General features: G+C 47.8%; 1 long non-coding RNA gene across 1 annotated transcript; it reads right to left on the bottom strand.

Annotated features, from left to right (window-relative positions):
• Positions 1-1548: 1548 nt before the first annotated feature.
• LOC128331921 (uncharacterized) lies at positions 1549-5338 on the bottom strand. Its single transcript, XR_008310469.1, has 2 exons — positions 5074-5338; positions 1549-1754 (listed from the first exon to the last, which is right to left on the bottom strand). It is a non-coding gene; the product is annotated as an uncharacterized LOC128331921 (long non-coding RNA).
• Positions 5339-60948: the final 55610 nt, after the last annotated feature.

Raw genomic sequence — 60948 nt, 5'->3', positions numbered from 1 at the left:
CTGGAACTTGTACAATCTAAATTTCTGCAGGCAGCGCTCCAAGTACCGAGATGTGTCTCCAGTGCCACTCTGTTATGCTCAAGTTAGTCACTCAGCAGGCCAGAAACTGGGAAGAAACAAAGCCCTGGTAACAGACAGTCTATTACTGACTTGGCATCAGGAAGTCCTATCCAACTAGCACGAGAAAGCATGTTTCATGTTTAGCATGTGCCAGGCTCTCCTTTTGACCCTGTGGCAGCAGGGCAAGTCAAGGCATGGCGCTAGGGGATAACTCTGAGGGACAAATTACTCTGCCAGTGGTCAGAGGTGTTGTGAACACTTGATACCTCTAAGGCAGACCTGCTCAACTTAGGCCCCCCAGCTGTTTTGGGATGACAACTCTCATAATCCACAGGCACAGTAGCCAATAGACAGGGATTATGGGAGTTGGAAGCCAATATCTGCAGGAGGACCAGAGTTGAGCATCCCTGATCTAAACTCAGCTTACTCTTCCGGGACTTTCTCCCTGCCAAGTAGGAGCAGACCCAGGTTCTTGCTCACCTGAGGAAAGCTATGACAGCCTCACACCCTCCACAGCATTTCAAGGGGCACAGGTTGAGGAGACTGTTTCCTAGTTGGCAGCCTTTTCTCATTACCTTGGCCACCTTTCTCTTGGAAGTGAAGGACTTTGCACAGTCTCTTGTCTCAAAGACAGTGGAGGACAGACTAGTGAGTCAGAGGGCTAGAGGGTCAAGACACTGGTCATCCCTTCTCTACTGCTCTGACACTATCCCTTTGAAATGTAGATTGCTACTCTTAGGGACTAACTTCCTTCCTTCCTGCTTTGCACTTCCTCTCCCCGTTCTCTTCCTGTTCCTTCTACCTTGCAACATGCAAGCTCCTCTCCCTGCACCCAGTGTGCAGAGATGCAGAATCCATCTGTATCCAGCTAGCTAGCTAGATTAGAGATCCTAACTCCTCACTTTCCTATCTAGAATGGAGTTCTTTAATAAATGGCTTTTATATTGATTTGAAACTATGAACTGGCTCCGAGTTACTTTACTCTCAGCATACACGCATGCCTAACCAAATTCCGCTGTGTTGTGCCTCTGTACACTTTGCTGTAATGAAAAAGGGATTCTCTTACCAGAGAGAATTCCCAACACTTTCAAGACTGGCAACTGGGGGCTGGGCAATGAGAAACTGCTTCCACCAAGCAGCCTCCTCCCCTTAAGCCCGTACACCAAAGCCTTTCTCAAGTTACTACCAGAGGCAGTGGTTGGTGGGGTCAGTGGGGGGCCTGCAGCAGAGGCAGCGAATGGTGGGTGAGCAAGTCCTCAGGCGGATCTGCCCCTGCTGCTGCTAGAGTTATGCTGCTAGAGTTATGATTGTCAAGTAACTGAGGGACAGGAGTATTCTTCCTGCCCTAGAGGCACGCACAGTGCACAGGTCTCCCCATTTCAGAGCAGGAACCAGAATGCTCTACAAAACCTCCGAAGCTTCCAAATGTTGTTCTGTACATAAGCAGAACTCCTGCTGCAGAGACCATGGAGGAGAAGAAGAGGTGTGTCTTTCAAAATTAGGTTTTTTTTAATAATAATAATAAAATAATAATAATAATAACAACAACAATAAAAACAACAACAATAATAGGAATAATAATAATAATTTACAAAAATAACAATGGTCAGGCTTTTCCAGATCATGTTCCTCCCCGCTCAGTTTCTCTTCTTCCGGTTTCGCTTCCTCCCCCCTCGCTTCCTGCACCCGAACTTCTGAAAATATGAAGTAGATAAAATCATTAAATTAAAATGCACTCAGTAAATTGGGTTTCCCCCAGTGAATCTGGGAGACATTTCTTTGTTGCCATTACAATGGCAAACTAGAAACTGTGGGCTGGTTTTCACAATTGCTTCTCCATAACCTTCAAACCTTGCTTTGTGGTTTGCCAGCACAGCCCAATTCTGGCTCTCACAGATCTTTGACAGGATTGCAGGTACACAGACAAGGTGTCTTGCAGCATTCCCGCTCTAAACCTGGTCTCCTACGGACTGAAATTATTGCAAAACCGTAATTCCTCATAGTGGGCTGGTTTATACAATTCTAATTCGAGTACGAGACGTGCCACGCAATCTTGTGCCTACAAGCAAGATCTGCTCATGAGCAATCTAAGGGTTTGCTGCCCAAGCCGTAGGGCTAGAGGCAGGAACTCTGGCCATGGACAGGAACTGTCTGTGACTTCCACTGCGCAATGAGAAGTCAAGACTTCACCAGCCATGGTGCTCTGACTCTCAGACATGCTCTGAGCAAACTGCATGCTTGATCCAAAAGCTCTTGTCTCCAGCCAACAGCTTTTCTCCTTCAGCTGAAAGATCCACCACTCTCAAGCCTCTGATCCTGGTAATATGTTGCCTCTCCAAGCCTTGGATCCTTCCATCCTTTCCCCTTCTTCTCCATTCCCCTCGTCCCTCTACTAATTCCTGATCTCCCCAAACCATGCCAGTCCTCAACCTTCCTTACCCCCCCCCCCTTTTTCCATCTCTATCTAAGTTGTATTAGGCTCTAGGAAGGTTTAATACACACATACATGTGTTAGTTAGGAACACTGGGTGAATATTGTTGCTGGTTAGGGTTGAAATACTGTTAGTAATATTGATAGAATGTTCTGCTTTCTGCTCAGTTAGATTGATGTTGTTATTCTTTTATACTCAATAAAGCCCATTGAATCATTTAGGTTTGGTTTGATCTCTTTTCTTCCTTGCGTCCAGATCCTACATGGTCACTATATAAAAGAACTTGGTCACTTGCTGACACTATGAGACAGGCCTCATTTTGTATGCTAGCTAATGAGCATATTCAGTATATAAATCAGGCCTGGACCACAACAGGAGGAAGCAGAACACAGTGCTACAATCCAAAAGGAAAAAGAAAGCGTTGCAGAGCATCTATAAGTGTCAAAAGTTGCATGCCGAGAACGGTTAATTGCACTAACAGCACTACAGTGGAACAGTGAGGCAAATCAACATTATGCAATAGATGCAGGTACCAGTCACCGCAACTGTTTTGCTTTTTTAATTAAAATCAGCTAGTGAAAAACTATACGTCTGAGCAAAGGGACAAAAAGCAAAGGATCATGATATTTCCCCCCAGCAGTTATTTTTTTCCTCCTTAAATTTGCCCTCTCAAGGCTCCTTTTCCATTCATGTGAGAAAAAAGCAGCCAGAGGTAAAAAACACTCCACCCATTTCTCTGCTGAAACTCGCAACTGCCAGTGGCCATGTGTAATTTGAATCACAACCAGCCACACCCGAGAGAGTATTACATGTGTCTGTTGTAGAAGGCACATCTTAGCCCTGAGACAGCTTCTACAGCTAATCTGTGGAATGAAGAAGAAAAAAGCCCACTAGCATGTCACCATCTACTGTTGACTCTCTGGACAAACACAGAAAAAACCCTGTGCAAAAAACTAAATACAGTTTTATAATACATCACTAAAGATGAACCATGAACACTACTCGCATAAGAGTTATGCCTTCTACAAAATAATTCAAAGCAATTTATTTTTGCAATTCCCTATTCCACGAAAGCAGACAGCAAAGCTATTACCCATGAGCTGCTGGAAGGGCAAACCAGCACAGCTAAGGACCTACTCTCTTCCGCACCCCTCCCCTCTAACCTCCTCCAACAACAGAGCACAGAGAAAAGCCCACCCAAAGAAAGGAAGATTGGATTTGAGCTGGATGGGGAGAGGGGTTGCCTGCAAAATTTTGTTTACTGAATAAGGAGCACACCTTGGAGTGAAGAGGTGCTTTCACGCAGCAAGCCTACCCTGAAATGAGACTGAAGAGCTCCCTCCGGCTCTTTAGAGCTCTAGGCCACGCCCTTTTGCATGTGAAGTATCACATGATGACATCACATGCAAAGGGGTGTGGCCTCTAAAGAGCTGAAGAGAGCTCTTCAGTCTCATTTCAGGGCAGGCTTGGTGCCTGAAAGCATCTATTTTCCCCCTCTGGAGGAAGAGAAAGGGGAATAGATGCTTTAAGGCAGCAAACGCTCCCTAAAAATAATCGGAAAGTCAGTGCTCTGGGGGGGTAGGGGCGGGGGCGCAGGCTCTCTGCCGGGACTCAGATCTCTCTTGTGCGACTTGCGCGGCTGCATGAGTGGGGGTGGCAGCAGGCACCCAGCAGTGGGGATTTTCCAAAACAAACAAACCAACCCTGAAAAAAAAACACACACCTGTGATGGTTGGGTGCGGGGCATGGCAAGCACTTGGCGCTCCCCTGCAACTGGCGCCTAGGGCATGTGCCCTGCCTGCCCCACCCAGATTACGTGTCTGCATGGCCTATTCAGTCGGCGAGTGCTTTCTGCACTGGCCCAGTAGGGTTCTTCCTTCATCTCCCTGGCAAGCAGGGCAAAGAAGCCCCCAGCGGGGCCAACACAGAATGCACTCTCCAGTTGGATGTGCTACACATGCTGCTCAGCCCCAGAAACGCCTCCAGCATTGGTGTCCTGACACAGGGTGGAAGGGGTATGGCCGGCTGGGGACAGCACAGCCGGGGACAAGCCTGCCATCAGAGGAGGAGGCAGCGGCAGTAGCAGTATGTGTGTAGGGAGACCCGGTGCTGGCAGAGGAGACCTCGTTGCGTGGCGGGGGGTCCGGCCTGGCAGCATTGGCAGGAAAAGGGCAGGCACCTGCCTGTCTAGGGTTGCTGCCAGCCATCCTACGCCCCGGACAGAGACTGGGAGTGGGTGAAGTACTCAAAACTACTTTCTCTGGCCCACCTTTAACAAGCAGAGATTCCATTTCTTTTCTGACTATGTCTTAGTGGGAACTGATTCATTTGTGATTGTTTTAAGCCTAAGTATATAGCAATGCATGCAGAGCATCCTATATTAAGTCTGCTCAAAGGGGGAGTGGATGGTTCATGTAGGGTAGAGTCAACTGGTATGAGTAAAAGGTTGTGCAAATTAGCTACCATGAAAAAAATGTATCTGACAATCGTACTTTGTACTAGGCTGTCTTACAGACCAGCTCTAATATGACGAGGTTAATGAAAGGAAGAAGCAGGCCCAGATTACTCTACATTTACTTACCCCATGTAAAGGCAGAGGTGCAGATGGAGGTACGGACTGATGTACGGATGGAAGTGCGGATGGAGGTACAGACCGATGTCCGGATGGAGGTGAGGATGGAGGTGCAGATAGAGGTACAGGTGGAGGTGCAGATGGAGGTATAGACTGATGTACGGATGGAGGTGAGGATGGAGGTGCAGATGGAGGTACAGACTGATATACGGATGGAGGTGTGGATGGAGGTGCAAATGGAGGTACAGACGGAGGTGCAAACAGGGGTGGTGTTGTGGACCTGACAGAATGAAAACAGACATTAAATAGAATCTGCTGCATCTAGGCCAGCCTGAGCACATTTGCTTACAGCACTACACAAACCAATCACATACACCTTTACTCCAAACAGTCTGTGCTCTATCAGAGGCAAGGTTACACCTAGGTAATTTTGGAGCCTGGACCTAAAGGTTTCTGGAGCACCCCACCCTGCAACTTAAGCATCATGCCCCTACACACACACACAAACACACATGCAATATTTTTAATACGTGGGTTCTTGAGGGCACAAACAGCAACTGAACTCACAAGAATGTAAGAATATAAAACAGATACACTTATGCAGATATGCACTAGCAGAAATGTTTCAACACACAACTTAACATATTCCCATCCCACATATCTCCCCCCACTCCCCCCTCTGTCTCTAAAGCACCTGAAACAGGTCACAGTTATACTTGAGTGCCTGGTCGATTGAGGGCCAGTGGAGACCACACCACCCAAAACAAACTAAAAAGGATTTGGGGGCCCCCAAGGGGTTTGGAGGCCAGTGTTGCCTCTAGCAGGGATTTCCAGATACTGTTCACTACAACTCCCAGCAATAGCTTTTGGCTGCAATGGCCTTTGGCTGGGGATTCTGGGAGCTGTGGTCAACAACATCTGGGAATCCCTGTTAGAGAGAACACTTTTGGAGGCCCTGGACTTCGGCCCCAAAGTTCAAAGTGCCTTGCTCCATATGTCCCAACCAGGACCTTAAGTTCTTCTTCAGAGGCCCTCCTCTGAGTGCCCTTGCCAAAGGAGGTGAAGTGGGTGGCTACCAGGGAGAGGGCCTTTTGGGTGCTGACACCCCATTTATGGAATAGCTTCCTGAGTGAGCTTCGACTGGCTTCCTCACTTTGTTCTTTTAGATGCCACCTAAAGACCTTTTTGTTCTGTCGGACTTTTAAAATTTTGATTTTCAAATTTGATTTTTTAAAACTGATTTTAAAAGAGTTTTAAAATGTCTTTGTATTGCATTTTGTATTTCCTCTCCCCACTCCCACCCCTGCCCCTTTTGGTCTCTTATGATTTAATGTGTTGTATGTTTTCATTTCATGTTTTAATTTCATGTTGTCAGCCGCCCAGACAACAATTTGTTATGGGATAGCTAACAAAGTTGTTCATCACCATCATCGTTATCGTCATCATCATCATCATCATCATCATCATCATCATCATCATCGCCACCTTAAATTTATTACAGGCTGATATCCAGAGCAGCAACCAGAAAATCTGCTCCTAACTCAGCCAGATTGTTCCGGAGCAGAGGGCAGAGGCGGATCCAGGGTGGGGGAGCCAGGGCACGTGCTCTGGGCGCCCCCTGAAGGGGGCATAATTTCCATGCCCCACCATCACAAGATTCAACCAGCGGGCGCCGCTGGGGGGTCCCGGTATCTCCGGATCCCAGGTGGCCGGCGAGCGGACCAGTGGCACCTGAACCCCCCCCCCCACTCACTCGCACAGGCTGCAGCAGCACACTCACACGAGATCTCTGGGCAGCGTGGGACGGGGGCGGCAGGTGGGTGCTCCCATTGGATGGTGGAGAGCGCAGGCCAGGCCCGAGAGCTGTCTGGGGCACCCGCACCAAGCAGGGTCCACGTGGCAGGGAGACTCGCAGCAGCAACCGCTGGGTGTTTTCATGCTGCTGTTCCGTAGTTTGTGTGCTGCTGTTTGTTGCCCAGCAGGCCACACAGCGTCTGCCTGCCCTGCTGGCTGGCTGCATTCTTGCATCAACTGCATACAGATTCGTCATAGGAAGGTAAAGAGCACTGATGGGGGCAGGAAAGAGCAGCCAGAATTGCTCCCCTCCCCCAGGGGAGTATCTAGGGCAAAGAGCGCCTAAGGCAAGCACTGGAATTGCGCCCCTGGGCTTGCCAGGAGTCAACACTGACTTGGCGGCACACTTTACTTCTCAGCAAGGTTCAGAAGTCACATGAGGGAGAGACATCCATGGATGGCAGAATGTCCATCAAGTGTTTTGAAATATGAATCTCAACGTTGAGACATACCTACAATCCGGAAAGTACATCCTTCCAGAAATCCCTCAGGGACCTCTTTTTGCAGGCAATGGATAATGACAGAGGCAGGGAGAACAGTGAACATCGCTCCTCCCTCCTGCTGCATGCACACTCTGCTGCTTGGGAACGTTCTGGATGAGTTAGCAGCAGCCTCTTGCTGCTCGGGATGTCAGCCACTCTTTTCCATTCGATTGGCTGCGGTGCCTTCCCACTGCGCCCTCTCCTCCCTCTTAAAGAGAGGCCTAAACATAGTTACATAGGAAGTTGCCTTCCACTGAGTCAGACCATTGGTCCCTCTAGTTCAGAAACTTAATGGGGTTCGAGGCGGCATTCTTCTCCTCCCTCGTCATTTGGTCATCACTTGGCAATTACTTCTCAAAGACAGCAGCTTTTTCAAAGTCGCTCAGCTGTAGCGCTAGATCCAGTGTCAGCTCCAGTGCCGATGCTGCCCGAGGTGAGGTCCATGCGCTGCTGGCCACACCCTTGACACTGACGGCATCATCCGGGGACAAGGCCAGAACTGCCTCTTTCATGCCCCCATTCCTCTTCACTGCCATGCGGAGGGACTTTGAACTGCAGATCAGCAGTGTGGGAGGAACCAGCTCCCTTTTCACCCTCCTCACTGCTGAACCTGCAGTTCAAAAACCCATCCCCAATGGGGAAGAGCGAAGGAGGTCACGGAGACAGGGAGGGAGGGTGGCGGGGAGCCAGGAGTGGCTGGCAGGTGAAGTGGCATCTGGCCGGCGAAGAGCAGGGCACTCAAGCGGGACTGTTATTCTGCAAGCAGAAGCCTTTGCTGTCATTATCCTTGAAATGCAGAACTGATTCCAAGTGTGTGAACAGGGCGCTTTCCAGATTGCACGCTATCACACTGTCACAAAGGGTCCCTTCAGTGTGCTTCTGTGGAGCCTGTGTTTTGACATCACAGCCCCTGTGTTGTAAGGAAGGTGCCTTTCCTATTTCCGACGCCGCCTTTTGGATTTTATTGCTGTGTCACAGCCCTATAATGTTGCATCTGCATTGCAAAAATAAAATAAAATAATAGCTGTGTCTGCCCGTTGTAGGAGGCTTTCCCCCTTATAACGGCTCTCTAATGTCGGTTGAATTTGGCACCACAAAACGTTGCAGTTTACACCGCTTTTTGCGGTGCACGGCTCACAATCTGGAAAGCACCCTGGTGACCAAATGATGGCCAACCTGCACATGACCTGAGAGCCATCATTAGAAGACAAGTGCAACCTGGAAGCAGACCCTTTGGACTCTCAGTCATAGGGGGCCCCAATCTGGGAATGTGTTGTGCAGTGAGGGGCAGAGTCAAGACTTTCCTACTGTGCTCTATCCATGTGAAAATTCGCCCCACCATACCAAAGCGGCCATTTGCCCCCAAAGTAGTGATTTGGCATTCAAAATGTATTCAAAATGGCATTCAAAAGGTAAAGAACAGGGGAGCAGTCTCACAAAAATAAAAGTAAAGTAAAGTGTGCCGTCAAGTCGATTTCGACTTCTGGAGTCCACAGTGTCCTGGGGTTTACTTTGGCTAAAATACAGGAGGGGTGTACCATTGCCTCCTACCACGCCGTATGAGATGATGGCTTTTCAGCAACTTCCTATATTGCTGCTGCCCCATATAGTACCTGCGGGGATTCGAACCAGCAACCTTCTGCTTGTTAGCAGGATGACCCACGCGAGTGTATGGAGGAATCCTGGGGAGACTCCCGGGATCAGAAGGCTTGTTTGAGCCTCCCGGCGGAGGTCTCCTGGTGTGTGGCTGTGGCACGGAGCCATGCCAAGGCGCCACACGATCAGAAAACCCGGGTTAGTGGAGCACTCACTCAGCTGGGTTGAAAGGAGGGCTACATTGGTGGGCTAGCTGCCAGAGAATCACTGGGCTCACCCGCAAGCCTGGTGGGTCTCACGAGGATGGAAAACAGGGCTGGGCTCCTTTCGCCCGGTTTTCCTCCATCATGAGAATAGCCTCATTGGATAGAATACAACCATTACTTACATTCTTCTTGAGCTGGGCCTTCTTGGAGGCGATTTTACTCCCGCTGGCGGGCTTGGTGGACCTGGCGGGCTTGGTGGCGCTGGTGGCACTCTGACAAAGAGAGAAGAGCCAAAGTTATGTGGCGCTTGCAGAGCAGTAATAGGGTCTCCAATGGTTTCACAACTGGGTATCATGTCTCCAAGACTGTTTGGCTGTTATGAACCTGGCTGTATTGGCACAGCGACACTGCACCAATTTGCCCTGCAAAAGTGGTTCGCATCATGGCCAAGATTGTGTTAGTGGTCGAAAAGAGATAGCCTTAGCGATGAACCGCTTGTATCGAGAACAGGGTACTGGCTACACTTTTAGAAAGAGCAAATCCAAATGGTGTGCTAAGTAAGGTGGAATCCTGCAACAGGAATCAATGACGTACATGAAAGAGTATGGCATCATGTCTTTCCAGGTTTGCACAATTCCTCCGGCTTCTACAAGCCAGGGGGAGGGCACAAAGATCTATGCCCAGTGCTGAAGTCCCACATTTGATTCAGCTTTACAGGTGAATGACAGGCAAACTGTTCCAATGGGGAAGCCATTAACTGTCTCTTGAAGCGAAGAGAATACCAGGGCAAAACAACATGAACGGGGTGGGGGCTTAATTGTTCTTGTCTTCTCGACAGTGTCTCCCGCCCTCTTCCAGCTCCAGATCCAGCCTGGGCAATAGAAGGCAGATAGAATCGCCCCCCTCCCGCAACAGCAGGACAGAGCTCAGCAGCGATCCAAACCATTCTTCTCGGCGACCTCAGCCTGTCGGGGAGGAGGAAGCTTCGCCAAGGGGAAGTTTGCTTCTCTCCCACCTTCCATGACCTCGGGCTCCCAGCAGCTCCCTCTCGCTCTCGCAGGCACGCTGCATGGGCGAGGAAGCAGGGAGAGCAATGGCAGGCAGGCAGGCAGCTGTCTTTGCGCTCCCTTGCAGGCATGCTGCACGGCAGAATGGAGAGGGCGAGGACTGGCCGGGGGGCCCTCCGAGGCTGTGGGCCAGGAGGCATTCGTCTCCCTTTGCCTCATTAGCGGGACGCCCCTGGACATCAGAAACGAGAGCGGCACCTTGCTGACAGCGCAGGGACCGCGATGCCGAAACACAGGCAGGACGGAAGCACACTGAAGGGGCAGTAGTGACACGGTTTTAGCATGTAATCTGGACAGTGCCCAGGCTATGAAAGCGGATATTAAGCACAGCCCATTCCCACGCACGTCTACTCAGATTGAAGTCAATCCCCTTGCGTTCGATGGCATGGACTCCTACATATATGTAGGGAGGGGATTAATGCAGAGGGCAGCTGTTTATATTCAGCATGAGTTCGGGAGTCAGGAAAAGCTCATTTGCAGGCTCATTCTGGGAAATGGTGGGAGAGAGGCATGGCAATCCACCCTATCAACCCCATCATTTTGTCCTCCATTTCCCAAGTTTATTTATGTTCTTGCACATTAGAGAAAGGTTTCATTTAAAAAACAAAAAATAAAACAATACCAAGCTGCCCAAGGAGTCCCTCAATGCAACTTCCCACATCAGCACCTCAAAGCTGGCAAACCTCTATTGAAAAACAATTGTGGAAGAGACATTGCAGGACATATAGTGGCCACCAGGGCCAGGAAATGGCAGAGCATCATAATCAACCACGTTGTCATCAAACCACTCCTCATGTGCCTCAATAATGCAATGCTTGTCCACCGGGGGGGGGGGACAGGAGGGGGATGCTGAAAACATCGGAACGCAACAGGCTAGCAATGACGTCGTCTAGATTCTCTGTAACAAGTGAGTGAATGAAAGAGAGTGATTCTGAAGGAAAGGGCTAGTGTGGGAGCAATCAGAGATAGGATGTTCTGTAACCCATGCAGATCTGAGAATATTCCTTTCATTTATACCTCTCCCGGCTGAATATAGCCTTGTCTCCTGAGGAGTCCTCATCATGCTGTTTCTTTCCCCCGACTTTATCCACACTCTCCTTGAGCTGAAGAGGCTTACCGAGCACTGGAGAACCTGCACTGGAAGACTGAGCAGAAGAAGGGGTCAGTGGGTCACAATCTCGTGACAATGAGTCACAACAAACCAACTTCAGGGTTTGGGGTGGCTATCATGCCATTATTTAGAGGTTTTCTAGATGACAGTAAAATATGCTACAAACGGAGCTTGCCAATGAATATCAGCTGAGAGTGCACAGAGAATCCAGAGCCTCCTGCAGATGGTTGCTTTTTTCTTCTGGCATCTGATGGGGAGGTCACATGGGAAGGAGGCTGCTGGTGCGATTTTCACTGAGCCCCCTGCTGACCACCTCTTGCTTCTCGTTATTAACCCACCCCTTTTCAAATTCATTTGCTGGTGAATGTGAGCTAATCACCAAAAGCAAGGAGTGGCCAACAGGGGGGTGCAGCAAACATTGCACCAAGGGCCTTTTCCCCACGTGACCTCCCCATCAGATCCCAGGAGAAAAATCAGCACCAATCTTGGGGAGGGTCTGGATTCTCTGTAAACTCTCAGCTTGTATTGATTTGCAAGTTCTATACAGAGCATCTTTGACTGCCGTCTAGAAAACATCCTGGATATATGATAGTAATGCCCACCATTTCTTGACATTAGAATGCCAAAGGGAAGAACCCAGATTGGGGCCATACAGAGGAAGAAATGTGCCTCTGTGGGCAGGAGGAGGAGTCTTCATCGCGGGGACAAGGAGCAGCTTTAGTTCTCGTCATCAAATAGTTTCTAAGTGGACATAACATTCACTTTCACAGAAAAGTGAATGGAAGATCGCCTCCTTCAGAAAAAAGGTCAAGTGAAGAATACTGCTGTGGTGAGGACAAAAATGTCTATTTCTAAAATTTCTGTTTGGATACTTGAAAATCATATGAGGTACAATGAAGGGAAGTTAAGATGGTGTAGAGTGGTTGGTTTTTTAAATCAAGAACTTGCATAATCAGATCAAATAACTTGCAAAATGAGATCTCAGTCTATTTAGGGCATCAGGAAAATTTCTACAGTATTTATTGGCTTTTTGGGCAAAACCACCCCCACAAATATTCAGCAAATGAGGAGAAATTTGCTTGGGAAATTTTTTCAGATGAATTGCCAACAAAGGTTTCCAGAAAATCCATATCTCTGTTGACGATGGGAGAACATAAGCTATCTCCTTACCTGTTTTGCACCTTTCTTCTTTCTGCCTAGAAAGGGCCTTTGAATGAGAATAAAAAGAAGAAATTGACACCCAGGCCTGATCATTGCCTTGGAATGCTTATTTATTTAGTTATTATTCATTGGATTTCTATACTGCCCTTCCAAAAATGGCTCAGGGCGGTTTACGCAGAGATAGAACAAACAAATAAGATAGATCCCTATCCCCAAAGGGCTCACCATCTAAAAGAAACATAAGACAGAGACCAGCTACAGTCACTGGAGGCACTGTGCTGGGGGTGGATAGGGCCAGTTACTCTCCCCCTGCTAAATAAAGAGAACCATCATGTTAAAAGGTGCCTCTTTGCCAAGTTAGCAGGGGAGATGGAGGAGGGAGAGAATGGAACAAACTGAATGAAACGTTCTCTCAAAGAAATGGGTGATATGTGTTTTTTAGTGGTAGTCACAGCTGGCGTACCAATTTTCCCCTACATGAAAAGGGTTGTGCAAATGGTGCACATGGGATAGATTTGTACCCTGAAATGTCAAAAATGGAGAAGGCATAATGACACTAGGAGGAGAGGTTTTGGAATATGAAGTCTGGGAGTGTGTGGGTAGCTGAAGAACATGGCCAGAGACTTCTGCAGCACACAGAAGTTCTGCCCACTGAACACTGGAGGATCTGACAGACACTGTTTGCATCCTTTCAACTTTTCATCCACTGCCTTAAGGCCTAAAAAATGGTTTTCTTTTTTTAACATGGAAGTGGACACCCAAATCCTGAGCTTGAGACCAGGTCCTGTGCGTAGAGTCCCAAGACTGCAGAATCACAGAAGACCAGGCATTCCTGAGCAAGGCTTACCGTTTCCTTTGAGGGGTGCCATCCTTAATTGCAGAAAGCTGAGAACAGATCTGTTTGTCAAGAAAAAGAGAGGAAAGACCATGAGCAACCAACCACCACGTAAAGATTTCCTGCAGCGGGCCAGAGCCAATGATTTGGGTGGTCAACCAAGAAATTGGTTTGTTAGCATTCCTGTCATGATAGTGCTCCTAAAAAAGAGAGGTGTTGGGGCTCATTGTTGCTTGGATCTCCCAACTCTAATCCCTGTTGTGAGGAAATGCCTGTGGGTATTCAGGGGTGAGGGAAAGACACTGAACGTGCTCAGAGGCCCTGCTGTCTTTGCACGCTTCAGGTCGGAGCTCTGGGATTAGAAACAGCAGCTGAGTTCACCAGAGGTAGAGGCAGGATGAACTCTGGCTGAAAATGAAAGCTCTCTACAAAGCATGAGTATTTGGCATATCCCGTGTCAAAGTAGTTCTTCCTCAGTTGGGGGGGACTTTGTCTTTGTGGGACATTCGCTTCCCACCCCAAGCCCTTGGATATGGCAGTTCATAAATCCAACTTAAAAATGCATTTTAGCTTACCTCAAACAGGCAAATTACTGCCATGATCATCGTTATCACTGCAGTCACTGAAATAGCAAACAGCCTTTTGCCATAGCCATATTCTGAGATTCCCTGACTTGCAATCTGCAAGGTGGGACAAAGGAAAGGGAAAGGGAAAACAGGCTTTTTTGTCTTTCTACCTTTTTCTCCCCCCACCCCACTCAGAATAAAAAACACCACTTGTACTGCTCTCTATTGAACTTGCTCTCATATGGACATATGCAATTGTCTTCTACCAAGTCAAACATTGGTCCATTCAGCCCAGTACTGTCTACTCCTTTTTACAGCTGCTCTCAGCCCTGAAGCCTTAACTAAGAGGCTAGAGATTAAGCCTGGACTCTCCTGAATGCAAGACATGGGGTATATTGCCAAAGAAAGAACAACTCTATTTGAAAATGGAAGTTTACACAATTTCTCCAAGGGGTGATCTGACGGGTTTGTTGGCCATTGTGAAATTTGACAGCATTACCTGCTGACCATTTGCTACCAATCCATGGTGGGAATCAAGTCTTTTGAGACCATCAGAGATTGGTAGCAAATGGCCAGCAGATGGTGCTGTGTAATTGTGTGATGGTTAGTGACATCATCCGAATGCATCATGGAGAAATGGTAAGAAGCTCCATTCACATCACAGATTGGTAGCAAATGGCCAGCAGATGGTTTCACCTCATCACCTCCATTCCCTCCCAACCTTGCCATTCATCTCCCCACCCACATGATCGCCACTGCGATGAGCAGCAGCGCAGCAATCTGGAGGCTGGCGAAGCAAAGCCTGGCCTCCAGGAATCCCACAATGAAGCACCACACCAGCAGCATTGTGCATGGAGAAACCCTAGAGGCTGGGTTGCTCCTTCCCTTGGCATCTATCATTAAAATGGTTGCCAGCAGCCTGAAGGGAGCTGCCAGCACCCCAGCTGCCCACATGACCAGATGGTGAGGGAGGAGGCTGCATGTACACCCTCCTACCTCACCTGGACTACCCAGTCGAGGAGTGCCGGGATTGGGACCGATCCTGGCAGTTCTCATGAGCAGCTCTGCCCAGGTGGGGCTGCACTAGCATGGCTAGTGCTGGTCGTGAGAACGAATGCATTGTCGTTCTGAAGTGCAATGGATATCGTGGGACTTATTTTACAGACAGAAGTGAGAGATTGATATTATTCTGCATGAAATATATTCTGCAAAAGAGTGTGATCTTTTCTGTGTGAAATATATTTAAATTAATTCAAAACCAATTCAAATGGCCTGAATCGGTTACCCAATCACTTTTTAAAGGCCGTGTCTCAATCGGAACAGAGTTTATTGCAATTTGAAAAGAAAGCATGAACGACAAACCCAAATGTTTCATGGGTTGACTCTATGCTTTCAAGAAGCCAGTGCCAGGTGAACTCCCATTGCCTCCCCTTGTTCACGCCCAGTGAGCCACATCCAGGTCAGCTGATTGTTGCCCAAGCTCCTCCTGACAATGCATTAGTAGGCTTGACAAACCCTCAGGCTTGACAAGCTTTGCCCCTTACCTCAGGATTCACCCGTTTTCTTGGATTTCCTGTGGCCAGGTTGGTGACATTCTTCATAGGCCGGCAGTATGACTTCCACAGGGAGGACGTCTCCTTGACGTATTCTCTCTCACTGAAGAGGTTCAGCAGCATCGTGAGCCTGGAAATCATCTTAGCACAGGCCAGCTGGACCTTGGACTCTGTGCAGTCCACTTTGAGCCTACGGATCACGTGGGCTAAGCGGCTCCTCACTAGCGTGACTGGGATAAGGGAAGAGCGCCACTTATTGAGGTCAGCCTCATCATGGTCTCCCTCAAGCCAGGGAGTTTCACCATGAGCTCCGCCATCCAGGATGATGGTAGCTGTCGACCAGGGGATGCTAGGTGTGGACTGCATAACAGCTTGGTCGGACCTGTGCAGCGACGCTGTCCTTGGCCTGCCCCGTGTACTGCTGGTCTTCAGCTTCCTGATTCCCAACACCCTCATTACTTCTTTTTGCATCCTATTCAAAGCCTCATCTTTCTCTGCTCAGAAGCAAGAAGAAAAGAACAGGATCATCCAATGTCCAAAAGCACCTGATGCTCAGATCATTAGCAAGTTGCAAGAAGAGAAGTTGTAAAGGGACAAATGTGTGACTGCATTTCATCCTGTCAAGGACATGCAGAGCAAAGATGCACCAGTTAGCAAAATAGCAACCTAAGGTGGCGCCGAGAAAATAGCACAAGGTCTCTGATCAGTGCGTGGCCAGAGAAGAAGCAGCAGCATGGAAGCCGATGGGAGTCTGTGTAAGCAAGACTCCACTGAAAGTTGCACAATTTATTGCTGCTGGAAGCACCATACATCTCGGCTTTATTTTTTTAAAGGAAGTTTCTAGCTGTTTGAAAGTCTATCAGTGTGACTGACAAAATCACAGCAACAAAGAGCCTTGTAGCTCCATTAACACAATGTCCTGAGTTTTTGTAGGCAAGAATCTACTTCATCGGAGGCATGAGGTGGACGCTGAAGGATATTTGGCAACACTGTGTTGAAGGACTAATTACAGTCTCCAGTAGAGGCATTTCCTGATCTATCCCCAAGGCTTTCTCCTCGTGACAAACTTGTATCCGTTTGTACCACCTGAACTGTCGATTAGAGACCCTTAGCTTCCACCCACTTTTCAAAATTCTATCAGGGTTCCCTCAGAAGGGGGAAAGTGACTCTGCTTGAAACCACTTTAAAGTTGTGCCGTCGAGTCGGTGTCGACTCTTGGCGACCGCATAGCCCTGTGGTTTTCTTTGGTAGAATACAGGAGGGGTTGACCATTGCCATCTCCCGCGCAGGATGAGATGATGCCTTTCAGCATCTTCCTCTCTCGCTGCTGCCCGATATAGGTCTTTCCCATAGTCTGGGAAACATACCAGCGGGGATTCACACCTGCAACTTCTTGCTCCCGAGGCAAGTTGCCTCCCCACTGCACCATTAGGTGGCTTGAAACCACTTTAAAGGTGTAGACCAATAAAATAGAATAAGCAAGCTTAGACCACGTTCAAAGCACAATGAGCCTCTTTTTATAATAAGTACATGGGCCTGTAGTAGAGCAGTGAATCACACACAGGTCTATCCCTCTTGCTCCACTGGCAAGCAATCCCATCGCCTCTGCCCCCTCCTCTCCCTCTTTCAGGGCCATGAATTCATCTCAGGCACTTGGCTGCAGAGTCCCTTTCTTCTCTCTCCCCACTCCTGTCCCTTGCTTTCCCAGCAGGCAGAAAAGGAGGCAGCAGCAAAAGGAGGCAGGTGAGCCAAGGTGAGCCCAAACTGCACCAAGTGTCCCCAAGAGAGAAGAAGTCCAGCCTTCCTTCCCGCTGCATCTCAGGCAAGGGGCTGCAGCAGGTGGTTTAGTCCCTACGCAGGAGGAGGGAAGGAGGAAGTGGCAGTGGCAGGACTGCCAGCCAGCGCAGAGGAGCAGGATGATAGGCCAGTATTCTGGCATGCTCCTTCCACACATACATTAAGAAGAGGAACCTGTTTAGAAATTGCCTCTGTATGGCTCCCGCTCTGTTGTGTGGTTATGCCTGAAAGTCAAGAGCAGTCAGAGCCACCTTAAGTGGTGCAGCGGGGAAATGCTTGACTGACAAGCAGAAGGTTGCCGGTTCGGATCCCCGCTGCTACTATATTGGGCAGCAGCGATAGAGGAAGATGCTGAAAGGCTTCATCTCACACTCCACTTTCTACCAAAGAAAACCAGGAGTCGAAAAAGTGGCACACTTTACCTTTAAACGACAGTTACTGATATGCATTTCTTCAGTTTCCCCACAAACATCTCTTGCTCTAGGGATGGGATCTTCCTCCTGTAACCCTTTTAGGCAGCTCTCATTCCAGTAAACCAATGAGGGAGCTAGAATTTGAGCTGGAATTTGAAAAGAGCCCACCTTCCATGGGAGGGGGCCTACTAAAATTCCGAGGCACTTGAGGGGGAGAGTGAGAAAGAAATGAGGCTGTTGCTTAACAGTCTCAGTGACAAACTGTACGCTATGTTTTCTGCAGGAAAGGCATGCGCTATGTTTTCTGCAGGAAAGGCATGCGTGCTGCTCTGAGAGTGCTCCTACGAAGGCTTTCCTAACAAGGACGGGGGCAGGGCTGCCGCCCCAAAATCTTCACTTAACGCTACAGCGCCGGAGGGGGGAGAGCGGCGGGAGGGGTAAGTTCCCCCGCCCCGCCGCCGTTAAAGGGAGACCCCCCCTCGGTGCCGGACCGCCTCTTACATGGCCTCCGGACCGGTTCGTGCACACCCCTATGAGCAAGTAGCTTGTAACCAGGCAAAGGCGTTTCACTCAAGCTCTTTTTGAAAGATGACTAATGATTGCCCCTGAAGAGCTCTGAAGCTGAAAGGCATTGGGCTTCAATCAATGCTACACAGCGAGCCCCGTGAGATGCGGTCTCCTTTTTTGCTTGTGTGTCCCAATAGCCACACTCCTCCTCAGAGGGCAGGCAAGGAAAGGAGGCAGCCTCTCCTGACTCTGGAGAATGGGGGCCGTGCTGTCTCCTGGAGCTTGTTCCTCCTCTCTGTCTCTCCAAGATGCCTGACAGGGAGTCTTCAACCCTATGGAACTGCACAGAAAGCGCAAGCCGAGTCACCGCTGTCCATTCGCTCGCCCTCCCTCCTCTCTGGGTGGTGCAGCAGGAGAACATGGGGACTTGGGAAGCTGCCTTTGAGGGAGTCAGACCCTTGGCCCATCTAGCTCAGTATTGTCTACACTGACTGGCAGCAGCTCTCTGAGGATTCAGGCAGGAGTCTTTCCCAGACCTATCTGGAGAAGCCGGGAAGTGAACCTGAGCATGCAGATGCTCTTCCACTGAGCTATGACCCCATTCCCTAAGGGGAAGATCTCACCGTGCTCACATGTAGTCACCCAACCAAGTCCAAGCCCTTCTTAACAATGGGGACAATTCATGCTCACTACCTGAAAACCAGCTCTCCTCCCCCATCCCTACCACTGTGATGACCAAAGATGGAGTGTGCAAGTGGCCTGCTCATGCAAGGAGCCGTTGCCTCGATTGCTTGCCTGCTCCCTCTCCCTCTCGATGAAGCCCCATTTCTCCTACTGCATGGAAGAGAGAGAGAGAGAGAGAACAGGAACAGGAACAAGCAGAGGCGATCTCTGCCATCCGCCCCAGCTTCCTTTCGGTCAGTTGTTCATTCAATCTGTGAGGGAGCAGATAGAGCCTTCAAGAGGGAAAGCGTAAGTGAGTGCTTGGAAGCAGCGGTGGCTGCTCATTCGCTTGCCTTCCATGCTGCTTAGAGACAGAGTGGCAGGAAGGCACTCCTGATGGCTGCTCCTGCAAGGTGATTGTTACCAAGAGCAGCTGCCATAGTTTCTGATCCGAGGGAGAGTACACAAGAGTGGGTGAAAAGATGAGGTTGCTCCTTCTACAAGCAGCTGCCTCTATTGCAGGGCTGCTCACCTTTGGGCCTCCTGCAGGTGTTGGCCTACAAATCCCATAATCCCTGACTCTTGACCACTGTGGCTGGGGATTATGGGAGTTGTAGTCCAAGAACAGCTGAGGGCCTAAGTTGAGCAGGCCTGATCTATTGGCATATCTGTCTTTTCTCTCTAGACAACATGTGGCGGGGATTGGGTCCAGCAAGCCCAATCTTCCCCACTGCCCCACCCAACAGGCAAGGGGGTAGAATTTGGTAGCTTGCATTCTTTCTAGGGGCAGCGCCAGTAGTCCAATCCTTCTCACCATCACAGAGACAGAGAGAGAGAGAGAGAGGGCGCCACCTGCCATCTCTTCCCCAGTTGCTCAGTCTCTCTCTCAACAGCATAGTGGGGAAGACGGTTTTCTCTCCGGGAAAAGAGAGGGCAGGAGTGTGGTCAAAGGAACCTACTCTTACTCTCTGCAGTACAATTCCTGGTTTGGCAATCAAAGCTGAAAAATAATGAGAGTCCCAGGAAGCTGACCCCCGCCCCCCGCCGAAAAGGATAGTAAGGGCCTCTAGAAAGTATTACCCTTACACTTTCAGAGGTCACTCTGCACAAATTAGAATCATGGAGGAAGGATACATATTTTGGACCAAGGGAAGGACTCCAGAAATCAAAGCAAAGGTCCAAAAATCACTTTATCCCCAAAAGGAGACATTTGCAGACCTACTTTGATTTCTGTGCAGTTTGCATCATTGCCATTTGAGGTCTTCTTTCTTAGTACATTCTGCCGATGAGCTCATTTTGCAACAGGTTTTCCCCTGCTTAGAGGGGAAATTGTGAAATGCTCTTTAACATTCAAAACAATACAGAATTTCATCAACTACTACTAGCCTACCGCAGAGAGTTTCCTTTGTGGTACACGTGTCAGTGCAGTCCAACTTCATCGTATCAGACAAAACTTCAATGTCATCCTTCAGATGGCAAAGACAGCAGAACACCTTGTTAGGCAAGATGCTGTGAAGGAAAAAGACAGAACTCCTCACAGCTTCTTGGCATTTCTTGCAGGAGAGGACAGTAACTGGCAACCCCCACAACCAATCCAGTCCTTTCAGGAGGGTGCCATGCCGACCCACACTTTGGGGGCTCTCCACATATCCCCCACATCTCTTCAGAAAATGTTTCTAACTCAAAACTGTCCTATGAAGGGATATTCCCATCTCCATATACTGAGGAAGATTGAGCTGACTTTGCTGTGAGGGAGTTAATGGATATTATCTTCCTCCCTTTGCTGTGAGGGAGATCATAGTCTCCCTTTGCTGTGAGGGATAATAATTTCTGATGAAATTATTACTTGCCGAAGAAGTAGGAAGCTGCTTGATACTGTGGCAAATCCTTGGCCCCTTGAGTTCAGTGCTTTCTAACTCTAACTGGCAATGGTTTTTCAGTGCTTCAGAGGGAGGTCTTTCCTAGCTCTGTTCCCTGAGATTATTTTAACTGGAAATGCCAGAGAGTGAATCTGGGACCCTGCATGTGCAGAGCACTGTCATTAAGCTATGGCCCCACTCCATTTGTGTTTGAGTGCTGGTGAGGGAAAGCATACAGCCTGTGAAGGAAAAGAAGGAAGAAAGAAAACCTTTTTTAATGAAGGGCTATTTCTGGAGAAGATGGAACTGGGAGATGTCTCAAAATGATGCCCAAAGATACTCATGACTCTAGCTAAGTGGTTTTCAGACTTTTTACCATCAGGGAATCTTTTCCGTGTTTTTGGTCTCCTGCAGACTCCCTGCATATCTGCCACTTCCTGTCTCTTGCAGAGGATTCTGGGGAATGTTCCTGCACTCCTTCAACCCACACAGGGGGCATGCCCTCACCATTGGTCCACACGAACTGAGCGTACAGCTTGGAAGACACCCAACAGTCCTGTAGCTCCATATTTCAGTGGGAAGTTGGGTAGTGGTAGACAAGCTTCAGGCAGTGATGTCACTGCAAATGCAGAAGTGCAGCCACTCTCCATGGCAGCCCCCATGGCCATGCACACCCCAACAGTCAGAGAAGCCGAGAAGTACCTGCGCTCCGTCCCTGCGCTCCGTCCCCTCCTTGTCTGTCATTTCTGACCACCTCGCTGAGAAGCCCCTGTAACGGGTCTGAGGAATGCCTGTTCCCTCACTCTAGCATGACTTCCATTCCCACAGCAAAGCCTGATAGCATGTTGGGCAAGAAGTGTGGATTGGCTAGCAACTTGGTAGCAGTGTGAGTATTGGTCAACCGTCCTCCTGTCCTCCTCGCAGGGAAAACTACAGCCTCTGAAGTTGCCCCTATCGACCTACTTAGAGGGCTGAGGAGGAGGAGGGGGTTAGAACAAGGCTGACTCCCCGTTTCCACTTGTCTCTTTTCTTCTCTCCTTTGGCAACCAGCAAAAGGAAAAGGGTGTACATAGTACTTACAGAGTCTTCAACTGCAGGGAGGTCTGGATCAGGTCCTCCAATATCTTTGGGGTCATTTCTGTAGAACTAAGGTTTCTGAAATAAGGAGAGAGACTTTTTGCAATGCAGGATACCAAAGAGAAAGAGAAAGCCAGTGTGGTGTAGCAGAAATAATGTCTAGGGAGACCCGATTTCATGAAGCTTGTTGGGTTTGCTGCTTTCGAACCACACAACTCCACATCAGGCAGAATAGAAAAGGGAGAAAGCATCATGGCTTAGCTCTGGAGTCTTAGCTCTGGAGTACTCTTTATTTTGGAAAGTTAAAGGACTTTGCGCTGTCTCTTGCCTCAGACAGTGGAGGACAGACTAGACAGTGGAGGACAGACTAGGTCTAGAGGGTCAAGACATTTGTCATCACTTCTCCACTGCTCTGATGCTATCCCTTTGATGTGTAGATTGCTAATCTCAGGGACTTCCTCCTTCCTCTCTCTCTTGCTACCTGCCCGCCTACCTTGCAACATGGCAAGGTTCTCTCCCTGCACCATTTGTGCAGAGAGGATGCAGAATCCATTTGCATCTAGTTAGATAGATAGATTAGAGATCCTAAATCCTCACTTTCCTATCTAGAATGGAGTTCCTTAATAAATGCCTTTTATATTAATTTGAAACTATGAATTGGCTCCAAGTTACTTTACTCTCAGCACATACGCATGCCTAACTAATCTACCGCTGTGTTGTGCCTCTGTGCACTCTGCTATATTGAGAAAGGGATTCTCTCACCACAAGAGAATCTCCAACAGTTTAGTCAACAGTACAGTTTAGTCAACAGTGTATTTTTCTCACCACTGAGTAACTAGCTTCAGCCTGCCCTGAAATCATGCCTCCGACCAGCAAGCTGGACCTCCAGTACCAAATGCATGAGGACTGATCAAGTTTATTCAGTGATGACACAAAAGCAGCCTGCACATGATCAAAGGAGCTTAATTCGTTATCATTCATTCTTATCTTGCAGGCACAAAATCTTGGCTCAAAACACACTTGGCAATCTGCACATACTCCAAGAAATTCTCTTCTTCTTCTTCTAATTCTATCATGCATTTTAGAGTTGAAGCCCTGCATTAAAAACAGGATACAGGGAAATGCCCTATACTCTGCATATACTCAGAGGCACTTTCACATAGTCAGAAACGTACCCTCAGAGTTTACCATCACCAAAAAAAAAAAAGAAGAAGAAGAAGAGGAAGAAGAGGAAGAAGAGGAAGAAGAAAAGGGGAAAGTCTGATGAGTTCTTCTGGACCACCCAGTGGCCCTGAAGAAGAGTGTCCGTCTAAGATGCAGAAAAACCAGTGATCACGGTAATAACTAATTCATTTCAGGTACTTACAGAAGCTTCAGTGAGGGAAGCCTGTAAAAACTGGCATCATCAGTGACTTTCAGCGGATGATGGTTGAGAAGCCTGCCGTGGGGAGGAATTAGACCCACTGGTTACAAGCCGAGCAAAATGCAGGAAGAAGCTCCAGGAGGCAGGGGCGGATTAAGCTATTTGCCACCCCCTCCTTCCGCGCAGGAGAGAGGAAGAAAGCACCCAGCTGACAAAGAAAGTGCAGCCTGGGAGCAGGCAAGGCACCACATGCCCCCCCCCCAGCCAATGCCCCCGCCCTTCCCAGAGCTAGCATGGTCCCTGTGTCAGTGTGCATCTGACGTTGATACAGGGGGCAGGGCTGGCACATGTGCAAGGGCAGCAGCCTGTCCCTGAGCCACCAGCAAGCTTCCAGCTCTACTGATCGTCCCAATCTGGATTGCACTATACACACACAAACACACACATGGTATTTGCCTCCCAGTGTCTCTGAAGATACTGAGGAGAGAAGTTTGACCTGCACAGTGCATCAAATTTCCAGCCCTGGCATCAGCGGTTAATAACTTCTCAAAAGAGAGAAGCACTGGAGGAAGCCTCCTTCAAAGCCGTAGCTTCTTTTCATTACACACTACCTAGAGATAGACATATCTCTATCTTATCTATCTATCTATCTAATATCTGTATACCTGGAGATATACATATCAGGCAGTATAAAAATATGATAGATGAATGAATGAATGAATGAATGAATGAATGAATGAATATAACCATATGCTACATCTTCTAGGGTTGAACTCTGCCATTCAAAAGAGTTGGGGGGAGGGTTGAACCTTCCCGGGGGTCAAAGAAAGTACCTTACTCTGCAATAACAGGTTGACTATTTTCACATTTGCATTCACTTACGTCTTGATAAACTGTGTTCCATTCCTGACCTCGAATGACCCATGAGTGAGATTCTCAGTGAGATTGCTGCTGAGGTCTCTGGAAACAAGCATTGTGCACAGGATTTTGCATGGTACAAAATAAGCATTACATTTTAATATGTTTTTTAAAGGTAGATGGGATAGGAAAAACTATCTTTCCTTTGAGATTCCTGTCTGATGGTGGGAGTCGAATTGCCACATGAAGCCCCTGCAGCAAAGTATGAAGGTGGTGTCCTTTCCAGTGGGGCAGCTGTTTCCAGGATGTTATTCAAACAGCAAGCTTTACCATGAGGCTTTACTGTGAGTTTAAGGTTGCCCCTCAAAAGGTGCAAAAAGTGGATTCATTTTTTCATGTCCAAAGACTCTTTCCTAACTCCCTCATCTAGTGGTGCTAATTCATCTCTTGTCTGAAGCTCCAGTGCCTATTTCTAAGATGAAGAAGAGTGCCATTGTTTAAGCTGGCCTGGAAGCCACGCTCTCAGACTCTGGCAATCTTGGGCTCACGCCACGCTCTTTCAACCCTATCTTGGAGATGCCAGGGAGGGAACTTGGAAGCTTCTGCTCTTCCCAGAGCGGCTCCATCCCCTGAGGGGAATCTCTTACAGTGCACACACTTCTAGTCTCCCATGCATATCCAACCCTGCTTAGCTAAAGGGGACAGGTCATGCTTGCTACCACGAGACCAGGTACCAAGTGAGCCTTCTTGCAGAGAGATTTCTAGAAACAAGGCATCACATATGAGAATCGATTCCAGGACTGAGATCTGGCTCAGCCTTGCTTGGATAACTCTGTGTGCAGTCCAGAAAAATGGAAAACAGTTCTAAAGAAGCACATGCACAGTACACATCGCTCAGCAATGAATAACCCAACCCCATACAGACCCGGAATTATGGGTCAAAGCTCCCACAATCAGAAACGGTGGCCCCTAGCAGCAGGCCTGACTCCCAGAACCCTCTTGGAGGGAAACTGCTTCTAGGGCAGAAGCTTGGGAGATATAGGACCAGAACCACAGGGTGGAAACTTAACCCATCCGTGCTCCCCCACCCCATCCCCATTGATGGTTTTGATGCTTAATGACTTACATAAACTGCACAAACAGGACAGCTTCACATGACTTCGTCTCAATGGTCTGGATTGTATTACTTGACAAGTCCCTGCTTAAAAGAGCACATAGCAATGATGAAATTAGGGAGACTACAAAGGTGTGTCCAACCCCACCTTTCTCTCTCAGCTTATCTGTTTTGTCTTTTCTCAAGCTTGGGAGATGTAGGGCCAGAACCACAGGGTGGAAACCGAATCCATCTGTGCTCCCCCACCCCATCCCCATTTATGGTTTTTATCATGGACGTAATTGGGGGCGGGGGCAGCCAGGGCACGTGCCCTAGGCGCCACTGGGGTGTGCCATGCCAGTGCCCGCAACCCCCACCCCATTGCCCACCTGCCCCGCCCCAAGGCCCCTCAGCCACTGGCCATCTTGCTTGCCTTGCCCTCCGGCCTAGGATCGGCCATAGGGCTTGGATATAGGAGGTGGGGGGGAGACTGAGAAGTCTCTGAATATTTAATTTTTTAAAGATTGGAAAATTTGCTGGCTTTGAAAACAAAAACTATCTAAAAAGGCCTATAAGTGGCTTGTTTCAGGGCAGAGAATTACAAAAGCTTCTGGAACAATACTACATTCATTTATTCATTCATGCATGCATGTATTCATTCATAAATGCATTTATGTTCAAGTTGTTTTGCAACCCTGGAAGGGGCGGAGCCACCACTGGGCCAACGGGTTCAAAGGAGGCAGGGAAGAGTCGCTCCTGGCTGCGCGCTGCAAACGCAGGGCCAGCATCACTAGCTCCCGAAGGGGCTGCGCGGCCCTTTCAGGAGCTAAGACTGGTGCTGCCTTTGCAACACAGCCCAGGAGCAGCTCTTCCCTGCAGGGAAAGAGAAAGCAGCACCAGCCTTCTTCTAACTGCCGAAGGGGCCGCGCGCCCTATCTAGAATGGAGTTGTCTAATCAATGCCTTATATATTGATTGGAAACTATGAACTGGCTCCAAGTTACTTTCCTCTCAGCATACACGTATGTCTAACTAAATCTGCTGTGTTGTGCCTCTGTGCACTCTGCTAGAATGAAAAAGAGTTTCTCTACCAGAGAGAATTCCCAACACCCCATCATAAGCCCACAGTCATCACAAGACAAAGACTGACAGGAATCATTCACTGGTTTATAGCCTCCCCACCCCCTCCCTGTCACCTTCTTCTCTCCCTCCCCCCCCCCCATTTTGCTAGTGCCTATTTAAGCAGGTGATCCTCTAGGACAAAGTCATGTTTTTTAAAAAGCATGAGATGATAGGGAGAAAATGACACTTGGAATCTTCACATAACTCCTGACTGTTGTTCTAAGTCTTGAATAGAGATGGCTCATGTTTTCAGGTTTGGATCAACAACCATGTCTAGATGGTACAGTGTTCCTTTTCAGAGGGATTTCCAGATATTGTTGACTACAAGTCCCATCATCCCTGTTTGGATAGGGGCACAATTTCAGTGCTTGCCCTAGGCGCCATTTTCCCTACATACGCCTCTGGTTTGGATGCTTAGTGACTTACATAAACTGCACAAACAGGACAGCTTCACATGAATTCGTCTCAATGGTCTGGATTGCATTACTTGACAAGTCCCTGTTTAAAAGAGCACATAGCAATGATGAATTAGGGAGACTACAAAGGTGTGTCCAACTCCACCTTTTGCACCCGGCTTCTCTGTTTTGTCTTTTCTCATCCAGTGCCCCTGGCCTGGCCTGGTCAGCTTGAAGAGAAGACAAGAATCTACCAGCAATGGCTCGTGAAGCGCCATTGGGGGGAAGGCGGGAGGCGTCTTTAAGGGGAAAGAAAGTCACTGCTTCCCTCCACAGTGTGCCTCCCAGCAGCCCCTGCGGCAGGGAATCGCCACCACCACTCACCTGGCTGCTGGCGGGGGCGCGGCTCCATTTACGCCAGGTGAGTGGTGGCGGCGATTCCCCACCGCAGGCGGTGATTACCCTGCTGGGAGGCACGCTGCCAAGGTAAGCAGCAACTTTTTCCCTTAAAGATTCCTCCCGCCGCCCCTCTCCCAGGGGCGCATTCACGAGCCGCTACTGGAATCTACACAACCCCAAACGGAACAGATCTTCCATGCTCCTGCTCAGAACTGCATGTATGGGTGTCCAGTTTGGCTCTGAGGCTCAGCAAACAAGGCATTGCTAGAAACTTGGGAGCTTGGCGTGAGAATGTAATTCTCCCTGAGTTTGTTTCCATTCTGTTCTGTAGCCTCAATCCAAATAAAACGATTTGCACACCTCAGTAGTGCTGAAATCCTCACTGCCAACTGACCTTGGCCTCCTCTCATACTCTCAATAGCAGCTTGGTCTGCAGAAATTAGCAGGTGAAGCATTTAATGGCATGGGGACAAACAGCATTACCTGCAAGGTCAGCAGTGCAAGCACTGAGGCTCTTCACACGGGCTGGTGAGTTCGGGGGCCACGTGGCCCCTGGAAGCTCCAGCATGCCCGGCGCGAGCTGGCAGGGCATGCTGGAGGGACCCCCGAGCCGGGAGGCTGCTTTTCAGCTTCCCGGTCGGGGGTCTACTCACGATTTTAAAAACCGGGTTTGCGGAGCACTCGCTACTCAAACTCGGTTGAAGGGGAGGGTTGTTTTGGTGGGTTAACCGCCTGGAGGCCACCGGGCTCGCCTGCCCACCTGGTGGTTCTCGCGGTCAGGAGAAATCGGGCTAAGTTCCCCTAGCCCGATTTCTCCTGATCCTGGCAATAGCCTCACTGTTCAAGGCATAGGAGCAAGGGCCACCAAGAAAGCTGTGCACTCTCTCGGATATCATTTGGAGTAGAGTTAGACCTACTGTTTTCAAATAGCCCCCGCACCGGCGGGGGTAGTCCTTTAAGGGCAGGGGGGGTGCACTCACCCCTCCCTCCGCATTTCCCCCACCGGCAGCGTTCCTCCCTGCAGTCCCATTGTCGTCGTCGGCCGGAAATGGCCGGAAGTAGCAAGTGCGTGTGCGCATGCACCCATCTGCCATGTACGCGTGCGCACACAACAGGCGCACGTACACTTGCTACTTCGGGCCACTTCCGGACCATGACGACAACGGGGCGGCAGGGACGAACGCTGCTGCCCCGATGGGCTTAAAAATAACAGAGCACCTGTGGGGGAAATGCAGCGGGAGGGGTGAGTGCACCCTCCCCCGCCCTTAAAGGATTACCCCCGCCGGTGCCGAAGCAACTTTGTGCACAAGCCTTGTATGTATGGTCTCATTTACCCTCATGATGACCATGTCAGGGTGGGTCACTGGCAATCCCATTTGCTGACTCCATTGAACTAGCAGGAAAGCCAAGCCAAGAGTAACTTGCCCAAGGTCAAACAGTTCATTTGTGCCAGAGCTGCATTTTCTAGATGGAAATCCAGAGTTCTACAATGCAGGATTACCCTGTCTAAGCGGGAAGGGACCAACTTCTATATTCTCAAGGGCCAATCTATTCTCCAGGTGGCAGTCAGTATGGTCGGGGAAAATATGAAAGTGGGAGTGTATTTTCCTGCACAACCTGATCCCATCATGAGTGGGCAGATTCCAAAATAAAGCTGATGTATCTATCAGAAGAGGCTCCCTAGTTATGAAACCGATGCATTCAGACACAATCTTGCAATCTAACACCTTGCAATGTAACATTCATGCACACAAGAACTGCACAAAGGTAGTTGCACAAAGTGGAAAGAATGGTTGTCTATTGCACAACCGTGTTTGCACAATTCATGCATTTAGTGCTCAAGTGCTCTTGTGAAACTGCTCAAACATTACACAGGAAAAGCACATAAATCAAAATAATAATAATAATAATAATAATAATAATATAACCTTGTGCAGTATGTCAACTACTAACGTGTTCTAGACATGCTACATCCAAGATCAGAGACAGATGTAATTGCATAGAAGAATTCTGTTCCTTATGAGTTGGAAATATTGTTATTTTTGTTATACACGAAACTGTCAGCAAACCTTTTATCACCCATTGATTGAAATATTGTAAGGCCACATAAAAATTGCCCTGGGAACTGGCAAGAGTTCCAGTTGGCCATCCTTGGTCTAATAAGTATAGTCAACATATTAGCCACTTTACATGACATTTTGAAATAGCCGTGTCCTGAGCTGGATCAAGACCACAGTAAGGGAGGGGGCTTAGCTCATTCCCCCTATGCTGACAAAGATCTGCCCCGCCGCCATTCACCCCGGGGAGAAAATCACATATGGGTGCGCAGTTTTGACCCAGAGAGTCAGCAATCACCGTACTCCTAGAAACGAGAACTTACCGCCGATGCGTAAGTGAAAGTGAGCCCTCCTGAAGTTTGCTCAAACTGTTGCCATGGAAAGTCCTGGAGAGGTGAAGGGAAGTTTGAGAACATCGCACAGCCAGGATCACAGCCTCTCTTTCTGTCTTAATGGATTGGGCATAAGCATGATACTTTCATCCTGCACTCCAATTCCAGTCCAGCTGCAGTCATGAGCAACAAGTCTGGACAGAGATGTGCATCCCCTTCCACAGACAACAAAAGGCATCTAACCAGTACCAGTTCAATATCCAGCCTGAGTAAGTGTCACAGTGTGAATCCACACCTCCTTCCATGTCAATTACGCATGCAGAAGGCTGCTTACAGGGATCAATCTCCTTTGCTGAATTGTGATGACAATCTTTACCACCCATCCATATATCTGAGGTCTTGGAAATTGCATGCTTACATAATAACACCCCATACAAAATCTGAGATTTAAGCTTCTCCATCTCATCTTGAAGTCCCTACCCCTGTCCCATTTTGAATGTATATCTAATTCAAAATGACCAAAGATATTTAAGAATCTGCATTCATTCTTAAGGTATTACCAAATGTATCCCCCACCCCAAGCTCAAACTCTCTGTCTAGCCCATGCTTTGAAAACTTTATCAATCTACTTGGCAGATGTAGATCTAGTCATCTTCTCAGCAATCTGGCAAGAAAATATTAGTTCTGAGCTATCTGCCCACTTAGGTTTAGCAAAAGTTATCATGGTGAACTTACAAAATTGTTGATAATATAAAAGGAGTTCTCCCGGCAGTCCAGCTTTGTTTTCCAATCGAAACAAGGTTCCCAGTGGAATCCCTAGGGGGGAGAAACAGACGGGGGCAAGGGAATGATGTTGAAATCGATATTCCTAAGTGGGATGCCTTCAAGTGGTGATTCCCAAGAGTCAGACAAAGTTTGATTTTGTGCTTCTGTGCATCTTATGTGTTTCCACCAGCCTCTAACAGCCCCGCATTCCTCTTGAGGAAGGTCATCTGTGCCAAGGGTCTCCACCCTTAGGTCTCTAGATGTTGTTTGACTACAACTCCATTGTGTTGGCCATAATGGCCTTCACCATGGTGGCCTGGGGACGATGGGAGACAACATCTGGGGACCCAAGGGTGGGAACCCCTCGATTTAGGCTGCCCTGGTTTGTTTTCTCTTGGAGGATTCTGGGAAGGAAGCCCTCATAAGGCACGGACGCCATAAGCCAGGGCTCTTCAATTTTGGCCCTCCAGCAGATGCTGGCCTACAATTCCCATATCCCTTGGCTATTGGCCACTGTGCCTGGGGATGATGGGAACTGTAGTCCAAAAACAACAGGCGGGGGGTGGGGCCCTAAGGCCTACCATAAGCCAAGCGGCCACCACAAGGTTGAGGGATGAGAGTGCTGAAGTAACATCTGAGAGACTCCCTCCCTCCCCACCATCTCCAGCAACTGCAACTGCCAGCACCAGCTTCTCAGTGTTCCCCCCCAGGCCCTAACAGCCACACAATCCCTCTTGAGAGGAATGATCTGTGCTGCCTAGTTCATTTTGTGTAGCAGTGTGTGTGACCCCAAATGGAAGAGCAGCTAGCACCCACCACCAGCTAGAAGACTGGCACGAGAGTGGTGGACTAAAATGTGTAGACCAAACAAGGCAAGGCATTCAATGTGTCTTCATCAAGTTAGGGGCTTACATCTATTCACAAAGAGCAGCTTTGTGGAGCTGCAAATTGTATCAGGACCATGGCTCAGAGCTAGGGGTGTTTCACCTATTCTTTCTGCACTAACAAAAATGCACCCCCATGGCTATCTAACTCTGAAAACAGCCACTGAGATATATCATTTTAGACCAGAAAAGGGCACAGAAAGGGTTAAACACCCTCTACATCCACATCCTGGTCCCAATACACATTATGGCCCTGCAGAGCTGCTACTTGTGAGTAAATTCAAGCCCCTATCTAGACAACGATGCCTTAAAGGACATCAAGCTGATAAAGTCCTGAACGTTGCCCCCTCCCCTCACCGCACGCGCACACACACACACACACACACAATTACAATGACTTATGTTGTATCTTCTGATGGATTTTTCACATTTAGCTGTTTTTGCAGAGTAAAAAATAAAAAATAAAATAAAAATAAAAACAAGCCTAGGGCTACAGTAATGCAAAGACGTTCCCGTCAAGATTTCTACCAGTTGCAGCTGTTAAAAGGCAGAGGACTCCTGCCGGGGGTGGGGGACAAAACACACGGCAACCCTACTGTGCAGCCTCCCCAAAGTTCTGCAAAGGTTGCCTGGTTTCTCTGTGCTGGTCAGGATAGGGGGTGCCAGAGAGCCTAAGCGACGCACGGAGCAGCAGCAGCAGCTCCATCGGTTGTCATTCCAGGCAGGGCAAGGCAGGACATCTTGATGTGGCAGCGTATTCGGGGTCATGCTGCTCTCACTCTGTGCAGGAGGCTGGCCACGTCAGAAACAAGACAAGAGCCCTGGTTTGTACACTTCTTCCTGTGCAGGCACAATGCAAGTCGTGCTGCTCTAGGCGCATAGGCAGAGCTGGGGGGGGGGAGGCAGGGCAGGTGCCCTGGGCGCCACTGAGGTGGGGGCGCCACACCAGTTCCTGCCACCCCCACCCCATTGCCCACCTGCCCAGCCCCAGGGCCCCCCAGCCACTTGCCTCCAGCTCCGGCCTAGGATCGGCAAGGCCTGCAAACTGCAGAGCTCTTCTCTGCCCGCCTCTCAGCTGATCGGCGGGTGGGCGGGGCTTCCAGAGAGGCCTCTCAGTAGGCCTCCCTGAAGCCTGAACTCAAGTAGGCTCCAAGCAAGGAAGGAGGAAGCAGGCAGAGCTCTCCAAAGCAGCAGCAGCAGCAGCCCCCCTGCCCAGACCATCCAGAACAGGTATTGCTAGGTAGGCTGTGAATTCCTTTTTGGGGTCCCCCCACCCCTATAGGAATCTGCTTGCCGTAGGGCTTTGATATGGGGGTGGGTGGGGCGAGACTGAGAAGTCTCTGAATATTTAATTGAAAACAGACTGGAAAATGTGCTGGCTTTAAAAACAAAAACTATCTAAAAAGGCCTATAAGTGGCTTGTTTCAGGGCAGAAAATTACAAAAACTTCTGGAACAAGTATATTTTATTTATTTTCATTCAACCATTCATAAATGCACTTATGTTCAAGTTGTTTTGCAACCCAGAAGGTCTGAGTGAGAACTGTGAAGCATGTGTTGTGCTTTTATTTTATTTTATTTTATTTTATTTTATTTTTCTTGTGTGTGAACTGCTCCCCAATAACTTGCAGCGACTTCAGGGTAAATCTGGACAACATGTGAATGCAGCACCTCTATTCCAGAGGAGATGTGTGTTAAAGGGCTTTAAAAGCCTGGTGCGAAAAATCTCCTGGGATCAAACTTTTCTGAATTTGTTCAGAATTCTGAGAAAACAAACATTGGCTCACCCTGCAGGGTTGAAAGTCTCCTTTGCTAATCCGCAGCGAGGGGGCCATTTTAATCATTAGCGTTGCTAGTGTGTTCTAGGCTTTAAAAGTAGCCCAAATATATAGTACTCGATGTATATCACTATATACTGTGAAGTGTGCATGTGTGTATTCAGTGAAATGTATTTCCAGGCAGCATACGTATTTTGAAAGATCCGACTTAAATCCTTGGGGGCCTGTGGTGTGTGGAGGCCCTGGACTTTGAGGGGCTCTGGGCCCATTTTAAAATCTCACCTTGGCCCATTCCAACCTTGCTATGCCCCTGGCGGTCACTACACATGGGTTTCTGCACAGCACCTGCACAGAAGAAACTTCCATGTAGAAAATGTGTCTCTTGTAAATTGACCCTGAATTTTCCATCCATGACTGGGATATCTGAGAGTTAGAGTCAATAATAGAGTCAACAGCACACTGCTTGTGACAGGAAGGGGCAAATTACAAGGATTTCTTAGTCTGGCAGGGGCTGGTTTGGCCCCTGGCAGAACTTGGCTGTCTGCTCCTGTTGCACATTCCTCTGTCTAGTGTGGCAAACTAATGTATCCTCCTCCCTCTTGGTGTCAAAGTAAGCACTAGTGTGGTGAATGCACACATACCCCATCATGAGCCAACAGTCATCATAAGACAAAGGCTGGCAGGAATCATTCACTGGCTTTTATATATATACACACACACACACACACACACACACACACACACCCCACCAGCTTCTTCTTCCCCTATTTTGCTAGTTGCTATTTGGGCAGGTGATCCTCTAGGACAAAGTCATGTTTTTTAAAAAGCATGAGATGAGACAGAGAAAATGACACTTGGAATCCTCGCATAACTCCTGACTGTTGTTCTAAGTCTTGAATAGAGATGGCTCATGTTTTCAGGTTTGGATCAACAACCATGTCTAGATGGTACAGTGTTCCTTTTCAGAGGGATTTCCAGATATTGTTGACTACAAGTCCCATCATCCCTGTTTGGATAGGGGCGCAATTTCAGTGCTTGCCCTAGGCACCATTTTCCCTAGTTACGCCTCTGTCTAGGCGAGTGCCTAGTCAACGTGTATGCCTGAATCAACCTGGGCAAAGGAAGGGGTGACGTTACTTGATAGAATCCCTGTTGTACCTTTTTCCCCATTGCCTGCTCGTTTGGCTATATGGTTCTGCTGAATGCTCTTTCGGGACACATCTGAAGTGCCTGTTCAGTGGCTATGAAACACTCTAGGCATTGGGTCCTTTCCCCCCTTTTTAAACAGAGCAGTGGGATCCCTGTTTCCTTCACCCCTTTGGCTCCCCTTCCCCATCTATGGCCCTTTTTGTGCTTCATACCATTTATACGGCTGTTCCCATTTCTTTCTTTTTCGAAATTGTTATTATTGAGTTGTAAACTGCTCTGGTTCCTTTGGATGAAAAGAGGGGTATCAAATCTTTTTTTAAAAGGCATCAGCTAAGCTACCTCGAAATAAGAAGTATCTTATCCCACCTACATCACTCCTAATGAAAGGCTCTCCCTAAAAGGGTTCGATCCTCCGAGTTCTGGAAGTGAGGTTGAAGTACTCACAGGTGGAAAGCCGCACTGGGAGGTGGCACACGGTGGAGTCTAGGAGGTCTGGTGACTTTCCAAAGCTTGAGGACTTCTACGGTGCTACGGCACGGGTGGGAGTAATTCCCTATGGCTGCTGCACCCAACCTATGGCTGCGGTGCCCAACTCCCATAAATAAGTCCAAAAAGATCATGAGCAGCAAATTGCAGTTGCTGTTGCTGTTGCTTGCAACAGGGACCATACTACAGAGCTGATCCATTCCTGCCATCTTTTGATCTCCAACGTCGGTTGGACATCAGAGTCTGCACCCTGAGCATTCCACGGCAGTGACATCATTTTTGCAGAACTCCGAGCATGACTGCTATGGCAACAATGTAGGCCCAAATGCACAGACAATCAGTTGATGGGCTTGAGCTATTTGGAGCTGTTGGCTCTGTGGAGAACTGAATGTGAAACTAACACTTGTTGACTGACATACAGGGATCTGGATTGCATAAAGTGATTAGTGCGGTTGCCATAAAGTGATTAGTATGGTTGCCTGTGGAGCTGGTTTTGAGAATGCAGATTTCCTAGGCAATTCTGGTCAACCCACTGTGGTTAACTCACATTGAACCAGGATCTGACAGCGGGAGACCAGTGAGTCCTCTCTCTGTGGCTCCAAGCATCTAACATTCAGCCCAGCTATCTCTGGCTCTCTTCAGTCTACCCGCCCCCGAGGAACCTGTCCGTCCTTGGTCTAAGCACCTGACGGGAGAGGAGAGCTGGTCTTGTGGTAGCAAGCATGACTTGTCTTCATAGCTAAGCCGGGTCTGCTCTGGTTGCATCTGAATGGGAGACTAGAAGTGTAAAGCACTGTAAGGTATTCCCCTCAGGGGATGGAGCCGCTCTGGGAAGAGCAGAAGGTTTCAAGTTCCCTCCCTGGCTTCTCCAAGATAGGGCTGAGAGAGGCTCCTGCCTGCAACCTTGGAGAAGCCGCTGCCAGTCTGTGAAGACAATACTGAGATAGATAGACCAATGGTCTGACTCAGTATATGGCAGTTTCCTATGTTTCCTATGTTTCCTATAAACATACAGGTAGCCCATTGAATTTAAAAGTCCATGCATTGAAATGAGAGAGAATGCTCATTCCCTACTCACTCCTCCCAACTCATGAAGCTAAGATGTTCAAGAGCTGAGCTTGCTAGGTGATAGCAACATGAGGCTCATCTGCGAATGATGAGATGAGGCTTCAATTTACCTGGATGAGACCTTTCAGTTCCTCTTCTGCTAAACAGTCAATGGGGTCTTCCTGGGGAGACCTATACTCCACTGCCACTTTCCCATTCTCTGAAACAGACAAGTTAACAAGGCCAAGTTTTAACAAAGGAATAATTAGAAGTAAAATCCTTTTGTCTATTATTTTGTAACATTCCTCACCTTTATTCAAGGTTTGGAATGAAATGATGATTTTAATGTTAGTCTTTCTAAAGAGTCCATAACAGCTATTTGGTGTTCCACATGCAGCAAAAAGAAGACACGTGCCCTGATCTCAGGCTTACAATCCAGAGTCCAACTAGATAGGACACAAGAGATCTGGCAGCAGGAACTCCTATATCACATCTGGCTTGGCCCTCAGGAAGGCTAGGCACACAAGGGAAGGGGAGTGGAGGAGGGCAAAGGCAAACGTGCAACAACCATTACAAAATGTCGGTGTAGTCAAGAGTTTTTATTAGGAAGAAGGGCAGTCAGGAGGGCAGGAGTTTGAATAATAGGGTAGAATACAAGTTGATGGGCAGAGTCCTAGGAAGATAGGGAGCTGCCTCTACCCGACCATTCTCCATCTAGCTCAATATTTTCTACACTGACTTGCAGCCACTTTCCAAGGTTCCAGGCAGGAATCTTACCCACCTCTACCTGGAGATGCCAGGGATTCAACTTGGGAACTTGTACATTTAAATTCTTCCTTTAAATGGGAAAGCATTTCTACAGAGCAGATGCTCTGTAGAGATGTAGATGGATGATCTACCACAGGACTACAGCCCCAACCCAAAGGGGAGAATTTGACCCTTACTAGGAAGCTGCCATATACTGAGTCAGACCATTGCTCTATCTAGCTCATTATTGTCTTTGCAGTCTGGCAGCGGCTTCTGCAAGGTTGCAGGCAGGAATATCTCACAGACCTATCTTGGAGAAGCCAGGGAGGGAACTGGGAACCTTCTGCTCTTCCCAGAGCGGCTCCATCCCCTGAGGGGAATATCTTACAGTGCTCACACTTCTAGTCTCCCATTCATATGCGACCAGGGTGGACACTGCTTAGCTAAGGGGACAAGTCATGCTTGCTACCACAAGACCAGTTCTCCTCTCATAATGCTCACTCATCCAAATACAAACCAAGGTCAACCCTGCTTAGCAAACAGGACAATTCATGCACGCTACCACAGGACCAGCTTTCTACCCCAAAGAGTTGGGGCATGGGGGATTTTATGGAGACTGAAGGTATCAGATGAGTGAAGAGAGCATGGAGGGGCATGGAGGGAGAACAAGCAACTGAAGGCATCTGAAAGTCAAGTCAATGTTTGTTTGTTTTTTCCCCCCAGACAGTTTAGAACATCATCTCTTGTCACTTCTATCTGACTCAGTTCTTTAGCCTCCATCCCTGAAAAGCCTGGTTCAAGAACAGCTATATGCTCAGTATCGTCTGCCATGAAGACGGACGCAAAGAACTCATTGAGCTTCTCTGAAACCTCCGTATCCTCCTTATAATCCTTTTCACTCCCTCATTGTCTAATGGGCCAACCGCCTCCCTGGCAGGTTTCCCGCTTCTGATGTATTGAAAGACATTTTTCCTATCCCCCTTGATACTTCTAGCTAAATGTTCCTCAAACTCTCTTTTTGCCTCCCTTATTGTCACCTTGCATCTCTTTTGCCAGAGTTTGTGTTCCTTTCTGTCCTCTTCGTTTGGACAGGCCTTCCAGTTTCAAAAGGAAGTCTTCTTCCCTTTGATGGCTTCCTTGACAGTACCTGTTAGCCATGCTGGCATCCTCCTGGACTTAGTGGTACCTTTCCTCCTTTGGGATATACAATCTAACTGGGCTTCTAGTATTGTGGATTTCAGTAAACTCCATGCATTCTGGAGCAAAGTGACTCTCCTGATTTTCCCTTTCAGTTTTCTTTTCACCATACTCCTCATTTGGGAGAAGTTTCCTCTTCTGAAATGCAAAATGTCTGTGTTAGACTGCCTTGGTGATTCTCTCCCGGCACGTAGGCTGAATTTGATGGCACTATGGTCACTGTTCCCTAAAGGGTCGATGACACTGACATCACGCACCAGGTCCTGGGTGCCACTCAGGATTAAGTCCAAGGTCGCCTTCTCTCTGATTGGTTTCAAGACCAACTGTTCTAGGGCACAGTCATTGAGTGTATCTAGAAATTTGACCTCTCTGTCATTACCTGACTGAATTTAGCCAGTCTATGTGTGGGTAATTGAAGTCACCCATTATTACAGCCCTGCCTTTTCTTGACGCCTCCCTGATTTCCTCCTGCAACTCCCAGTCACTGTCAGCGTTTTGATCCGGAGGGCAATAGCATGTCCCCAGTAGCACGTTTCCTTTCATGCCTTGTATTGTCACCCACAGGGTTTTGTGGAGGACTCCAGTCCACCTCGGTTTTCTAGCTTGTTAGATTCTATCCCTAACATACAGTGCTACTCCACCTCCAAGGCGCCCCTCCCTGTCCTTTCTATCGAGGATGGGATGGCATTTGCCGAACCAGATACTGCCCAGCTCCCGTCAGCATCACGATGTGTGATGTACGCAACCTTCACACCAGGCAGGCAAGTCACCGTGCAGTCAACACATGGTCACAAGCCCATCTATCTATACCTCTAATGATTGAATCACCCACTACAAAGAGGCCCCGCCCCGCAGGAGTATCCCCTGTGCAAAAGGATATGAGCTCATGTTCCAAAGAAGGGGTCCCTCCTAAAGGAGCATTTTCCTCTTCCTCAGACCAATGTCTTCCTTGCCAGAGACCTTCATTCTCCCTGACAGCAGAGGAGCTATCAGCCCTGGAGTGGGATGCCTCTACCGTGTCCCTGAAGGTCTCGTCCGCATGCCTCTTTGTCTCTCGGAGCTTCTCCATATTCACCACCTTGGTCTCAAGGGAACAAATTTGTTCCCTGAGAGCCAGGAGCTCATTGCACCGAGCACACACCCATGACTTCGGCCCATGGGGCAAATAGTCATACATGTGGCACTCTGTGCAATATACTGGGAAGTGCCCCCTCCCCTGCTGACTTTCTGTCTCCGTACCGCTTTTGTTGGCTGTTTGCAGTATTTAGAGATAGTTTATTAGGATAGGTTGCAGCTCTACTGGTCAGCTATTTAACTGTCCAAACAGCCTTTCTCAAGAATATGATGGAGGGATTCGTACTTACATTCCCTTCTCCTCTGCGCTTCTTGTGATCACGGGGGCTTGTTCCAGCCTCCTCCGCACACTTCCCGCTAAACAACTGCAAAATGCCAACGTCCTGTTTGCTATCCCTGTTCACTATGCTCTGTTCGCTATGTTCTTGGGCCTTCACTTCTTATGTCGGGAGTAGGCTTCCAACTGAGGCACAGGATGTGGGTCCAAGAAATGTCAAAGGAATGTGGGGTCTCCCACAGCCCTAGCTGACTCTGCCCCCTCCAGGTCGGGACAAACAAAAACACTGGGGTTTGCTAGCCTTGGCAAATGCTAGCTCTGGCAAATCACACACACACACACACACACACACACACACACACACACACACAGTCCTTAAAGAGAAACCTGCCCCTCAAAATCTCCCCTCCTCCTGTTAGTTGGTTTGAAGGGGGGAAGGCTAGTTGTTCTGTTTAGAAAAGCCTGCTCACCGCCTCAAGCTATGTCTCCTCTTCACAGAGTAGGCTTCTAACTCTTTGTTGCCACTGCTTCTCTTGCTCCAGTAGCTGGATCTGTTTCCTTCTTGTTCTCTTCTTCCTATGCACAAGTCTCCCCTGCTGATGGGGTTGGTGGGAGAGAAGCAGCTACTGTAGCTAGCAAAGCAGAAGCAATGAGGAGAGGCCACCACTCTATGCTAGAAGCACCATTTTCTCTGTCTCCACTCCTGACTTGCAGTTTCATACAGTGACATGCCCAGAAGAGCCAGCAGAGTGTGTGTTTAGAGTGTTGGACTAGTACCAGGAAGACCCGAGTTGAAATCCCCTTTCCACCATGAAACTCACTGGGTGACTCTGGGCCAGTCATATATCTCTCAGCCTAAACTACCTCACAGGGTTGTCGTGAGGATAAAAAAAGGCATGTACACCACGCTAAGCTGCTTGGAGGAGAGTGGGATCTAAATGTAAAAATCAATTAAAATAGATTAAATAAATTTTCAAAAGATAAGGCAGCTGGGCAATGGAGAAGAGGTAGAGACCACTGTCTGCATCAGGAGCGGGGCCAGAATAAAGGGGAGGACACCTGAAAGGAGGGTGACAGACTGTAGAGGAGCTGGTGGGAGGCGGTGGTAGCAGGCAGGTGAGACTACACCTGCAGGGGGCAGGGTGCCTACACTTGCCATCCTAGGGCATAAGTGCCGCCTGAGACTGTCACCTCACCTTGCCTCATGGGGGAGCCATCTCATCTGGATGAAGAATGCCTTAGCCCACTCTTTGCTGCCCTTGGCCTTCGTCACCATGCATTTCTGGATGGCAAGTCTCCTCCTCCACAATTCCCACCATCGTTGGAGAAGATCCCAAGCTTTAAAGCCAGTAACTTGTGTCTCTGCTCTTCCACCTAGGACTCAGAAAATGGTCTGGGAGAAACTCAGCTAAGCAGGTGAGGATCTGATCCGTCCTGTGGATGGAAACCACTTGGAACCCCAGGTAAGAGTGGGACAGAAGCAGGATTTTAAAAATGTGTTTTTATTTTTTAAAGGAAAAGGCCTTGCCTAGAACAACAAGCAGGATCTTTCGAAATGCGTCCGAGAGTGCTTGATGTGCTGCAAGCTTCTGGGCTTTCTTGGCGGCCATAAGAAACTCTGAAAGACAATATCTTTCTGTTATAAGAAAAAGAGATTGGTCTGAGATATATAGGCATGTCTTAGTTTTAGTTGAGTTGAGTTTATTACTGTCAATGCATATAAAGATAGCTGTTATCCAACATCCTAACCGAGCCAAGAATCTAGAAGACTGGACAGGAAGATCTAGGCATGTCAATTTGTTGCTGAAAATGATTGAGCTAATAATCAATGCTAGGTGGGTGAATGTCTAAAGAATGCTGTATCTTGGGCCTGAGAATCAAAGGGACTGTTCTCATGACCAGCCTAACGCGGGCAAGGGCAGCCCAGCTGATGTTAGGCCGGGATCCCCGTGGATCCCGATGCTTCTCGCCTACCTAATAATAATAATAATAATAATAATAATAATTCGATTATTAACCCTTCAAACCAACCCGGCTGTTAGCTAAGATTTTGCAAGCGCACCCTTAACCTGGCTGCCGGTTATTGTGTGTCTCGTTGGGCTGAGTTCAGCCTTAGGAGATACAGAATCTGACAGGCAAATAAATCCCCCATTGCATTGTGCATGTAGTGAATTGTGGAATATATATATTTAACACATTTGTGTTAAATAGCACAGATACTTCAGACACTGGCTCCTGAGTGAAGACCTCACTTCCTCCTCTTTGTTCTCCTCCTCTTCAAAACTAGATATATTCTGAAACTGTTCACATTGGGATTTTGAGAGCAATAGAGGGAAAGGCAGAGCCAGCATGGTGTAGTGGTTAGAGTGCTGGACTAGGACTGGGGAGACCTGAGTTCAAATCCCCATTCAGCCATGAAACTAGCTGGGTGATTCTGGGCCAGTCACTTCTCTCTCAGCCTAAACTACTTCACAGGGTTGTTGTGAAAGAGAAACTCAAGTATGTAGTACACCGCTCTGGGCTCCTTGGAGGAAGAGCGGGATATAAGTGTAATAATAATAATAATACTACAGGTGAAACTCGGAAAATTAGAATATCGTGCAAAAGTCCATTAATTTCAGTAATGCAAATTAAAAAGTGAAACTGATATATGAGACAGATGCATTACATGCAAAGCAAGATAAGTCAAGCCTTAATTTGTTATAATTGTGATGATCATGGCGTACAGCTCATGAAAACCCCAAATCCACAATCCCAGAAAATTAGAATATTACATGGAACCAAGAATGCAAGGATTGTAGAATAGAACAATATCGGACCACTGAAAAGTATACAGTGTACTGTGCTTGATTGGCCAGCAAACTCTCCTGACCTGACCCCATAGAGAATCTATGGGGCATTTCCAAGAGAAGGATGAGAGACATGAGACCAAACAATGCAGAAGAGCTGAAGGCCGCTAATGAAGCATCCTGGTCTTCCATAATACCTCATCAGTGCCACAGGCTGATAGCTTCCATGCCACGCCGCATTGAGGCCGTAATTGCTGCAAAAGGGGCCCAAACCAAGTACTGAATACATATGCATGCTTATACTTTTCAGAGGTCCGATATTATTTTCAAGAGCTGTACGCCATGATCATCACAATTATAACAAATTAAGGCTTGACTTATCTCACTTTGCATGTAATGCATCTGTCTCATATATCAGTTTCACCTTTTAATTTGCATTACTGAAATTAATGGACTTTTGCACGATATTCTAATTTTCCGAGTTTCACCTGTATATTGATTGGAAACTATGAACTGGCTCCAAGTTACTTTACTCTCAGCATACACGCATGCCTAACCAAATTCCGCTGTGTTGTGCCTCTGTGCACTCTGCTGTAATGAAAAAGGGATTCTCTTACCAGAGAGAATTCCCAACACTTTCAAGACTGGCCACTGGGGGCTGGGCAATGAGAAACTGCTGCCACCAAGCAGCCTCCTCTCCTTAAGCCCGTACACCAAAGCCTTTCACAGGTTACGTGGGGGTCTCCCCACTGGATCTTCGCAAGGTGCTGGAAGTGCGCTGCTAAGGAGGGAAAGCTGCTATCAGCCTTCTCTTCCTTCATGGTGCCTCTCTCTAGACACTGCGCAAAGGTCCCTATGGGACCTTTGCAAAGCTCTGCAAAGACTCCCCCTGAGGAGGGAGGATTGGCAGCCCCCACCATATCACACCTTTGCAAACGGCTTTGCAAAGTTGGGATGGGAAGCTCCCAATCAGAGCCTTACCAAGCCTTTTGTAAAGGCACCCCGCACAGAGGGAGGGTTGCCAGCACCGCCCCCACATCTCATAGTGCCTTTCGGAGGCTTGGATGGGAAGTGTCAGCAGCTGGTCCGGCCGGCCGGCGTTGGAGTCTAGCTGGCACCGTGCAAAGCGGGTTCAGGATCCATCAGCCCTATTAAGGAGACGTTTGCTCCTTCTCCAGCTGGTGTTAGCGTCTTGTAATTCTCCTTTGTAGTGGAGTCAGAGGGGCTTCCCCGTGGCCACGATCACTGCCACCACAGCCCGCCCACCTGCCACTGGCCTCTGCTCACCACTACAGTCGCAGCCACTTTCCTTTCCTTCGCTGGCTGTAACATGATATCACTCTGGTATGAGCCCATCTCAGGGATAACAGGTGCTGGGCAGTGACATTATTATACTGTGTTGCAGCTGGCAAAGAGAAGCCAGCAAGCCTTAACAGTGGCAGTGAGCAGAGGTCACAAAGGCCAGTGGCGGGTGGGGGCCTGCAGCAGAGGCAGCGAATGGTGGGTGAGCAAGTCCTCAGGCGGATCTGCCCCTGCTGCTGCTAGAGTTATGCTGCTAGAGTTATGATTGTCAAGTAACTGAGGGACAGGAGTATCTTCCTGTCCTAGAGGCACGCACAATGCACATGTCTCCCCATTTCAGAGCAGGAACCAGAATGCTCTACAAAACCTCCGAAGCTTCCAAATGTTGTTCTGTACATAAGCAGAACTCTTGCTGCAGAGACCATGGAGGAGAAGAAGAGGTGTGTCTTTCAGAAGTATGTGTTTTTTAATTATAATTATAATAATAATAACAACAGTAACAATAACAATAGCAGCAATAATAATAATAATAATTTACAAAAATAACAAAGGTTGGTCTTTTGCAGATCACCTTCCTCCCCGCTCAGTTGCGCTTCTTCCAGCTTCTCTTTCTCCCCCCTCGCTTCCTCCACCCGAACTTCTGAAAATATGAAGTAGATACAATCATTAAATTAAAATGCACTCAGTAAATTGGGTTTCCCCCAGTGAATCTGGGAGACATTTCTTTGTTGCCATTACAATGGCAAACTAGAAACTGTGGACTGGTTTTCACAATTGCTTTTCCATAACCTTCAAACCTTGCTTTGTGGTTTGCCAGCACAGCCCAATTCTGGCTCTCACAGATCTTTGACAGGATTGCAGGTACACATACAAGGTGTCTTGCAGCATTCCCGCTCTAAACCTGGTCTCCTACGGACTGAAATGGTTGCAAAACCATAATTCCTCATAGTGGGCTGGTTTATACAATTCTAATGAGAGTAGGAGACGGGTCCTACCCAGGTTTGGGAGCTGTGTGCACTCCCGTTTCCCTTCATAACTAAAGACATGTCAGAAAAATGTTTTGCAAAAGCAGATGTCTCCTTCAGATCCCTTCCTAGATCTGGTGCTCAGGTCTGAAAAACGGAAGGCTGTTCAGGTGCTAGAAATGCAGCTCTGGATTCCACCCCACAAATTTTGTTTGAGAATCCCATCACAGAGACCAGGTGTGTAGGGATGAAATGGAGTAGGGGGGACTGCCCCTCGGCCGTGGGCCCCACCCGGGTGCAGCCTCCCCCCAGGGAACCCCCCCCCCCACTACCTGATGCTGCACCTGTCTCCTTCCCTGTTGTGACATGGCCCCAGAGGCGTAGCTAGGGCAAATAGCGCCTAGGGCAAGAACTGAAATTGCACCCCCCACCCCCCAAATATCTGACACTCATCTTTCAGATAACTTCACCATAATATCACCTCAAAAATAAAAGTCAAACTTGTTCATCTTTTAATTAACAAATGATGGCACTAAAAATTAAAACTGCACCTTACATGCTTTCACTGATGCAAAGTGCTGAGGCAGCACAGATACAGCCTTCTTCAGAAAGCAGGAATCACCACACCTATCAGCTACTCAGAGAGGGACTGGAGACTGGATGGAGTCCTTACATTCCCTGATCAGCATGTTCATTGCATTCCAAATCCAGCAGTGTGTATTAGCAACCCCCCTGCCCTCCCCCCCCCCCGCCAGCTGCTATCTGCCAGCAAGCAGCAGCATTCACGTTTTTCCTATCCCGCTCTTCCTCCAAAGAGCCCAGAGCAGTGTACATACTTCAGTTTCTCCTCACAGCAACCCTATGGAGTAGGTTAGGCTGAGAGAGAAGTGACTGGCCCAGAGTCACCCAGCACGTCTCATGGCTGAATGGGGACTTGAACTCGGGTCTCCCCAGTCCTGGTCCAGGACTCTAACCACTCTCAAGGCAGTGTGCGCACACCTGCATTCGGAGTGGGGCCTTACAGCCTCAGTGCCTCCTCCAAAACACAAGTCAGCCTACATGCACATACAGCTACAACACGCAATAAAAACAAACAAAAAACCCACTCCATCTTCAGAGTAAGATACACCAAATGAGCAGGCAGGGCTATTGCTGTAAGGCTAGGGCAAGGAAGAGAGAGAAACTAATACATTAATTCATAAGGGGTACACTTAGGAACAATTCTGGAATGTTAATCAAACTGTCCCCTCCTTTCCCCTTCCAATCAATCAGAGCAAACAGCATAGTAAGAGAGATTTTGTTCATCCATGTGCCTATTTTTAAAATTTTATATTGACACTTATATCCCGCTCTTCTTCCAAGGAGCTCAGAGTGGTGTACATGGGGTTTTTTTATCCTCACAACAGCCCTGTGAGGTAGGTTAGGCCGAGAGATACATGACCGGCCCAAAGTCACCCAGTGAGATTCATGGTTGAATGAGGATTCAAACTCAGGTCTTCCCAGGCCTAGTCCAACACTCTAACCACTACACTATGCTAGCTCTCAGGAAAAGTCACAAAGAAATCCATCAATTACACCTATACTCATCAGCCTCATAGAAGCAGTCTCTGCATATTAAGCTTTTTCAGGTTTCTTTTGGTGACTGCATTGTTTATGCACCTTAATACAAGTCTGTTTCTACATTGGTGTGCATGCCTGGCAGTAAATGAAAAACTTATTGTAAATTCTAGAAAGTGTCTTCAACTTTCAGATGTAGAACAACCTTTTCCACTTACATTTACAATTACAACCCTTTTTCAATTACACATGATTTACTGCACATTTTAATAGTCAACTCTTTTCAAAGACAAGACTTAAATCACAAAATCCATTTTTAACAAACTAAAAATGCTAACGTTAGCTTCCAGCATATTTCCTTTTTATGACCTTTATATTTAAATATATTTATTCTTCTCAACTTAACCATATTTTGATTTTGCATTCATTTTCATAAACATGCACCACCACAGGCTATTGCCAATTACTGAATAAGCCTCCCCTCCTTGATTGAATGGGGGCTGCCTTAATAAAGCACATAAAGAAATGAAGTTGCAGACAAGGTGCAGAACCCCAGAAAGCCATCTGTAGTCCATATGCCCCCCTCAGGGGCATAACTACTATTAGGCAAGGGTAGGCAGCTGCCTGGGGGCCCCCACGCCTCGAGGGGCGTCCCAGAGGCAAGTCACATGACTATCTATTGTGAAGTGTGTGTGTGTGTGTGTGTGTGTGTGTGTGTGTGTGTGTGTGTGTCAGTGAGGGGCCCATTTTAAAATTTTGTCTCTGGGCCCACTCCAGCCACCTTACACCCCTGGCCCCCCTCATGGTTTTACCTTGTAGGAGAAGCCTTAGCCCTTTCTAATTGCCTCATAGATCTGGTGGAGTGGTAAACTACCCACTCAACACCCCCTGGAGTGTTGGGGCACATGTACCCCAACCTTAGACTCAGAGGTACCAACCCAGAAGTCTATGGAATTCAGGCCTGTGTCTCATTTCATTTTATATTAAGAGTTAAATTAAATGCCTGAACTTGAGGTGAACATGATGCCCAGATCTCATGACTGCCCGGTAAATGATTTGTAAAGGCAGGGGTAATCTAGCATTGGTTATCAGTGTTTGTGGAACTCACAAGAGACTCAATGGGTCAGGCTTAATGACCAGTCTCACACTGCTGAAATTATCCCTTTTCCTCACTGACAGGATGCTTCTGCCTCAGTCAAATGTATTGATTAACTCGTCTCACACATGTACCCCTTTTTATGTACTTTAAGGAATATTCTCTAGTTAGAATGACACACTAGCTAGAGGTACACAAGAAATAATGTCATTGCTGTCTCACACAAATAGAACTAATTCTCTCACTAACTCCTGACCTTTAACACCTTTTGGGATCAGGCTAGCAAATCTGGGACAAGAGAAGGGGCCCATTTGCAACTCAGAGATGCAGATTTGCTTTGCGCAATGTCTCCTCCTCAAGATAGCAGCTAACAGAAGATGAGCTTGAGATCTCTCTGGACTGGCTGAATAATTAAAAGATGATATCCAGAAGGTAACAGCAAGTTGTCACCATTTTGGGGACCCAGGGAAAGATGAGGAGATTTGAATAGACTCTATGAGAGATCAAAAGAAAATACCACTATAAAGAACAGTCTTACTGGACAAAGAACTAGAAGTCTTTTGCCTACAGGCAGTCTTGTGCCTACACAGAATCTTGTGCCTACAAGCAAGATCTGCTCATGAGCAATCCAAGGGTTTGCTGCCCAAGCCGCGGGGCTAGAGGCAGGAACTCTGTCTATGGGCAGGAACTGTCTGTGACTTCCACTGCACAATGAGAAGTCAAGACTTCCCCAGCCATGGTGCTCTGACTCTCAGACATGCTCTGAGCAAACTGCATGCTTGATCCAAAATCTCCTGTCTCCAGCCAACAGCTTCTCTCCTTCAGCTGAAAGATCCACCACTCTCAAGCCTCTGATCCTGGTAATATACTGCCTCTACAAGCCTTGGATCCCTCCATCCTTTCCCCTTCTTCACCTTTCCCCTCGACCCTCTACTAATTCCTGATCTCCCCAAACCATGCCAGTCCTCAGCCTTCCTTACCTCCTCCCCCCACCTTTTTCCATCTGTATCTGAGTTGTATTAGGCTCTAGGAAGATTTGATACACACACATATGTTAGTTAGGAACACTGGGTGAATATTGTTGCTGGTTAGGGTTGAAATACTGTTAGTAATATTGATAGAATGTTCTGCTTTCTGCTCAGTTAGATTGATGTTGTTATTCTTTTATACTCAATAAAGCCCATTGAATCATTTAGGTTTGGTTTGATCTCCTTTTTTTCTTCCGTCCAGATCCTACATGGTCACTATATAAAAGAATTTGGTCACTTGGTGACACTATGAGACAGGCCTCATTTTGTATGCTAGCTAATGAGCATATTCAGTATATAAATCAGGCCTGGACCACAACAGGAGGAAGCAGAACACAGTGCTACAATCCAAAAGGAAAAAAGAAAGCGTTGCAGAGCATCTATAAGTGTCAACAGTTGCACGCTGAGAACGGTTAGTTGCACTAACAGCACTACAGTGGAACAGTGAGCCAAATCAACATTATGCAATAGATGCAGGTACCAGTCACGGCAACTGTTTTGCTTTTTTAATTAAAATCAGCTAGTGAAAAACTATACGTCTGAGCAAAGGGACAAAAAGCAAAGGATCATGATATTTTCCCCCAGCAGTTATTTTTTTCCTCCTTAATGTTGCCCTCTCAAGGCTCCTTTTCCATCCATGTGAGAAAAAAGCAGCCAGAGGTAAAAAACATTCCACCCATTTCTCTGCTGAAACTCGCAACTGCCAGTGGCCATGTGTAATTCGAATCACAAGCACCCACACCCAAGAAAGTATTACATGTGTCTGTTGTAGAAGGCACATCTTAGCCCTGAGACAGCTTCTACAGCTAATCTGTGGAATGAAGAAGAAAAAAGTCCTCTAGCATGTCACCATCAACTGTTGACTGTCTGGACACACACAACATAAAACCCAGTGCAAACAACTCAATACAGTTTTATAATACATCACTAAAGATGAACCATGACCACTACTGGCATAAGAGTTATGCCTTCTACAAAATAATTCAAAGCAATTTATTTTTGCAAATCCCTATTCCACAAAAGCAGACAGCAAAACTATTACCCATGAGCTGCTGGAAGGGCAAACCAGCACAGCTAAGTACCTACCCTCTTCTGCCCCCCTCCCCTCTAATCTCCTCCAACAACTGAGCACAGAGAAAAGCCCACCCAAAGAAAGGAAGATAGGATTTGAGCTGGATGGGGAGAGGGGTTGCCTGCAAAATTTTGTTTACTGAATAAGGAGCACACCTTGGAGTGAAGAGGTGCTTTCACGCAGCAAGCCTACCCTGAAATGAGACTGAAGAACTCCCTCCGGCTCTTTAGAGCTTTAGGCCACGCCCTTTTGCATGTGATGCATCACATGATGACATCACATGCAAAGGAGTGTGGCCTCGAGCTCTAAAGAGCTGAAGCGAGCTCTTCAGTCTCATTTCAGGGCAGGCTTGCTGCCTGAAAGCATCTATTTTCCCTTTCTCTTCCTCTCTGGAATAGACGCTTTCAGGCAGCAAACGCTCCCTAAAAATAATCGGAAAGTCAGTGCTTGGGAGGGGGTAGGGGCGGGGGCGCAGGCTCTCCGCCGGGACTCAGATCTCTGTTGTGCGACCTGTGCAGCTGCGTGAGTGGGGGTGGCAGTAGGCACCCAGCAGGGGGGATTTTCCAAAACAAACAAACCAACCCTGAAAAAAACACACACAACTGTGGTGGTTGGGTGCGGGGCATGGCAAGCACTTGGCGCCCCCCTGCAACTGGCGCCTAGGGCACGTGCCCTGCCTGCCCCAAACTGATTACGTGTCTGCATGGCCCATTCAGTCGGCGAGTGCTTTCTGCGCCGGCCCAGTAGGGTTCTTCCTTCCTCTCCCTGGAAAGCAGGGCAAAGAAGCCCCCAGCTGGGCCAACACAGAATGCACTCTCCAGTTGGATGCACCACACATGCTGCTCAGCCCCAGAAACGCCTCCTGCATTGGTGTCCTGACACAGGGTGGAAGGGGTATGGCCGGCCGGGGACAGCACAGCCGGGGACAAGCCTGCCATCAGAGGAGGAGGCAGCGGCAGTAGCAGTATGTGTGTAGGGAGACCTGGTGCTGGCAGAGGAGATCTTGTTGCGTGGCGGGGGGTCCGGCCTGGCAGCATTGGCAGGAAAAGGGCAGGCACCTGCCTGTCCAGGATTGCTGCCAGCCTTCCTACATCCCGGACAGAGACTGGGAGTGGGTGAAGTACTCAAAACAACTTTCTCTGGCCCACCTTTAACAAGCAGAGATTCCATTTCTTTTCTGACTATGCCTTAGTGGGAACTGATTCATTTGTGATTGTTTTAAGCCTAAGTATATTGCAATGCATGCAGAGCATATTAAGTCTGCTCAAAGGGGGAGTGGATGGTTCATGTAGGGTATAGTCAACTGGCATGAGTAAAAGGTTGTGCAAATTAGCTACCTTGAAAAAAATCTATCTGACAATCGTACTTTGTACTAGGCTGTCTTACAGACCAGCTCTAATATGACGAGGTTAATGATAGGAAGAAGCAGGCCCAGATTACTCTACATTCACTTACCCCATGTACATACGCAGGTGCAGGCAGTGGTGCAGATGGAGGTAAGGACCGATATACGGATGGAGGTGAGGATGGAGGTACGGACTGAAGTATGGATGGAGGTGCGGATGGAGGTACAGACTGATGTATGGATGTAGGTGCGGATGGAGGTACAGACTGATGTATGGATGGAGGTGCGGATGGAGGTACAGACGGAGGTGACAACAGGGGTGGTGTTGTGGACCTGACAGAATGAAAACAGACATTAAAGAGAATCTGCTGCATCTAGGCCAGCCTGAGCACATTTGCTTACAGCACTACACAAACCAACCAGATACACCTTTACTCCAAACAGTCTGTGCTCTATCAGAGGCAAAGGTGCACCTAGGTAATTTTGGAGCCTGGACCTAAAGGTTTCTGGAGCACCCCACCCCTCACCCCCACCCTGCAACTTAAGCATCATCCCCCCTACACACACACACACACACACACACAGACACTGTGACACATGGAATATTTTTCATACGTGGGTTCTTGAGGGCACAAACAGCAACTGAACTCACAAGAATGTAAGAATATAAAACAGATACACTTATGCAGATATGCACTAGCAGAAATGTATCAACACACAACTTAATATATTCCCATCCCACATATCTCTCCCCCCTCTGTCTCTAAAGCACCTGAAACAGGTCACAGTTATACTTGAGTGCCTGGTCGATTGAGGGCCAGTGGAGACCACACCACCCAAAACAAACTAAAAAGGATTTGGGACCCCCCAGGGGTGTGGAGGCCAGTGTTGCCTCTAGCAGGGATTTCCGGATACTGTTCACTACAACTCCCAGCAATAGCCTTTGGCTGCAATGGCCTTTGGCTGGGGATTCCGGGAGCTGTGGTCAACAACATCTGGGAATCCCTGTTAGAGAGAACACTGGTGGAAGCCCTGGACTTCGGCCCCAAAGTTCAAAGTGCCTTAATCCATATGTCCCAACCAGGACCTTAAGTACTTCTTCAGAGGCCCTCCTCTGGGTGCCCTTGCCAAAGGAGGTGAGGCGGGTGGCTACTAGGTTGAGGGCCTTTTGGGTGCTGACACCCCATTTATGGAATAGCTTCCCGAGTGAGCTTCGCCTGGCTTCCTCACTTTGTTCTTTTAGATGCCACCTAAAGACCTTTTTGTTCTGTCAGGCTTTTTAAATTTTGATTTTCAAATTTGATTTTTTAAAACTGATTTTAAAAGAGTCTTAAAATTTCTTTGTATTGCATTTTGTATTTCCTCTCCCCACCCCCACCCCTGCCCCTTTTGGTCTCTTATGATTTAATGTGTTATATGTTTTCATTTCATGTTTTCATTTCATGTTTTGAGCCGCCCAGACAACAATTTGTTATGGGATAGCTAACAAAGTTGTTCATCACCATCATCGTCATCATCATCATCATCATCATCGCCACCTTAAATTTATTACAGGCTGATATCCAGAGCAGCAACCAGAAAATCTGCTCCTAACTCAGACAGATTGTTCCGGAGCGGAGGGCAGAGGCGGATCCAGGGTGGCCGGCGAGCGAACCAGTGGCACCCGAACCCCCACCACCACCACTCACTTGCACAGGCTGCAGCAGCACACTCACACGAGATCTCTGGGCAGCGTGGGACGGGGTGGCGGGTGGGTGCTCCCATTGGATGGTGGAGAGCGCAGGCCGGGCCCAAGAGCTGTCTGAGCTGTCTGCTGCTGCTGTGTGCTGCTGTTTGTTGTCCAGCAGGCCACACAGCGTCTGCCTGCCCTGCTGGCTGGCTGCATTCTTGCATCAACTGCATACAAACACACACACACTCTCCAGACAAAGTAAACTGCTCCTCTGCTCTAATCTCTCTCTCTCGTGTGTTTGTGTGTATGTCTCGCACGTGCCCTACCCTGCAGTGCAGAGAGCCTCGAAAAGCAGATTTGGAGCGGAGGGAGGCGGCCACCTCTCAGCAGGAGCAGTTCTCACGGCTGCTTGTATAGGGAGACATTGGTGGGCAGTTGGGGCGGGGGAGAAATTAGACCCTTCTTTCGCCAAGCACCCCCATGGCTAACATAAACTTCGCAGGCGGGGGCCCTGCACCACAGCATGTGATTCTTTTCCCTCTTGGCTCCTTCCCTCAGAGCTTGTGGCAGCAGGATGATCACGAGAGAAGAAGATTGTGTGCAGGTGGGGGGGGGGGTTGCCTTTGGTCAGAAGGGGAAAATAGACAAATGCGATTTCCCCTTCCACCTTTGTAATGACTTTGTGGTACTACCTTTGTTTTATTTTATTTTTCTCTCTCTCTTCTCTCTCCGTGGGGTATATGTGTGTGTGTGTAAATCTGCATAAACCAACACCTGGGGCGGGGGGGGGGATCGGGGTGAGCGGAGAGGCAGGAGCAGCCTGCTCTCCCCTCACTCAGCAGCAGCAGCCACCGCCTGGGCTTCTGGCTGAGCCTGCCTGGCCTGGTGAGGTGTTTGGGACGCACACGGGGGCTGCTCTGCTCTGCCTCCCCTTCTCTCTCACAGCCACTCAGTCAGTTGGGGGTGCGTGCAACTGCCCACACCGCTCTGCCTGCCTGGTGTGATCACATTGGGGTGCGCAAGCAGGCAGGCAGCCGGCAGGCATGCTGAGGAGGCGAGAGAAGGAGGAGGAGGAGGAGGACAGCGGCTGGAGACGGAGACGGAGACTGCTGCTGGAGCCTGGGGAGTGGGGCTGCAGGCCGAGACGGCGGGGTTCAGTGTGTGTGTGCTGCTGGCCAGAGGCAGGGAGACTCTTCTTCAGTACTTTTTCTCCAAAGGAGGTCTGTTGTTGTCTCTCTCTGTTTAATTAAGGATGTTCCTACCTTCTCCCAGGGGATTTGAGAGAGAGAGAGTTGCACTTTGCATGTGCTCATTTGTTTAAACACATATTGTAAAACTAGTCAGAGACTGAGCTTAGCTAGAAGCCAGAAACAAAAAGAAACCAGAAAAGCCAGCAGGGTGCAACAGGAAAAGAGCTGCTGATCTTTGTTTAAAGCCAGCAGAGCCAGAGGAAATGTAGATTCTTTGCCTGAGGCATGTGTATTGCCCTGAGCCTGCCAGCTCCCCCCTTCCCTCTTGCCCTGGGCTCTGATGCTCTCACTTGTCTGTGCTGAAGACCGAAGAAAAGGCATACAAGAGATCTAGCAACCTTCTAGTAAGCTGCCTTTTCCTGAGTCAGCCCATTGGTCCAGTCCATCCTTCTAACTATTGTCCACACAGACTGGTAGCAGCAGGCTAGAAAGTTGGTAGCCAGGCAGCTCTGGAGTGTGTACTTTCACTGAGGAGCTGGTGAGAGAGAATTTCCACACACACCCCACCCCCAGGCCCAGAGGCCTAACCAGGGAAAATGGCACCTAGGGCAAGCACTGAAATTGCGCCCCTGTCCAAACAGGAATGATGGGACTTCTAGTCAACAATATCTGGAAATCCCTGTTAAAAGGAACACTGTACCATCTAGATATGTTTGTTGATCCAAACCTGAAAACATGAGCCATTCAGAGGCATAGCAAGGTTGGAATGGGCCAAGGTGAGATTTTAAAATGGGCCCAGAGCCCCTCAAAGTCCAGGGTCTCCACACACCACAGGCCCCCAAGGATTTAAGTCGGATCTTTCAAAATACGTATGCTGCCTGGAAATACATTTCACTGAATACACACATGCACACTTCACAGTATATAGTGAAATACATCGAGTACTATATATTTATGCTATTTTTAATGCCTAGAACACACTAGCAAGGCTAATTATTAAAATGGCCCCCTCGCTGCAGATTAGCAAAGGAGACTTTCGACCATGCAGGGTGAGCCTATGTTTGTTTTCTCAGAATTCTGAACAAATTCAGAAAAGTTTGATTCCAGGAGATTTTTCACACCAGGCTTTTAAAGCCCTTTAACACACATCTCCTCTGGAATAGAGGTGCTGCATTCACATGTTGGCCAGATTTACCCTGAAGTCCCTGCAAGTTATTGGGGAGCAGTTCAAACACAAGAAAAATAAAATAAAAGCACAGCACATGCTTCACAGTTCTCACTCAGACTTTCTGGGTTGCAAAACAACTTGAACATAAGTGCATTTATGAATGAATGTGATGTGTTTTAGAAAACCAAAGAAACTCCATTTTACTTAGAATACCTCACTCTAACTTAAAGTAACCCCAGGCCAGCTCAAGGACACGGCCTCACATGATCAACGTCATTTCTCCACTAAATTGTATCTAAAGAAACTTGGTTCTCACCAGATGAATGCTCACTGTTCTTTGCTGACAGTTAAAGAAAACAGGATGTAACCAAATAAGGAGTGATCACCAGATGAACAATGAATCTTTCCCATGCGTACTAGATACTTAGTCCACCATTTTGTTGCCAAGTATACTATGTCTAGGGTGTCAACATCATTCAGATTGTCTGTATAAATGTACGATGCACCTATAACCAATTTATATTTCAATGCAGAGCAATAGCCCATTGATTTACCTTGCTGCCTGCAGCAGCAAATAAAATTGCCTCTAATTGATCCCCACTGAGTCTGTTTGATTGGCAAAAAGGCGGACCCAGGGACGAACCGGTATTCACATCAACTTGGTGCCGTGACAGTCGGATGTGACTCTGGGTGGACAATCTGACCCGTCAGGGGACAATGAGATCCAGCGTGTCTCATAGCATTTTGTCTGTGGAGGATTCTCATGGGCCCGGGATGCGCCAGTCGTCACAACGCGCCACATCTGGGAATCGAGGCAAGAGTGAATGAAAGTGTGAACAGAGAGAGTGAGTGAGTGAGAGAGTGAAATCCAAAGACATCTTTTGGTTCTCCTCAGCCCAAGAGGGGCAAAGGGGAAAAAGCCCAGGCAGGGGCAATCTTCAGCCCAATCAAGGGGGGAAATCTTACAGCCGAAGAAGGGCTACCCAACAGCCAAAGAAGGGCTGCCCAAGAGGGGCAATCTTAAGCTTACTGCCCAAGAGAGGGGCAACAAGCCAAAAGCCCAAGGGAGGGGCGACTTTGAGTCAAAAATAAACGGCCCAAGCACGAGCAAACGAGGGGGCGGGGGACTATGGGAAGTAGAAATAGCAAGTGCCCCAAGCAGCTTCTCCTTTCCAACATGCTATGGAAAACAAGGGGTCTGGGGAAATTATTAAAGAGGGGGGAAATGATTGTCTTTTGCTAAAATCATGTTGTCTCTGTGTTCTGTTTCCAAACTTTGTCCTTGTGTTGCAAACAGTCTGCAAACAGTCTCTGCCATTGTCCTGTTGTAACCAAGCCAAAAGATAACAGTGTTCTAGCTGCAAAAGTTTCTCTGAACAAAAGGCTGCTTTTGTTCTCTTTTTCTTTTTTTCTATCTCTCTTCAACTGCTTGAGTTGGAAAAGAGGAAAGAAAATGGAGTTTTGAATGCATATGGGAATTGCAGACAAAAGGGGGGGAAAACTAGAAGGAGACACGTAAAAGGATTTTGGTTAGAGGTTGTTAACAACAACAAAAAGAAAAATGCTTGAAAAGCACCAGTAAGTTATAAGATTGTGATGTGGAAAGGTAATATAGAATTACAGGTTGTTTTTATGGATGGCTGTGATAAGTTTGTTCTATTTAAGCTACTTTCTTAACTGAGTTTATGGCTAACATATTGAAAATGTTATAAAATTCTTTGTGACTCATACGGAGTTTTCTTTTGTTTAGTCCTTTGTTCTGTGAAATACACAAGACAAGCCTCTCTGTGTGTGCGTGCGCGCATGTTTCTGAGAGGGAGCCCAAAGCTCTGGTTCTGTATAGGAATTCAACCCACATCAATCTTATAGCTCATCTCTGTGAAGATGAGGTTTCTGTTGTATTTATTCTGTTTATTCTGTTGTATTTGTGAATGTATTTATTCTAGTGACATGTGTTTTTTTCCTGTAAACTGCTCCAGACCAAACTTGCTCTGCTCTGACATTGAATTCCAAAATTAGCAGTTATGCAGCAGGGGGAGCTTTCAGCGGTCAGCTGGCCAACTGAGGGCTGAATCTTCCCACCTCTGCAGAAGTGCTGCTTATGGCTAAATGCATTGGGCATGAGAGCAAGCTCTATTTCATTCATTCTTATGTTAAGTTGATTGTTATATTTCTGCCACTACTGAGTATCATAAGCCTTTATATGTTATGTTTACTGATTTCCTTGGCGTGGTCTATCTTACCTATTTTCTGAAGAAGGGGGGGGGGGAAACAAAAAAACAAAAAACTTTTCTCTAAACCGGAAGTTTCCCTTCCAAATTCTTCCTCACAAATGAAAGCTGATCCCTGATGAACAATGTCAACTCCGCCCATTTCCGGATGGGAGGGGGAAAGAGGTTCTCTGAACAGCAGTTTGTAATTGTGGGTGAGAAGGAAAAATGGATTTTAAGATAAATTAGTCTAATTGTATTACTGTCATGTTTTTGCAAAATCTATGCAACATTTCTGCTAGCTGAATTTGATGTAAACTGAGAACTAATGATCAAATGGTCTAAGGTTCAAAAAAATTTTAATTTGACTCATCCACCAGCCCTGCTTTGCCTTCACAGCAGCTGAATCCTAAAACCCCAGACATGAGATTTTATGAAAGGAATTTTGTTTTGCCAATCCTTCAAGTGGCAAGGAGTTCCAAAGCACCGGTTTGCAATTCACCTTGGAAATTTCCCAGCTAAAAGGGATTAGTCTGGGGCAGTAGGTGGCTGACTCCCTCACACATGACCGAATATCATGTGACTTTGTTGGGGAATTCTGGGGTTTCCATGGCTACTACTTTATTCTTAATCCAGCTACTTTACTTCCTTTTGAGCCTACAGAAGACCAAGAACATGATTGCTTGCAAGCTGTGGACTGCATCTATGCCAAGCCATCCTGATCTTAAAGATGAACTGTACACAGATGGAGGCAGCTTCATGTAAGATGGACAACGTAAGCTGGCTATGGAGAAGTGACTGACCATGCTCTTTCTCCAGGTATCTCAGCACAGCTTGCAGAGCTCATCACCTTCAAGGTAATTTTTACACAACTCATGGAGCCACTTGGAAAGAAAGAAGATTTTTAACGGTGGGAAACAAGGAAGTAAAATATGGGACACAGATATCAGAACTCTAGACTGCTGTTACACTACTAGAAGAGGTTGCAGTCATCCATACCAGAGGTCACCAGAGGGAAATGACCCAGTGACAAAGGGTAATTGGATGGCAGATGCTGCAGCTAAAACCGCTGCTCCTTCTGTTTCTGTTTCCAAGCATCTTAGATTCCTGTGCTAACTATCTTGGCACAACCCCCCCCCCCCCCATATTCAGAAAAAGGACATCGACTTTGCACCACAGCGGGGGGGGGGGGCGCATTTAGAAGAGGATGGCTGGTAAAGAACAGCAGATGGATGTGGAATTCTTGCAGAACCAATCCTTTGGTTTTTCCTAGTCAATACAAAGACACTTTTGTGCCTCTTGGATGTACCCTTTTGCAGAACATGTGGCAACAGCCTGTGTAATTTGTGTAGTAAACAATCCTACTTTACCAAGGTATAGTATCTCACTGGACATACCAAGTCAGGTAATGCCCAAGCTGTGGGTAGACAGAGGGCAGGGATTGACTTTACCTGTGTGGGCAATCTTTTTCCTTGTCTCAAGAGGTTGTTTTCGCTTTACAGAAATGTCAAACCCAAACTTGAATCCATCAGTGGCTTGTTAATTATGAGGCTAAAGATGGAGAACTGGGACACCACAACTATCTACACGTGACCTAGATGAAGATCCCAAAGCCAGATGTTACTGACGGTGGAGAATGAAGTCAGTTATACTGGATGGAGATTGATTGCCCTGACAAAGGACTGTAAGTATGATTGTCAGCCAGCGTAGTGCAGTGATTAGAGTGCTGGAATAGGACCGGGAAAACCCGAGTCCAAATCCTCATTCAGCCAAGACACTTGCTGGGCGACACAGAGCCTACAACTCAAATGATTTGGCCTGCCTCACAGGGTTGTTGTAAGGAGGAAGAACAGGATGCAGAAGAGAATGTGAGATGCCACATGGAAACTGGACTTTGTTAGCAGTGACTATGCTTGACCTGAAAGGCTTTAATGCCTCCTCAAAACCCCAAACTCACAAGGGGGGTGAAAAATGTGAATGCCTTTTTCTTTTTGATTTTATTGCTTTGCTTTTGCCCAGGATTGCTGTTTTGTTCTCGTGATCAGAAACCAGCCTACAACACAAGCCACCAAGCCTTAAATGAAGACATCATCCCCTGTTCTGGTCTTCAGGGAAAGGGGGTCCCAAGGCAAACAGGGAAACAAAAATATAAATCGGGAAAAAGGGAAAAAAAATTGCCATAAGACCAAATTGAATTAGCCTCAGGTTTTGTCCATCCTTTGTATTATTTGCCTTGAAAACTTGACTTTTCCTTTTGTGCTAATGGTTGGCACCCAGAGACTTAGTCTCAGGATGCTGTCCCTACATGGGGGGGAGGGGAGGGAATTGGCAACTCACTTGCCTGTCTTTCTCTCAAGTAAACAGGTTTGCAATCAACAGTGCCTTGAATTGTCTTTCCAAGAAGGATTGGTCTTTCCCAGATCGAAGGAATACCTGGATCCATCGCCAGAATGTGATCCCAAGGGAGTCTCCATCAACAGTGACCCAGGGAAACCAACCATCAGCAGCAGCAGCTACCAGAGGGCAGTCCCTATCTGCATTTCCAGTCCAACCCAATGGTGACAGGACGTCCATCTACTACCCTGTCCTGTGTTCGAGGAAGAAGGCCTAATGCACAGTTCATCTTCCTGCTCCTAAGTGCTGCAGGAGAGGAATAGACAACAAACAAGCAAGCCAATTTGTGACATGCCCAGAAGAGCCAGCAGAGTGTAGTGTTTAGAGTGTTGGACTAGGACCAGGAAGACCCGAGTTCGAATCCCCTTTCCACCATGAAACTCACTGGGTGACTCTGGGCCAGTCATATCTCTCTCAGCCTAAACTACCTCACAGGGTTGTCGTGAGGATAAAAAAAGGCATGTACACCACGCTGAGCTGCTTGGAGGAAGAGCGGGATCTAAATGTCAAAATCAATTAAAATAGATTAAATAAATTTTTAAAAGATAAGGCAGCTGGGCAATGGAGAAGAGGTAGAGACCACTGTCTGCATCAGGAGCGGGGCCAGGATAAAGGGGAGGACACCTGAAAGGAGGGTGACAGAGTGTAGAGGAGCTGGTGGGAGGCGGTGGTAGCAGGCAGGCGAGACTACACCTGCAGGGGGGCAGGGTGCCTACACTTGCCATCCTAGGGCATAAGTGCCGCCTGAGACTGTCACCTCACCTTGCCTCATGGGGGAGCCATCTCATCTGGATGAAGAATGCCTTAGCCCACTCTTTGCTGCCCTTGGCCTTCGTCACCATGCATTTCTGGATGGCGAGTCTCCTCCTCCACAATTCCCACCATCATTGGAGAAGATCCCAAGCTTTAAAGCCAGTAACTTGTGTCTCTGCTCTTCCACCTAGGACTCAGAAAATGGTCTGGGAGAAACTCAGCTAAGCAGGTGAGGATCTGATCCGTCCTGTGGATGGAAACCACTTGGAACCCCAGGTAAGAGTGGGACAGAAGCAGGATTTTAAAAATGTGTTTTTATTTTTTAAAGGAAAAGGCCTTGCCTAGAACAACAAGCAGGATCTTTCGAAATGCGTCCGAGAGTGCTTGATGTGCTGCAAGCATCTGGGCTTTCTTGGCGGCCATAAGAAACTCTGAAAGACAATATCTTTCTGTTATAAGAAAAAGAGATTGGTCTGAGATATATAGGCATGTCTTAGTTTTAGTTGAGTTGAGTTTATTACTGTCAATGCATATAAAGATAGCTGTTATCCAACATCCTAACCGAGCCAAGAATCTAGAAGACTGGACAGGAAGATCTAGGCATGTCAATTTGTTGCTGAAAATGATTGAGCTAATAATCAATGCTAGGTGGGTGAATGTCTAAAGAATGCTGTATCTTGGGCCTGAAAATCAATGGGACTGTTCTCATGACCAGCCTAACGCGGGCAAGGGCAGCCCAGCTGATGTTAGGCCGGGATCCCCGTGGATCCCGATGCTTCTCACCTACCTAACCCTTCAAACCAAACCAGCTGTTAGCTAAGATTTTGCAAGCGCACCCTTAACCTGGCTGCCGGTTATTGTGTGTCTCGTTGGGCTGAGTTCAGCCCTAGGAGATACAGAATCTGACAGGCAAATCCCCCATTGCATTGTGCATGTAGTGCATTGTGGGGGGGAGATATATCTATCTATCTATCTATCTATCTATCTATCTATCTATCTATCTATCTATATAACACATTTGTGTTAAATAGCCAGGATACTTCAGACATTGGCTCCTGAGTGAAGACCTCACTTCCTCCTCTTTGTTCTACTCCTCTTCAAAACTAGATATATTCTGAAATTGTTCAAATTGGGATTTTGAGAGCAATAGAGGGAAAGGCAGAGCCAGCGTGATGTAGTGCTTAGAGTGCTGGACTAGGACTGGGGAGACCTGAGTTCAAATCCCCATTCAGCCATGAAACCAGCTGGGTAACTCTGACTTCCGGTTGGGACCGCCAACACAGTGGCTGCCTCTCTGACAAGGGAGGACTGAGCAGGAAGAAAAAGAGGATTTTGAGGCTTCAAAATCCTCCCTTCATCATCCTAGATCAAAGGCTTGATTCAATATAACCCACGTCTTCTCATATGCTGGTAATTTGATATGTGGATCGGGCTGAAGAGCACGATTTATTGTCTCAAGTTCACCAGCAGGGAAAGGGGGTCCATCTTTGCTAATCTCCTGCTCAGGAATTTTAAAGCTGCCGAGCGGACAATCTCTTTGGCTTGGATATAATTAATGTGAAAAGTTCAAAGAAG

This window comes from Hemicordylus capensis, chromosome 6, assembly GCF_027244095.1.
Source record: "Hemicordylus capensis ecotype Gifberg chromosome 6, rHemCap1.1.pri, whole genome shotgun sequence".
NCBI classification, from domain to species: domain Eukaryota; kingdom Metazoa; phylum Chordata; class Lepidosauria; order Squamata; family Cordylidae; genus Hemicordylus; species Hemicordylus capensis.
Note: the sequence above shows the minus strand (reverse complement) of the source record. Positions and strands in the feature narration are given on the sequence as shown.